The sequence below is a fragment of the Magallana gigas genome, chromosome 3 (assembly GCF_963853765.1).
Source record: "Magallana gigas chromosome 3, xbMagGiga1.1, whole genome shotgun sequence".
Taxonomy (NCBI): Eukaryota; Metazoa; Mollusca; class Bivalvia; order Ostreida; family Ostreidae; genus Magallana; species Magallana gigas.
In genome coordinates, this window is record NC_088855.1 from 49,848,130 (window position 1) to 49,920,218 (window position 72,089).

General features: G+C 34.9%; 2 protein-coding genes across 2 annotated transcripts; both read left to right on the forward strand.

Moving 5' to 3' along the window:
* The first annotated feature begins 14,439 nt into the window (after positions 1 to 14,439).
* On the forward strand, positions 14,440 to 17,279 carry LOC117692444 (uncharacterized). Its single transcript, XM_066077892.1, has 4 exons — positions 14,440 to 15,209; positions 15,306 to 16,108; positions 16,778 to 17,022; positions 17,112 to 17,279. Exons 1-4 carry the CDS (start codon positions 14,440 to 14,442, stop codon positions 17,277 to 17,279), a joined length of 1,986 nt encoding a protein of 661 aa, XP_065933964.1.
* Positions 17,280 to 33,827: 16,548 nt separating this feature from the next.
* Positions 33,828 to 35,319, forward strand: LOC105321874 (uncharacterized metal-dependent hydrolase YabD). Its single transcript, XM_011420356.3, has 3 exons — positions 33,828 to 33,906; positions 34,208 to 34,367; positions 34,539 to 35,319. Exons 1-3 carry the CDS (start codon positions 33,828 to 33,830, stop codon positions 35,317 to 35,319), a joined length of 1,020 nt encoding a protein of 339 aa, XP_011418658.3.
* The last annotated feature ends 36,770 nt before the right edge of the window (positions 35,320 to 72,089 follow it).

A 72,089-nucleotide genomic window follows, 5' to 3' on the forward strand; every position in this document is an offset into this window, starting at 1 on the left:
TTTTTTAAATGAAAAACCTTCTTTACTATATAATTTTACTTTCAGAACATGTGCCTGGATATTGAGTGTGAAGTGGAATACATTTATCACAACCAATCATGCAGTCTTGTCCACCAAATTGTTAACGAAAACAATTACGAAATAAATCTAATAGCTTTCGTCAATAACAATAAAATACATCCTACGAATTTATCTTCACAAAGCATCCTTGATGCATTTCAAGTTTTCTTAAGACGTAAAAACTTAAAAAAATATCTTTGTAGAATTTCAATCTTGGGTTCAGTTGATGTTCTTTACATCGCTATGGTTATTGAACTTTCTATAAGTAAGCTTCACAATATTGATCAAATGCTGAAATACTTGTTAAATATTTTTTCAAGTTTCAATCTGAATAATATTCCTCAGTATATCCCATTTAATACCTTTATCGATATTTCTTTTTCTCTCGTTGGTCAGAGCTTTCATGTCTACGGAAGCAATCTTTTTCACAAGGTAATTGAAAAACGTTGCTACGTACATCCGGGTAGTGGGAAAGAGATGGTACTATACAATAGTTTAAATGCGTTGAATCAGGAACATGATGTGCGTAAAAATTGTTTAAGGGGGCAAATGATGTCGATAGTAGCTGATTGGTATCGTTGTCCCAAGGTGAAGATAAGAACATCAGATGCAAGAATGGATATATCAAACTTCTCAGTATGTTTATTGGATTATGGTAAATGTTTCGCGTCAATCTATTTTAAACAGTCCTTAGATAAACGCAGTGTTTCGATATGCTTAGAACAGTACCTTCAATCAATTAAAGTTATTAAAAGTAGTTTCATCTCATCTAATGATAGCCTGATGTCATATTTCTCCCTAGTTTGTCTTTCCCTTTCATCATTAGGTTCATTGGCAACAATAACTGTTTTTCTTTTGAAAGGATCATGCAGTCGTATTGCCGATGTAAATATCATAATTCTTGCAACGTTCATAAGTTTTGCAAATATAACATACATCTTATCAAAGTTTTTTCTCTGGAGTCAGACATTGTGCATTGGGATTGGTATGTTGGTACATTTCAACTGGCTATCTGTCGTCTGCTGGATGAGTTTATGTTCTTTCCAAGTTTTTCAAGCATTTACGTCTTTCCCCGTTTCGGAATTTAAAGTTGTGCCAAAGGTTCTTTCGTGCTTGGTGGTGGACCTGATTATTTGTTTGTCACTAGTAGTTATCAACGTTGTCGTAAGCTTTGTCAAAAGTAATAGAGTAAATTTCGGTTATTCTGTACTTACCTGTTATATTGCTGACTCTGACATGATTCTCTTCACTTTTGCATTGCCTGTGGGTGTGCTGATCTGTATTAATATGTTTATGTTCGCTGTCACGGTGCTTAGAATTTCTAAAAGAATAGATGTTCAAAAGTCCCAAGAGGAACATAAAATGAGAGCATATTTCAGGCTGTCCACCATTACTGGCGTCACTTGGCTGTTTGGATTTTTAGCTCAATTTACTGGACATCAGCTGTTTGATATTCTTCATACTGTTTTCAGTGGTGGCCAGGGTCTGATTCTTTATCTAGCTTTTGGACTATCGTTAACTACAAAGCAAATTAATAGCAACCATTCGAAAAATTAAAAAAAACTCTCACTTAGCTTTAGCACCAAAATGAAACCTGCTAGAGAATTTAATACATACTTTATCGATGTAATGACTACGGAAAAAGACTTGTTGTATCTTTGTTGTCGTTTAACTTAAATTTGCTTAACTTACTTTTGAAATGTTTCTTCAACAAGAAGATTACCAATATCAATTTTTATGAAATAAACATTGACAAAAATATCTAATTCAAACAAATATTTATTGATATAGAGAATAAGTGCTAATTACAATGAATTTAAATAATGTTATCTATCATATTAACGAGAGAAGAAAAATACATTTGTCAAAAAAATAATTTTATTGTTGATGTCGTTATTTTCTTTTTGTGTTTTTTAAATCTATTTTATTACAGGAAAATGAATGATTTTAACTTTTGCGAAAATAAAATTTCTACAAGAAATAGATTCTTGTTTAAAAAAATTGCGAAAAAGTCATCATTGTTAGGTTCCTGACATTTTATAAAAATTAACCATGAAAGGTCTATTCATCCCTGTCTATTCAGACACTGTAATAATTATGAAAATGCACGTAGATACTTATATTCTATATATGTCTATACTAAAAGTAGTCAAATACTCAGTGAGTAGGTTTTTATATAATTTCACAGATTTTGAAATATGATTTAAAGCCATGAACTATTATACAGTAAAGATTTGAAAGGCAACCATATAACTGGACATTGAACATTTCCTTCTATTTTTATACAGAGTTCCTCTTCTCACCCAAAATACGTTTACCTTTATTTCTCCTCAAAAATCTTGGAATCAAAACTTAATGCTTGATTTTGATTTTAAGTATATAAACTATACATGTCCCACCCTCTTCTATTTTCCAATTATTGTTTTTGAAGATCGTTTATGTAAGGCCTAGACTGTTTATTTGACCCTCCCAGGGACTAAAAGAAAAGATAGCATAAGACAGGGAATAACTTAACTCATTCCAAGACTAATCTCACATTAATCTTAAATAGTACTTCGTTTCAAATAGTTAAAATATTAAATGAAATTATCTTTGATCTTAAAACAAGACTCTAATTTAAATTTAAAAATCTTAAGAAACATTTTTATCAATTTTTAAGAATTTCTCAAACGAATGAAGATGATATTGTTGATATTGCTTCCAAGAAATCAGCTAAGATTATATGTTTATCTCGTATAGGACAAAAATGATTCAAGGTCAAGAGATTAAGATTGCATTCACTTTATATAAGTATTTATTAAATCGATATATTTATAACAACGACTGTGTTATTCCATGCATTGTTTTTATACGACATATTTAGACTCCTGTGGTTTTTCTAACATCTGGATAGAACAATGCACTACAATATCTACTATTAAGTGTTAGGAACGCCTCAAGTGCTTTATGTAGATAGTCTTTAAAACATAATAATACTTAATTTTATGATGACACTTTAACATTTTTGGCATTACATGCTGATAGTTTTACATCACGTACTAAAAGTTTTATACTTCAACATAAATGTTGATACTTCAACATTACATGCTGATACTTCAACATTTTATGCTGATACTTTAATATACATTATATTAATATTGTTATATATAATATGTTTATATAATAGAATATTCTGGACTTTTCTAAAATGGTCAATTATTCTTTCTAGAATATTCTTGAGTGTCCAGGTAATTCATGTACCGTAACTTCTTGTGCATATAATTTCTCGAATTTGCTAGATTTATATTTTAATATAAATAACCTGTAAACAGTGCTCATAAGGGATACTCTCACTGGACTTTTGTTCGAAGACATTAAACTGAGAACATTTATCTTCTTACTGGGACATTGTCATTTGATCCCTTCCGCAGATTGTAACGGACACTCTTTAGTTAGGATTATTAGTGTAAGTTGTGTGTGTGTATATATATATATATATATATATATATATATATATATATATATATATATATATATATATATAACTGTAAATAAATTAAGTTTAAAATTTACTCTTTGTGATTGATTTTTGCTGGAATTAAGGGTTACTGAGTATTCTGACCCATAACAATATGCTGATACTTCTTCATGATATGATTGTATTTCACTATGCTTGATTCTAATAATAGCTACTCAAAAAATAGGGAAGCGTCTCCTTGGGATCGATATACGCTAAAACTTGGAAGATATGGATGACTGTCTCAACACTGGACAGTTTCTCTCGCGGGGGTGTTAAGGAAACATCTGAGTTACATGGAATTCCGTGAAATCACAAATCTTAGTTATTATATACATGAAGCAACGAAACGTAGTCCAGATACAAATTCAAAAAAAACCCTGAAGACATTCAATACGTAGGTTTACACATTGAAGACGTCATGACTGAAAGTTGAATGTCGTGTAAATTTGATCGGAGAGCATTGTAAACAGATTCAAAATATAAGTAATCTAAGGACTCTTATTAAGTATTTTGGCGTGGTTTATTGAGAATTGAACACAAGAATACTGGGAGATCTAGAGATGTAAGTTTTATCAATCATTCACTGAAAGTCATTAGAGAAAACCAAAGAACTATAATTTTCAATTTATTGGCGAATAATGGCCATGGCTACACTACAATTTTGGATTAAAGTATACATTTTAATTATTTACTGGTTACATTTGCAACCAAGGTTACCGACCCATGAAAATAGGGCGATTATGGCAACCCAAATGGCAAATACATGTAATAGAAAAGTCTCAGCAAATCACAATTATTTACTGGCTACATTTGTAACCAAGGTTACCGACCTATGTAAATAGGGCGATAATGGCAACCCAAATGGCAAATACATGTAAATGGAAATGCACATGAAAATGTCAAATATGCAAATGAATCAGAAATATGGGAATATGAATATGAAAATGTTAAAGAACGTACTGGCAAATCAAACATATCAAATTTGACACAAATAAACAAATTGAAAATTGAGTTGTAGCGAGCCCTGGGGACAGATGCTCACTAAATATAGCCCTATTTAAGTTCACATAAAGACTGTGTCATATGGACACGGAGTGTTAAGATGTTTAAGAATATATTATCTAAGAATTTAGAATGTTTAATTTATGACTAGTATTTAGCTAGATTTAAATGTACAGTACCGATCAGACCCAACCTAACAGACAGTAAACCCCAACTAAACCCTGGGCTTACTTTCTGGGTTTACTAGAGTGGACCCAGAGTAAACCCAAAGTAAACTCAGAGAGGACACAGAGAGTAAACCCAGTCAGAAGTACATGTATACCCCTGAAAGCAGACGCTAACTGTGTATTCGGAATATACAAAGGGTAGGAATTACAGGCAGTATGATGGTAAGATAAAATACTAATATGCTTCACACTCCACTGCATACAGTTGACCTCAAAAGCAATTTCAAAGTAAACCCAAAGTTAACCCCGAGTAAACCCAAAGTAAACCCCGAAGGGACCCAAATTTCAAAAAGTAAACCCAGAGTAAACTCCAAGTAAACCCAAAAAGTAAACCCGGGGTTTAGTTGGGGTTTACTCTGGTATTAGGTTGGGTCTGATCTGTACTGTATGTCATTGCCATTGCATAATTATGACAAAGGGTTCTAGTAAACTCCTACACCTGACGAAATAAACCTCTTCATAGCTTTCTTCAAGGTTTTAAGGAAAATGTCATTGCCTTTTTCAGTCAAATGCACCCTATCTCCCTTAAATAAGCTTTTGTCGGAGGGAGTAATCTTTTGATAGCGAATGTAGCCTCCTTGATGTGCCAAAAGTTTTGTAGCAACAAAGCTATTCACTCGCACCTGTGTCTTATTGAGAGCAGTGTTGTCTCTAGCATTACGCCATTTCAGTCTTTGAAGTATTTGCGACCAAATGATTTTTGTTCTTGGCAACAGTGGAGAAAGTGCATCTAAAGATTTCTCCATTTTTTCGCGCAATTCGCTAGATTAAATCTGACCATTATCATTAATACCACAATGAAGAACCAGAAAATGTGAAGGGTCTTCATACCGTAACAATTGCCTGATTTTGGAAGGAGATGTCGTCATCTCATGCCACCTTTTCCCTGCCACCATATATTATCTTCCATTGGAGAAAAATCAAGATTGGACCCCAAATCAACCTAGCACGACTATATGCTTGCCAAATAATTGAGGATCCAACAATCCACACTTTATAGGGGCATGGTCACGATTTTGGTCAAATATTATTTTTCTATTTTTATTATTTACAATGCTTTAAGAATGCATTTCAAATGACCAAATGGAATTTGGGTGCCCGTCGATGAGTTTTAAGCAAAGTACAGGGCTCACAATTCTTCGTCATGTAAACAAGGCTCGTGCCCTATTTTTGTTTACATAGGTTCAATATACCATTAAAACAATCATTTTCAAGATGATTTTTCTATATTCGTATTCTTTTTAACAATAAATAAACAGTTCCTAACGATAAACACATTCATTTTAGGTCTAAAACTGGAGTTTTCACTTCATCATTGAAAATGTAAACAAAAGCTTTGTTTACATAGCGAGGAATTGTAAGCTCTGTAAATCGCTTAAAAATCAACAAATGACACTCAAATTTTGGTTGCCTCTTAAAAATGTCTTACTGAAGCATTATAAACATTAAAATCGACCAAAATCGTGACCATGCCCCTTTAACAACTTCTGAAAGAATATATATCTGTCTGTCTGTCCGCCTGTCTGTATATCTATCTATCTATCTATCTATCTATCTATCGACTATCTACAAACATAAAAACACAATCAAAATACTCAGTTAACAACTAGACATTTCTGTGCACTACAATATGAACAGACAAGAAACAGTACCTGGAACAATATTTTTTACAAGATGAACGATAGGATAAGATTCACAAACGATAGGAAAAGATTAACGCACGATAGAACAGTATACGCGCACGATAGGATAGGATTAACGCACGATAAAACAGTATACACGCACGATAGGATAGGATTGATACACGATAGGAAAGGATAAACGATGTTCATGATAAACGTATAATCGCTTTAAACGATCATCAGGAATAAACTGATTATGGCAGAATTCGAGGAAGAATAAAGATTTACGAGGAATTTCTTTTTAGTAACTATTGCCGAGTTGTTTATCAGGGAAAAGCCTACCAATTATTTTCCCATAGAACTCCATACAAATGTTATGACCTCTCAGTACTTTACTATAACAGTTTCAGTCAAATCTTTGGTATCATTTGAAACTTCAATTCAAGACCTTTCAGGAAATGACAAAAAAACGATAGGGTCCCGTGTCATTTATAGGTCAAATTTGCAGTTGTTTACAACTTACAGCGATCGGCAGTAAATGTCACTCTACATAAAAAAATCAACCCCAACTCTACAATTTTTCCTAGTGTTGTTATATTCTTTAAAATATTCCCCCATTCCATCATTTATTTTAAAAACTAATATTTTTACTACAAAATGAGAACTGTCACATACCTGAATTCAGCCAATCGCGTAACGCCTACCCATTCATTCCTTATTACAACGTTCTATAACTTTTCTCTGATGTAAACATCCGGGGGTTTGTTACTCTCATTCCTATACTTAGAATCTTACCTACCTCAGAATTAGTCCATTTGCTTTTTTTTAAAGACTTAAGACCTACCCGAGTTTAGGTATGAAATTTGAGTCCCATGAGTTCAATGTCATGGATGTTGTCACCAGCTCAATTGATGACATCATGCTGCAGATGCTGGCGTTACAGGGAGTGAATGACATTCAGACCTCTGAATATATTTGTAGATAATTAGTGCCTGGAATCAATAAAATAGTTTGTTTACTACTTGTTTTTGAGTATTGGTATTACCGGTATCTATATGATAAAATGTCAAAATTTTATTAATTTCCTAATAAGGGTAGATTCTACCCAGGTTTTAAGAAAACCTCCTAAAATTGATGAAATCCTAGTTAATTAATCAAAATAAACATGCTTTATACTGACAAATTGGTAAAAAAAATGTTCATATCATGAACAATCATCCATTGTTGATTCCAATAAGCCAAATAATTCTAATCAGGCCTTTCCTGTTGATTAAGCATGTGCGAACAATATCACCACCCCCCAGTGTAATGCAGCTTACAGAACTAGCAGGTGCCCCCTTATCTTTCTTTATAACACTATTCTAGCAAAAGAAAAAGGACATAATTTCGACATTATATTAGAGCTAGGTACCTGGGGTAATAAACAGAACTGTTTAATTGTAAAATTATTGAAAATTTAATCTAGAAAAGGCCAAGTTCCTGCCAATGTCAAAATTCAAGAGGGGTAACTATTCTAGTGTCAAATCAAAAAATGCGCCTCTAAGTACAGAGACAGAAGATAGTACGCTGAATAGTTTCCTTCATTATATAGAAGAATGTCCATCGTGATGAATCAGATAGCTACCGACTGTCCAACAGCATCAATATGGGGCAAAATGACTCCGCCGCCCTGCCACCATCATCTGCCAAAGCTGAGGCGGCTGAACAATGGAGATCATCCTACATGTAGGTGCTCGAATGAGGAAAAAAAAACTTTTCTCTGATGTAAACATCCAGGGGTTTGTTACTCTCATTCCATCATCGCTGCATCATTTATAGAATGTATAAAAATGATCAGTAAATTCTTTAAACTAGATCAATAAATCTTACTGTATTGTTAACATTGTTTTCATTACCAAACACCCTAGCCGATCGCCGCGAATATTTCAAACCGAGATCAAATCACACGGAAAATAGGAAAATATCGGGTTTAGTTACAAAAATCCAACTCTTGTTTAAAGTAAAATTAAATCTTTCATAAATACATTTCTTTCTGTATAAGAAAATGATGCATTTAAAACAAATTATATTAGATACAAGTTAAATGGATATTTACGCAGATACACATTCCACGTACGATTTGTAAGCATTGTTTTCATTACCACACAGCCGGTTTCCGAGAACATTTCAGTCCGAAATCCAATATCACACGGAAAATAATGGGTCCAATTAAAATACAACTTTGGTTTTAATTAAATATAAATTATATCATAAATACTTTTGTTCTTTAAAATATGATGCATAAAAAACAAATTATATTGCGTAAAAGCTAATGTTTACGCAGGTACGCACGATTTAATATATTCGATATACAGGTAAATATGTTCTCTTGATCCTAAGAACGTCGATAGTTTACTTTAAGTTTTCATTTTCAATCCTTACAGATGTGATTTACATGTAATATTGGATAATTTTCATCTAAAAATTAAAAAAACAGTATCATGATAGAATGCTGGATAGGATTTAATTTACAATTCTTGTTCGATAAACTTTTGTATACGGCGAACTGAACGACTTGCAACTTTGAAATAAATTTGCTTGCTTATGAAAAGGCACGAAACGATTACTCCGATGGGATAAACGGAAAAACTGTTAAAATTGAACGATAAACCTGAGAGGATTAACGCACAATAGAACATTATACACGCACAAAAGGATATGATTAACGCACGATAGAACAGAATACACGCACGATACAACAGGATTGATACACGATACGATAGAATAGGATAGTAAACTAGAGCAGAGCTCGTGGCAAAGCCACGAGTAAGTCTTCCATTGTTGCTGCGGGTTGAAAATATATGTGATATGGTGTCAAACGATTATAATGACTAAACTTTCAGTTCTGCTTTTGTTTTAAAAACGTGTAGTGATTGAAAGCCTGTATATAAAACGTGTTTTGAAAAAGAAAGGAAGAAAATGTTTTAGGAAAACTGTTTGTCAAACACAGTTTGTGTAATCGTTTCAAAAATTCTTTAAAAAATGAGATATTTAATGGCGAGTAAAATCAAAGGGTAGCAAGCATTGTTATAAACAGTATGTACTCATGATTCATGTCAGGAATTGCATTTTTTTTCAAAAACCGAACCTGCCTACAAAACACGTAACCTTTTCTCTAAGATAACTTCTTTATTTAGATCTTTCTAAATTTTTGAAGACTATGTGCAAGTTTAGAATTGTTAAGTGCTGGCAAAATTTTGTAATTAGTCAAAATTGATGGTATCTCTGAACTTTTCTGTAGAGAAATGTGTGTCGTCTGATATTAATTAATGATACGAGCAGACTTGGACATTCAAAATAATATGTAATCAGCTTAAAAGAAAAAGATCAGCGAGAGAATTTATGCAAAAGCGAGCATCTAAATTTTACACCAGATGGTGCTGTTTCATAGAGACACCGCTATGTAACGTGAATTAAATATTTTATAGTTATTTACAGAAATGAATATTACTTCTCTCGACGATGCAATAATATGCAAAATCCTTTTTTTTATGTCAGTGGGTTGACTAATTAAATTGAAAAAACATTCAATTGCGCTTGTGTAAATTGGAATTCTGGAAAGTAATTAGAGAGAAGTAGACAGTCCGTTTAAGAGAAATTCAAAGAAGTTATGAAACTGGCCAGTTTCTAAATCAAACTGCGCATTGATGTACATGTATTATAAGACTATCATGGGTATCGTCTGTAGCCACGGTCCGGAATCCGTATGTGCAGTCATACATTGTATGTACATCGATACACCTTTTCCTCCTCACCTACAGCCATACAAATGAGGGTGCAACCTTCATATACACATGCATAGTATTATAGTTCTGGAAACTATCTTGTATTTTAATATATTGGATATACATTGTTCACTTAAAATTAGTATTCCACTGGCTGTAGCTAACCTTGTAAGTAAATTAAGTTGCATTACAACCTCCTAATACACAACTTTAATTAAAAGGGTTTTTTTATATCAATTTTCATACAATTAGCAATAAATAAAATCCCCAAATGACGCACATCTATCTCACTTAAGTGTAACTTTGAGAAGCGCATATATTTTTGGGAGGCAGATGTGTCGCTATATTATAGTCTGCAAGTCAAGTGAACTATCATGGTCTTTTGAAGAAATAAGAAATGTGTCGACACTTGCAGTACTTTGATGATTATTATGGCGATCGACTGCATTGCATAATGTAGTCGTATTTCCCCAAGAACAAACTTTCCTTTGACTTCAAACTTTTAATTATAATTATTATGAATTATCATGTTCATAACTATAGAAGATTAGCCACATTCTCAGGTTACAATTTCACATCTTTAATATGAAGATGATTGACTTCGAATAATAGTCTTATTGTTTATAAAAGCACCATTCCAACTGTTACTCAATTATATATGTTCTGAGTTGAAGCGACACAAGATTTTTGGTCGCACGTGGCGATTGAATTTACACAGACTGACCGAAAAAACAAACGGGTGGGAAAGTGAACACGTTTAGGAGAAAATGTTACACTTAAGAAGAAGTCACCAAAAATGATTTTCGACAGATCTTAATATCTTTTCGCCAATTTAAAAAAACTCCAGCGCGAGCACAGGGCGGGAGGAGGGTGGGGGACGCAGCAATGAGTTCGCTTCAACGCTGAAACAAACAACCATGTAGAAAAACTACAAAGTGATATGTGAGTTAATATGTGTCCATAGAATCTATGGTGTTCCGATGGGGCCACTTCGACCTTCGCACTTTCGCCTTTAGGTTGATGATGCGAGAGTGCGAAGGCGAGAGTGCGACGGCGAAGGAGCGAAAGTGCGAAGATGCTACGGCGAAGCGCGAAGATGTGATTGCGAAGGTGAAGGAGCGATACTACTATCGCTCCTTCGCCTTCGCAACTTCACACTCTCGCCTTTGCAACTTCGCACTTTCGCCTTCGCCTTTTTTGATAGCATTCAGAAAGTCTCGGTCGATTACATAGAATTTGATGCAGGCACCGTACTCGCCAAGGTTTTCCAATTAATCCATGATATTATTGGTACTCATGCGCTAAGTATGTAGTTCCGATGGGGCCACTTCGACCTTCGCACTTTCGTATCCCGACCGACCCTAATTTTACGCGCCGACCCTAGCACTTTTTATTGCAAATCCGGATTACGTACCATAATTTGTTCTAAAACTACAGTCTTCAAAACACGCACAGTTAAAAAGACGCTTGTAACAAATGACTAAAAAAACGTCTTTTCAAGCGTTTAAAAGATTTCACATGTGTAGATACTCGACAACATGGCGGGTATCGCAACCCCAAGTCCACCACATGTTGTCATGGGAATTAAGTTAAAAAATGTCTGCATTCAACCGAAATCAATTCAATAAATAGCTTTCCTCATGGACACTGGACTGTGGGGAATATATACGGAGAAATTCATGATTTTGAAGCAAGCAAAGCCAAAGGATCGACGTTTGAGGCATTAAATGAGTTCTATTGAGATGACGAGTCATTTCCCATTTATTATAAAATGGTTTGTTACACACAAAGCACACATGTTGGGGCTCACTATCATGCTTTTTCATATGTCTCTTGAGGGAGGAGAAGAGCTTATAAGAGTTTAAGACCTCTCGATTCTCTTTAATTTGGGCCGATATTCGGCCCAATTCCCAAAGTGAAAAAGACATCTTTTTCCCAAAATTGAGTGTGTTTTTCCCAATTTGAGAATGACCAAAATAAATAATGTAAATAAAAGAAAACCATATTTATTCTAAATTTATATCACGTATATTCAGCAGTCAAAAAAACACTGTGAAGATGTGCAACACTACCGCGTTGTTGTTTCTTGTGATCGGTAACTTATTAAATTAGGCAGAATTTCCTCAGACAGAGACAGTTTAATTGAAAAACGATGTTTATTAATTTTAATCCTGATATAACAGTTGGTTGATAAGCTGTTAATAGTTTATAATTCTGCAATAATTGTTAAAATTATTATAAAAATGTTTGTCTAAACAGATCCTCTACAAAACGGTAGTAAGTGGGTCAGAGGGTTGGACTAATACCCCAAATACACAGACTAGTACAGACTGATTTTATAAATATTGTCATTCAGCTTACACAATCAAAAAACATTTATTTGTAAAAGGTATAAATACAAAAATAAATTAAATTTAACATTAATACAAATAAAATAACTTTTTTTAAAAATCTGATAAACTGTTTAATTTTTTTCTATGCCATTTGACATACATGTATATAGTTATTACACAAAAACCTTTTGGGAAATTTTACACAGTTTACGCAGAATATAAGTAAATCTCTCATTTCACTCTAAAAAGTATGGAACGCGATAATTGTCATTGTCAATCTTAGTAAATAAACGTATGTTTGTTACATTTTTCTATGGAAACCCATTTGTGTTAAAATTCATTGTTTTTTGGACCTTATCTTCAATACTGTTATTCATATCTCAAGGTCTGCAAGAGAAGTGGGTATCTCAAGCGTCCCAGTACAAGAGATACTATTGTGTTCCATTTCCACCGTTCAGCTTCCTTGAAAAATTCATTCGAAAACTCAGCATTGTGAAAAATGATCCAGCTTTCCAAACTGATGAATCTCTGACATTAACAACAGAGAAAAGAACGACTGAACAAAAACGAACTTTTCCTGTTCACAGTAGAAAAACCGAACTAGCAACGGACGATGCAACTCAACAAGAACGGCAATCAATATGTCCAATTCATAAAGCAAACCATTCGTTGAACCACTGTAGATCCTTCAGAGCTAAAACCTTACAAGAGAGGAAAGATCTCCTACGAGAAATGGATTTCTGTTATAAATGCTGTGAATCCAAACATTTGTCGAGAAATTGTACTACAACCATCAAATGTGAACTTTGTGGAAACTCTCGTCACGCTACAGCGTTGCATATTGAACAAAGAAATTCTGAGCCTAAAGCAGCTGGCAAATGGGATAAAGAACACTTTCGGGCAAACAATAACCCCAGATTTGCTGACGGCGGGGAGAAAACTGAGAGGAAAACTGAAGTTTCCAACAAGTGCACTGAACTTTGTGGAACTACCTTTAGTGGTCGATCATGCGCAAAGGTTCTTCCTGTTCGTGTATATCCGTCGTTCAACAGCGAGCAAGCTATCAAGGTGTATGCAGTCATCGATGAACAGATCAATCGCACACTCGCAAGATCCCAATTTGACTTTTTTAATATTCAGAGTGAATCTGAATCCTACACACTGTTTTCGTGCAGCGGACAATCAACTTGTAGCGGAAGAAGAGTCAATGGACTAGTAGTAGAAGCTCTTGATGGAAGTTGTCACTTCAATCTACCAACGGTCATTGAATGTGATGAAATTCCTGATAACAGAGGTGAAATACCAACCGCAGAAGTAGCAGATAAATATTTCCATTTACAAGACATAGCCGATCACTTGATGCCACTAGATTCAGAAATCAACATTCTTCTCTTGATTGGACGTGATCTTGGTGATGCACATCACATAATTGAGCAACGCATTGGACCTCCTAATACTCCATACGCCCAGAAACTTCAACTTGGATGGGTAATTGTAGGCGAAGTTTGTCTTGGAAGGACTCACAGACCAGATGTTGTAGTGGCAAACAAAGTGGCAGTTATGTCTGATGGAAGAACTACCTTATCTTCCCCTTGTCAAAACAATATTACTGTCAAGGACACCCTACCTAAACAGATTCAGTGTGATGCAATCCTTAAACATCCACAAAGAAACACACCAATTGGACAGAACATTTTCCAGACATCTCCTGACGATGACAAGCCAGGACTGTTTGTAGAAGATAAAGAATTCCTAGCCACTATGGATAAGGAGTTTTGTCGTGACAATAGTGGACAGTGGGTTGCACCATTACCGTTCCGAGAGCCTAGATGCAAACTTCCGGATAATAGACAACAAGCACAGGAAAGAGCCATTATCTAAGACGCTAACCTTAGAAAGAGCCCAGTCAAGTGCGGACACGCAGTGACCTTTATGAAACGCATTCTGGATGCAGAACACGCAGAACTAGCACCACTATTAAAGAAAGATGAAGAGTTCTGGTTCTTACCAATCTTCAGCGTATACCATCCAAAGAAACCTGATCAAGTCAGAATGGTGTTTGATTCATCAGCTCAGTGTAATGGGGTGTCATTGAACAACGTGCCTCTATCTGGCCCTGACCTAACAAACAGTCTACTTGGTGTTCTTTTGCGATTCAGACTTGATAACATCGGAGTTATGGCTGACATTCAGCAAATGTTTTACTGCTTTAAAGTGCGAGAAGATCATAGGAACTACTTACGTTTCTTCTGGTACTTAGATAACGATCCTCAGAAAAAATTGGTGGAATACAGGATGTGCGTCCATGTCTTCGGCAATAGTCCATCACCTGCAGTCGCTACATATGGGCTAAGGAGGACTGCAGAGAATGCTGAATCAACCTATGGAAGTGATGTCCGAAGTTTTGTAGATCGCAACTTTTACGTTGATGATGGGTTGATTTCGTTGCCATCCACACAAGAGATCGTTAGCCTGATGAAGAGAACTCAACAAACCTTGTTGCAAGAAGGAGGACTTAGACTTCACAAATTTGTGTCCAACAGCAGTAATGTCATGAAATATTTTCCTACTGATGACCTAGCAAAGGACTTGATGTCTCTCGATCTATCGAAGGATATTCTTCCCATACAACGCAGCTTAGGAATAAGCTGGAATTTACGATCTGATGCATTTACCTTCAGACTCTCCTTAGACAAGAAACCGTATACACGCCGTGGAGTCCTTTCTTGTCTGAATAGCTTCTATGACCCCTTGAGATTTGTTGCACCAATTCTCATCTGAGGGAAGTTACTGCTTAGAAAATTTATTGAAGAGTCTACAGACTGGGATCAACATTTACCTGAACAATACCAAGGAGAAAGGGAGCAGTGGAAACAACAACTATGGTATCTAGAAAACCTGGAAATTCCTCGTACTTACCTTTCCGTTCCTACCGAAAAGCTCCTTCAGAAACACGTCCATGTGTTTACTGATGCGTCCGAGGAAGCCATTGCTGCAGTTGCCATTTTAAGAGCAGAGGATCAAGATGGTAACTTTCATCAAGGACTCATAGTAGGGAAAGGAAAAGTTGCACCTAAGAAGGCAGTCACCATCCCTCGTTTGGAGTTATGTGCTGTAGTGCTTGGTGTTGAGATCTCTCAGATCATTCACGATCAATTGGATATTGACCCTAAAGACATTCATTATCATACAGACAGTAAAGTTGTCCTTGGTTACATCTACAACAGAACCAAACGTTTCTATACTTACGTCAGCAACAGAGTACAGCAGATTCATAAAGTCTCCTCACCAGAGCAATGGAGTTTTGTTCCTTCAGAACACAATCCTGCAAATCAAACAACTAGACCAATCGCAGTTGAAAATATGAAAAACAGCCCATGGCTTTGTGGTCCGAAACGATGGTTCCATGAAAGTAAAGACCAAGGAAAAACAGATATATCTGATAATGACGAACAGATGCCACAAGAGTATGACCTCGTAGACTCAGAGAATGACAGAGAGATTCGACCTACGCTAATAGTTAAAACATTGCACATTAAAGAACCTTCCATTGGAACTGAAAGGTTTACCAAATACTCAACCTGGAGAAGTTTAGTTTCAGGCATTGCACGCTTGAAACATGTTGCAAGATGTTGGAGTGGAACAATACCATGTAGAGGATGGCAAATCTGCAACAAAGCGAAGATGTTGACCTATATCTTGAAACAGAAAATCACATCATTTGAGCGGTCCAGGGTGAAGCTTTTCGAGAAGAGATCAGAAGTATCAGAGAAAACCGAGCTCTCAATAAGAAGAGTTCACTTGTAAGGCTGAATCCAGTTTTAGACCTTGATGGTATTTTGCCTGTAAGAGGCCGATTGATGAAATCAGAGTTCTTGGGAAGTTCTTGCACGTCGAACTAGAGGAGGACTGGCTCATGTAAAACGCTGGGCTGTAATGTTTTCATGTCTCTCATCGCGAGCTGTTCACATTGAAGTCATCGAAGAGATGAGTTCCTCATCCTTCATTAATGCACTTAGGAGATTTGTTGCTATACGTGGAAGCGTTAAAGAGTTTAGATCAAATCGTGGCACAAATTTCGTTGGCTCAACAGAAAGTCTTGGAAATGACGTTATAAACGTAGAAGATGGATCTGTCAAGAAGTTTATTCTTGACAAAAGAACAGTATTGATATTCAACTCATCACACTCATCCCATATGGGTGGCGCATGGGAGAGAATGATAGGCCTTACAAGACGGATACTAGATTCATTGTTGATTACTGGTACAGCAAAGAAGTTGACACACGAGACCCTCGTTACGCTCCTAGCTGAGGCTAGTGCCATTATTAATTCAAGACCACTGGTGCCAGTTCCAACCGATCCAGAGTACCCATTTATTCTCACTCCATATACCCTTCTGACCCAGAAAACGGACAAAGGAGGAGAACCGCCTGGACAATTTGACGAGAAAGATGCCTTCAAAGCGCAATGGAAAGAGTTCAACTACTCGCAGACCTCTTCTGGAAACGATGGCGTAAGGAATATTTAGTCACCCTTCAAAGTCAACAAAAGTGGACACAGCACCAAAGAAACCTATCCTTCGGCGATGTCGTTTTATTGAAGGACAGTTCAGCCCATCGCTGTGACTGGAAGATGGCAGTAGTGGATCAAGTGTTTCCAAGTGTGTCAGACAAGAAAGTCCGTAAAGTACAACTTCGTGTGAAGAAGAATGGCGTTAACACATTCTACACGCGCCCGGTTACAGAGACTGTGCTCTTGATGGCAATTTGAATATTTGTAACAGTGCTTCATGTTATTCAGAACTGTTTGGTATTCTGTTTTGTTTGGAATTTTTGGTTATTTTGTAAATATGTTGGATAGTGATATCTAAAGATATCAGACGGGGAGTGTATTGTTTACAAGATTTTGTATGCTTGTGTATTTTGCTAAAGTTTTATTATTATCTAAAAACATTCATAGTTATCTTCCATTGTCATTTTGATATGTTGATTTTTTTTGGCCTAATAAATATCACTGGTTTGGTCCAGTTTCATATTTCAGGATATGTTGTGTTGCTTATTAATTGTCTTAATATTATATCATAAATGTTCAAATAAATATTTTCATCCTTAAATTACCAAATAAATGATCCAGGCCATCAATCGGGAAAGGCTTTATCAGGATGAACATAAGAGAAACATTAATCTGATTATCAGCTCTTCTCTTCATCACTCATGGTTTCAGTTCTTTACATTAGTCTTATATTTTTCCGCATTGTGTCTTGTATTAGGAATGACCTCGTTAACACATACCAGTGATATTCTCATCTCTTGGAGGTTTGAAAAGTCTGTATTAAAAAAACAAACTGATATTACTGGTACTATTACTTATAACATATAAGAAGGACTCATATGAAAGGATGATTTTAAGAAGCTACATGTAGACAAATAAAATTCATATAGGCATATTATGAAAGCGTATGCAACATAGACAGACAAAACCTTATATAAATGGATTATTCTATATAAAAAATTTATATCAGGTGAAACTTGTCAACATTTTATTCTAATCTTGAAAATTTAAATTAATGTTACTTAACTTGACAATTTCATATCTTATATAACTGTGTGTATTTAGAAATCTTACTTTTTCATGATTTGAAAAAAATGGGGAAAAATAAGAATTTGTAACAATAATGAACACATCACATGAAATCTAAATATGATGTGAGCAATTCTATCAACCGATATACGAGGGTGTCAATTTCAACTGTTATCCTCCCAAACAGGCACTATTTATTTTATTATACTGAATGTCTCAAAGCAGTATGAGCTGCAGTTTTCATGTTGAATTTTTTTTTTAACGAAAATGTTATTTTCTACCAAAATGACAAAAATATCATGGTTTTTAAATTTCTTTTCGCCAAATTTTTGTGAAAAGGGCCGTTAAGGAGCCTTAATTGGAGCTAAATTGAAGTATTGTCGTCCTGTACAAAAATTGATTTGCTATATGTTCCTTAGAAGAGATATCTTTCCTCTGAAAAATTAATGATTTTTTAAAATCTTATTTATCATAAAAGTTTAAGTTACATGCAGACTAACATATTAGCAGGTGTTTACAGAAAAATGAAATTCTAAAAAATACAGCTCATATTGGTTTAATTTTAGAGATTTTTTTACTGCTTTTTTATATAAATGATGTGAATTCCACGGCGAACCGTTCGCGCATAATTTACGCGCATGTAACATTTCGTTGTGTTACCCGTTGCTGAGTGTGTTGCTAACGCTGAGGGTAATAGAACGGATTTTCAACTGGGTATAATAAATAATGTATTATGTTAACGTTACAGATTATTATGCTCGTATATTATCCACGTGAAAACAATATCGCCTAGCCTATATGCGGAATAGCTTCACAATATTCCTAATTTGTTCAAACATAAAAATTATTCATTGTTAATTCAGTCAGTGTTTGTAATTAAAATAATCACAAGTTTAGTTCGAATTTTCTCAAATGAAATTAACCATGATTAATGGTAAGGTTAACCGCATAGAGGGCCCTGAGTAAACTCTAGCATATGAAAAGCTTATTTACCAACATTTACTCACAAAATGATTTTTAGTGTAACACTTTCATGCACATTAGCTTGAACAGTATATTTGTAAGGAAATAGGTTATATGTTTGTATTGATGATTTTTTAGCACATATAGTTCATAACATGAAGAATTAATCTTTTATTCACTATCAATAACTGATAATGTTGATTCTCTATACTGTGAAAACATTTGAACAGCTGACTGATAGGTAGCAAGACTTTTAGGCCCCAAGATGTTTAGGCCCTTCATTGATTAGACGCTTAGGCCCCAACATGTTTAGGCCCCAACATGTTTAGGCACCAGCCTACATTTTTTTAAGTTAATTATAATTTTCATTTTATCTTTTTAAATGAATAATGGTTTAGGCACCAGCATACATTCGTATAAGTTAATTATAATTTACATTTTATTATTTAAAACTTCATTTTCTTTAAAAATTATAAAGAAGTATAATCTGCATCTTATGCATAATTAATTATTTTTCAAATGTCATATTATTTTGTCACATCATATTATTTTCTATAATTAATTTTCTAGTTAGAGATCAAAGAAACGGTAAAGACTTTCATTTACTTTGTGTATGACATGAATTAATTTGTTAAAACAACACCCCCACCGTATCCTGCTCCCTCTCTAGATAGGTGCTAATTAGGAGAAGATAATGAAGAGATCCTCTAGTAATACAATGAGGGTTTCACACCTCACTTTGGAAGTAAACCATGAAGAGACGGGTCTCCAAAAGAAGACAGGCCAAATACAAGTTAAGCTTCATTGGCAGAAAAATTACATAATTTGGAGAGATATCCTTTAATTGTACAAATATGATCACAGAAATAATATTTCACTCATGAATACTTTTAATGTACATGTAGAAACACTTGTCAATATTTATTAAGAAAATTTTCAAAATCTGTTCTTCCAGAAACCAACTTTAACAACCTATTATATTGTGATTTGAACCTTTTTTTGTCATTATTACTCCTATTGTACATGTTATCCTTGACTGTGTGTCGTGTACATTTGTATATACTGATTTTGAACCTCAAATACCAGTGAACTGGCTTGAGCGAATAAAGAATTGAATTGAACTTGTATTTGGGTAATTAGTACACGTAGGTCAATTCTTTTGGGATATATAAGGGTTCTTAAAAATCTTACGTATAAATTAGTTGCCATAAATAAGCTTACTGAACAATTTTATGACATTCAAGTGTTGTATAATTCAAATATTAGAAAAAAATACAATAATTTGTTTTCTTTTCTTGAAATATCAATAATGAAATACTTCCCCTTATATAACATTTGTTCGTTTCTTTGTGATGATAGTATGATTTGATCACGGTATTAACTGATTTAAAGCACGGACACATAACCATGCTGGATGATACTATCATTGATAGCATGTGCATGCAAGTTTATAGCATAATGTTTTTCGTGATTAAAGTTTTTCAAAAACTTGTATATAAAGTAAACAACGCCATATGTTTGCGTAACGATTGTTAGTTTACTACAAATTAAAGTAAATTGCATTTATTGGCTCCAAAGTGCTTTAAAGACATGTTCTTTCAACTATCAGTTATTATTATAAACAACAGGTGCCTAAACATCTTAGGGCCTAAACATCTTACCTGGGGCCAAACCGTCTTGGTTTCCTCGAGGTGTCAATGTCAACTGTTACCCTCCCAGACAGGCACTATATATATAATAGCACATGTATGATAAGACACCTACCATGCTTACTCCTTGCAAATGGCAGGTTTAGATCACAGGGAATTGGTGTATGGTCTCTTCCTTTTTTTCCATTCCCTTTTTATGACACCCGACATCAGTTTGTGTTCGCAATATTCGTCATACACTAATAATATCCATCAGTTTTTGTCATTCCGACTTGTTTACATCGAGATTTGGGAAATTACCGGAAATCGGTGCAAGTATGTCGTAAACTTTAAGTTTGAAAATGATTAAAAAAGTAAAACCTTTTGATGTAAATGTTGATATAAATGATATTTTATGCAAATCCATAAACTTACACATTTTATATCACTGTTTTAAACCTTAAATTAAGCAAATAAACCGTCGATGTGGAAATACGACAGCTCATCGCCAGACAACAGTTCGCGTTGCGCAATGAACTTGTTTTTGTCAGGTTCACATATCCTTAATCGCAAATACGCCGTGGGAGCTCCGTAAGAACGCCTCGGTCGCCGTCAAGACGCCGTGACATCTCCACTTGTAAAATTTTCAAATAAAACTGTACATTTTTTTTCTGAATTTTCCTTGCGATCGTACGGCGATTCCATGAATTTTACAATTTACCGTGAACACGCCGTGGGGACGCAGCTTGATGTGACAGGGTCTTAACTTCACACATGCAGTAAAGGGGAAGAGAGGGTCCGGATCCCATCCCCCCCGAAAATTTAATTTTATGAATCATATATTATAAAATCTTCAAAATATGTCTCGGAACACCCATCCCCCCCCCCAACCACCGACAAATATAATTATCCATCGACCCCCCCCCCCCCCCACCCCTTAGAAAAAAGTTATGAATTTGCACAGGCTGTTGAAAATAAATTCTATTAAGTTCATCGTCTGCTGTTCTTAAACGATAAAGAGCTCCACAATTATGAAAAGGTGAAGGCAAAGGCGCGAAGATGCGAAGGCGAGAGTGCGAAGGAGCGATAGTAGTATCGCTTCTTCGCCTTCGCAACTTCTCACTTTCGCCTTCGTATCTTCGCGCTTCGCCGTCGCATCTTCGCACTTTCGCCGTCGCACTTTCGCCTTCGCAACTTCGCGCCTCGATCTAAAGGCGAAAGTGCGAAGGTCGAAGTGGCCCCATCGGAACACCATCAGAATCTAATCTTAAGTTGTTTAAAACTAATGTGAATACTCTTTAAAATAATCAAATGTCTCAATTCAGGACAATCTTTTATCGTGCTAGCACCTACCGCAAACCTGTAACATGGAACTTTGATTATAATTTCAAATTGATCTGAATTTTGACAAGACCATATATGGAAACAGTGACGTCACCGATAGAAAAAGGCTAGCTGCAGGTAAAGGCATGCCGGAATAGGGACAGAATAGATATAAAAAAAAAATATAAGGATGGACTATAATCATAATATCTCTGGATAACAACTTTTCTTAGAAAGTATTATATTTCGGAAAGTGATCGATAAGAAAAACAAAGAATATAAAGACATATATTGGTTTTGAGATTTTGATTAATATGAGACATAAGAAGCGCCCTATAAAAATAATAAAATAAAAATTCCAAAGATAAGGTTAACTGTCGTGAAATTAAAATGTGTATAAATTATTTTTAAAAATGGTTCATTTTTCATTGTCAGCAATATTGAGGGAAAAAAGCCTGTCATGCAGGTGAAAATTGGCATTTTTTAAAATTTCAAGCAATTATTACGGAATATGAGCATGACGTCCTGAATGTCGGTTCAATAAAGACTCACTTTGTGAAATTGGTTGATAAAAAAATCCCGGAGAGCTATTATAATACAGCTTTACAGCCACTTGTGAACATGTACTGTTTGCCATAAGCAACTATAAGTCCCAAGATATTAATGCAGCACATTTGGACAATTTTTTAATTAAAATACACATACCTGTGAAAGAAGTGCGATTGAAATAGTTGAATGGGATAATTTCAAACATAATTTCATTGACACATTATCATCTTTCACTCGGAAAAACTCACAGGAATAAAAACAGATTCCTTACGGAGATTTATTATAGGGAATGTTTACATCTTTTCTCCATTTGGAATACTCTCGGAATACATCGCACAATTTTTCAACGTTATTATCCGGGCTTGCTGCAATACAAAATCTCCGTAGACATCACATTTTTTAGCATTGTATTGAAACCTGATAAGCTAACAGGGGTGTTTCGACTGAGAAATCTTGGAAATTTTTCCAAAAAAGTATAAATACATGTATAGTTACATCCATTTTTCCGCAATAAATTAAAAATAACAAGAGAAAAGCTGCCAATGTAACAGCAAACCGGGTTTTCTTTTGTGTGAACAGTATCCATATTATAATCCATTTGTCAATCCTGAATTGATAAATACAACCTATCCAAAGAAATGGGGTACTCTATATGCAATGTATTTGCCAAAAAATGACTAAATTCAACAGCTGATATTTTTTGACAAATTATCAGAAATCAAAATCCTAGCAATTTGCATACCTCTGATTTATGTATAAGTGTTATGCAAAAGAACAATTTCCTATCTCAAAAGCTGTACGAGGAGATATCGGTAGAATAAGGGTACCTTTTTGGCAGCCACTCACCCGCCCGCCATTTGCACTTTTTCAATAATCGAAAAGCCCGGTTAAAATTCTCTCTAAAAATTCTTAGAAGTCAGAAGCAATGGAGTTACAACATGGGACCTCACGGCGTTCTCCGAACCTCATGCCGCTCAAAACATATTTACCCCCTTAAGAAATTTCTTGATCCGTCTCATTCTAGAAAAGAGTACGCATTTACTTATATTCCAGTTTAAATAACATGTCAAATTTCTTTAGAGAAAGAAGATATTAGGCATTTATTTTTAACCCTTATCATACAATACCATGAGAATTATATTACAGAAATTAGCGCATTCGTCATATCGGCGACGATTTTAATGTGCATAACCCTCTTCCTGTTTGGTCCAGTTTCAATCATACCCAAAAAAAAAATTCTAAAAATAATACCGGTATTTTCGATAGAAAATAGATACGTGTCCTTCATTAAGAGCTTATTGCAACATTTAAGCTGAATGTTATGTTTATGATTTATCCATTCCGGCGATTACGGCATGCCGTTTCCCCTTTGCAAAGCAGTTGCCATATAAGGTCATGTCAAAATTCGACAAACTTGTACCGTCTTCCTTGGAAGACGGTATAAAGAGTTGAAATAATTTACAGTCTCTGGGTTGTGCACTTCCTTTCCTTTGTGATTGGTTGAAAATACATGATGTGAAAATTTACATTTATTTCATTGGTTGAAATACTGTTCGGCGCAAGGGAGATAATTTCTTTTTCACGTACGACTTAACAAATTTTGTAGATTTCAAATCTTAAAAAGTGAGAAAACGAAAAAGCAATACAAATTGCTATGAATGAAATTCAGCCTTTGGTTTTCAGGTCCAACTAGTTGAAAGTAACATTCTACAATATGTATTGAAATTATTTGTTTTTCTTTTAGCATTGTTTATTCAAATATTTATATCAAAATGTAAACAAAACAAAAAACCGATGCGGTATGCCTAATATCGGTAAAGTTATTTGCACCTAAGATAGATAAATGCAGTGGTATAACTTTGATTTTATGAAAATAATACGAGTCTACGACCCTACCTACGATCTCTTTCACCCTATAGTCGTTCTCAACTTACAAGCTTGGGTACACAGTTCTCAATTTTAGACACGGAGGCTTAAACGACACATGACACAAAAATGTTCGGATAAAAATCCACTCGCCTTGCTATGTAGAGGAAGGTGACATTTATATATAAAAAAAGAATTAAACTGTCTTTGATAACTATTTGCTGTTTAGGGTTTGTTCTAAAGACGGTAAGCTTTTTAAAAAAAAGCTAAACTTGTAGACTTTACATTTGTCAATTTGTATTATGTCAGATGTGCTATTGCCGAGTCTGAAGATACAAATGCAGAAACTACGGATTGAAAATGTGCAAATTTGAAGGTTTAATTAACTGATGAAAGCAATAAAGCTGCGAATTGTGCATCATGCGAAGGAACTGAGTCAAATCTTACACGTGTTTATGCCCGAGTTTTATAGGTTACACGGTCAGAATTACACATATTCATACTCAGACTTACACACCAACACGATTACATATTCGGATTTACAAGTTCACATGTCTGGATTTTTGAACACGATTACCCTCCATAGATCACTTGTCCACTCGCGCCGGATCTCCTCGGCCATGTGCGAGGGATGATCATCATTAAATATTTGTGGGGGGGGGGGGGTAAAATTTTTTAAATATACAAACCAACCATTAATTTATGTCTGACGATGCTTCTTATTTGGAGTAATATCGTTCATTAATATTCATTTACACTCAAATGTTTAATTAAATGAATACAAGATGGACAAACTTTTATAACAAAAAATTAAAACAGTTCTTGTATTTACGGCTATATAAACTCAAACACGTTCATATTTATCAAAGAGTGCGTTGCGGTGTGCGAATCTTGTGTATTAGATAACCGCTTACCGCTAGGTAGTCCATCTGTGGCTGATCTCCTCGGCCGTGGACGAAGGATAGATTATGACAATGTCAATGACAATGAACTTTATTCTCATAATTATGTCTCCCCTTTCAAAGGGGAGACATATTGTTTTTGTCGACTTTCTTTTTCTTCTTCTTCTTATTCTTCTTATTCTTATTCTTCTTCATCCAAATTTGTCCAAGCCGTAACTTAAATACCCTTTGACATTAAGACTTCAAACTTGGAACATAGGTAGATAATATTGAGAAGAAGTGCACGCCGCCAAAAGTTTTGACCTTGACCTATTTCCTTTTTCAAGGTCAAGCGTTTTATAAAATATAGAGTTTGGACTATAACACAAGACTCCTTAAACATACAAACTTTTAACTTGTATCATAGATAGATGGTATATCATTTAGTTGAACCTTATCAAAATCTTTGACCTTGACCTTAAAATTTTATTTCAAGGTCAAATCAGAAAAAACTTCATTGTTCACCTCCTAAATATTCTTTGACAGAAGGACTTCAAACTTTACACAAAGAACAATTATAATACACTGAGGTGTACTATTGATAAATATTTGACCTTGACCTTGTTTTACTCAAGGTCAACTTGAGAAAATATAATTAAGTTTTGTCTGGGTGGTAACTTAGATACCTTTTGACATTAAGACTTCAAACTTGGAACATAGGTAGATGGTATTGAGAAGAAGTGCACGCCATCAAAATGTTTGACCTTGACCTATTATCTTCTTCAAGGTCAAGCGTTTTATAAAAAATATAGTCGGACCATAACACAAGACTCCTTAATCATACTATCTTTTAACTTGTATCATACATAGATGGTATATAGTCCAGTTGAACCTTACCAAAATTTTGACCTTGACCTAAAAATTTTATTTCAAGGTCAAATTAGAAAAAACTTCATTGTTCACCTCCTAAATATTCTTTGACAGAAGGACTTCAAACTTTACACAAAGAACAATTATAATACACTGAGGTGTACTATTGATAAATATTTGACCTTGTCCTTGTTTTACTCAACGTCAACTTTAGAAAAAATAATTAAATTTTGTCTGGGTGGTAACTTAGATACCTTTTGACATTAAGACTTCAAACTTGAAACACTGGTAGATGGTATTGAGAAGAAGTGCACGCCATCAAAATTTTTGACCTTGACCTATTATCTTCTTCAAGGTCAAGCGTTTTATAAAAAATATAGTCCAGACCATAACACAAGACTCCTTAATCATACAATCTTTTAACTTGTATCATACATAGATGGTATATAGTCCAGTTGAAACTTACCAAAATGTTTGACCTTAACCTAAAAATTTTATTTCAAGGTCAAATTAGAAAAAACTTCATTGTTCACCCCCTAAATATTCTTTGACAGAAGGACTTCAAACTTTACACAAAGAACAATTATAATACACTGAGGTGTACTATTGATTAATATTTGACTTTGACCTTGTTTTACTCAAGGTCAAATTAAGAAAAAATAATTAAATTTTGTCTGGGTGGTATCTTGGATACCTTTTGACATTAAGGCTTCAAACTTGGAACATAGGTAGATGGTATTGAGAAGGAGTGCACGCCTCCATAATATTTTGACCTTGACCAATCTTTTGTCTCAAGTTTTCTAAACTGTATCATATATGGATGATATCTAACATATAGCTGACTTTATTCTTTTTCACTTATTAAATTTGCCCCATATTACAATCCTTTGGGAGAAGGGGAGACATGTGTTTTTTTGTATAAAAAAACAATACCCACTAGTTGAATTTACAGTGTAGAGAAAATACATATGTACAGTATGTACACACTACTATATTATAATATATAATAGATGAAAATCAATGGTACAGGCATGATGAAGGGATAACAGATATAATTTAACCAAGAGAGCTAACTCTCTCAAATATAGTATCTAATAGTTTACAAATATTGGTAAGTTGGTTTATGTTTGTGACATTAAACAGTTTTTCAAATTTTACATGTAAACTCACCATTTTGGCCACCCATGGATCTACCATTAAGCATTATAATGTTACAATGTTTAAAAATATCAATAAGTTTTTTTCCATAGCAGTTAACAATGTTATCTTTAGATTTCCTTTCTATGGAAAAACCATATTTTTCAATTGCTTCTAAGTCTATTTGATCAACAGCCCAATCAAAATTACTGTTATTCTCAGCAATGTTACTATGCTGTTGGTTTGGTATGGGCGAAATATAACCAGCGAATTGACTTTGTGGTCCCTGGGGTCCATAGGGGGTGAACAGGTTTCCTTGGCAATTGTTTACGGGGGTCACCGGTATGGAATGCTGTGCATTTTGGGAACTAGAACTATTATGACAGATGTTATTGCTACTATTGCTGTTAATCGTTTTTATTTGCCTCACCTGTATGCTTACTTGAACTGTCTTTCCATCTTTGATTTAACACTGTGATGTACTAACACTTTTGTATTTGGTTTGAATTAAATTGAGAATGTCTGTACATATCCAAACAGCGTCTGAAAATGAGCTTCAAACTTTAGAAAACATTGGGGAAAAGAAGGCTCGAGCCATCATTCAGCTCAGAGATATGCTGGATTTCCCCATCTCCGTTAAACTTTTGACATATGCTTCAAGAATCAAGTAAGATGTATAGGAACAGTGGATAATTGATGGCTTGATTGTAATAGATGATAATACCAGACCCAGTAGTGATTCCATGGATAATAACGATCTTGCAAATGAACTGAAAAGCATGAACCAGAAACTAGAGGTATACTATGGGGAGCAGGAAGAGTTGCATCAAAGATTTACAATGCGGCAGGGCAGATTACAGAGGCAAGAGGCAGAACTCCATAGCAAAGATTTAGCCCAAAAGGATAAAGAGGGTCAAATTTCAGAACTTCAACGAGAATTAGAGAGAACACCAGTACAAATGCCAAGCATGCTGCAACAAAACCTTCATACACCCTCAAGTAGAACAGGAATAAAACAAGAACCCGGAGCACCTTTTGCTTCATGGTATTCAAAGTCGGGACACTGTTCTTTGGGAAGTGGGGGCATGCTGACTGGAAATGGGGCATACCTGCCTCTGGAGACGGGACCAATGCAGTCATTTACTGCATCTCCTTCTTCAGGGGTCCCTCCGTTTCACTTCTCAACCCCTAGTAGTTTAGGTGGAACAAGCATGCATTCTGAATTGGGCAATCAGAGTTCACCTTGAGGGGATAAGTACGCCAGAATTGACCATAAGCAGCCACGACAAAGACGCATTGTGGCCACCAGATACAGCTCAGACTCATCAACTTCAGAAGATTCCAGCGAGTCTGATGATTCCTACCTCTTATCAAGAAGAAGAGCTCATAGCTGCAAGTCACGAGGAAGCCCTACAAGACCGAAACTGCATTCCTTTCGTGGTGACAAAAACTGGGATGCTTTTATCTTTCAGTTTCAGAGGCAAGTAAATCACTATGGCAGGAGTGAGCGAAAAGGAAAAGAAAGGTTACTTGATTGTCTGCAAGACAAGGCGCTAGACTTTGTCCGTGAGCTGACAAGGTGCAACTACCAGGACCTTTTGAAGAAGATATCGAGGCGATTCAGTACTAAGGAGGCACCTATATCTGCCAGACGCCAATTACAATTTGTAAGACAGAAAGAGGAAGAAACTTTTGAGGAGTTTTCACAAAAGGTGCATTTCCTAGCAATGGAGGGGCTCCCAGAAGCTAATGACAGTACTGTTGACCAAATGGCCGTGGAAGCATTCCTGAGGGGATGTAAAGACAAGGAGGCTGCCCATCTAGCAATGGAAATGAACCCCAAAAGTATCTACAAGGCACTGAAGTATGTCAAGTCTGCTGTTAACAATCGTAAGGCACTGTTTGGCTCGAGAGCTAATTATCATACTCGCCGTGTCAGTTTCCAAGATGAGTATGTTGGGCCAACGACAGATGAGGCGTCTATCCGCACCCTTCAAGAATCAAAACGAGGCTCTTCTGAGAAGTTGAGGGCCTAATCACTAAACTCGTAGGGCTAATGGAACAAAGGGATCAACCCAGATCTAGATCTCCTACACCACCATCAAGTCCTCAAAGGCGTAGGTGTTATCTATGCAAGGGATATGGCCACTTACAAAAGGATTGCTCCAAAGGTAAAGGTCGAGGGAGAAGCCTAAGCCCCAGCAGGAAGGATTTAAACTTGAATGGACTGAGCGCGTCGGCCAACACTCAGTCCAATCAGTAGGTTGTGGCTATACATTACTGATGGACGAGAGATTAGATGAGAATTATGAAACTTGTCATGAAGACTTAGAGGACACTCTGGATGCATCTTTTGTGTCTGTTGATGAGCTCGGTAACACGCTGAACTCATCTAACGACATGGATGTAAAGGAAGTAGTAGTGAAGGAGATTACCGTTGCTAGCTTGGTGATTTCTCTCCATATAAAGTCTAAAAGAGTTTCTGCTGTTGTAGATACTGCTGCACAAGTGTCTGTAATAAACCTTTCACTTGCCAGAGAATTAGGACTTCGTGTTGATGACACCCAGTTCATATACCTTAGGGGGGGGGGGTTGTACCCAATGAAAGAATACCTGGTTACATGATGAGAAATTTTCCCATCTGCTTAGGCAAAACCTACTTTGCTGACTTGTATGCAGCAGATATAGCAGACAGTATCTTGCTTGGATAAGACTTCCTACTACAGCACAAGTGCATTATGGACCTCAAGGATAACACCTTACAGTTGGGCAGCTGCACCATTACAGGAATTGTAAAGAGGACTTAGGATGGCAACAACATTGACATTAGAAAAATGTTTGTGCAGAAAAGGACAGTTATCCCTCCAAATACAGCCATTTGTGCAAATGTTGCTCTAGATGGGCCCAGTATCAATAAGGACATGCATGTTGTCCTTGAACCTTTGAAGACAAATAAAAAATTTGTCATGGCAGCGACCGTTATTGATCCAGGCAATGGCAATGTGGCCGCAGTCAACATTATGAATCCTACAGACGGTACCATTGTTATAAAGCCTGGAAAGCACATTGGCAATGCAGTAGACCTGGGCGAAGAATTAGAAACAGTAGGACACTTTGACCTAAGGAGTACTGTACCTGTTTACAATGCGACCACGCCAGATCTAGAGAATCCGGATTTGCCAACTAACTTATGCGAATTGTATGTGAGGGCTTGTGAAAATTTGAACGCAGAGGAGTCGGCAAAGGTAAAGACACTTCTTATGAGATACAAAGATGTCTTTGCTTAACATGACTTGGATTTGGGGTGTTTTTCTGAGATAAAGCATCAGATTAACACAGGATCTGCTTCTCCAGTGCGACAAAACATGCGTCGAACTCCCTTTGAATTTGAGAAGGAAGAAGAGGCTCACTTAAAAAAAGATGTTAGATGCCAACGTTATACAGCCCTCAACTTCGGAGTGGTCATCTGCACCTGTGTTAGTACGGAAGAAGGACGGGTCAGTCAGATGGTGCATTGACTACCGCCAGCTAAACCAAAAGACAGTCAAGGACTCCTACCCCCTCCCAAACATAGAAGATTGCCTCTCTACACTGTCAGGCTCAATATATTTCAGTACGCTGGACATGGAGTCCAGATATTACCAAGTTGGAATTGACCCAGCTGATCGAAAAAAGACAGCATTCATTACCAGGTTTGGATGGGGTTTGGCCTTTGTAATGCACCTGCCACGTTCCAGAGTGTCATACAGTTAGTGTTGCGGGGGCTGACCTAGAAGGATGTTATTGCATATCTGGATGATGTTAATGTCTTGGGTTTGTCATTCGAGGAGCATTTAAGGAATCTTGACGAGGTGCTGGAACGCTCCCAACGATATAACCTGAAACTCAAGCCCAGAAAATGTTTCTTGTTTCAGACAGAATGCGAGTTCCTGGGCAGGAAAATCAGTCGAGATGGGGTGAGCATTTCACTAGCCAAGTTGGATGCTGTCAAGTCGTGACCAGTTCCTACAGATAAGAGGGAAGTTGAATCATTCCTTTGGTATGCTAATTACCATCGGGAGCATGTACAGGGCTATGCAGGGATTTCAAAGTGTTTGTATGAGCTAACAGGTTCTAAAGCTAAGCAATTTCAGTGAATCCCAGATCATCAGACAGCATTTGATTGCTTAAATAGAGACTTGTCATCAGCACAATGTCTTGCGTACCGAACTCGCACAGACGAGTTCATCTTAGACACTGATGCATCGGACTCAACAATAGGTGCTGAACTAATGCAGTTACAAGAAGGGAAGGAGCGTACTATTGCATATGCTAGCCATGTCCTATTACCAGCACAACGCAAATACTGCACCACACGCAAGGAACTCTTGGCCGTTGTGAAGTTTTGTCGCCATCTTTTGGGACGACGTTTCACTATCTGGACGGATCATAACAGCTTATTAGTGTGGTTGTTTAGATTCCGACATATCGAAGGACAACTATCTCGATGGTTAGAAGAACTTTCTCAATTCGACATGCAAATTGTCCATCGTAGCGGCAATAGGCATTCCTGTGCAGATGGCCTGTCACGTATACCGGATAAACTAGAGCCGTGTGATTGTTACCATGCAGGTGCTCATTTAAAATCCCTTCCTTGCGGAGGATGCACTTATTGCTCCAGAGCATGTCAACAGTGGGAGAGATTTTCAGAGGATGTTGACAATTTAGTAACACTAGCCATCAAAACTCCTGAGCCCCAAGGCGATGTTGCTGCAATACTGATTGCAGATAAAGCTATACCAACAGGTGATCTCAATTGTGAAATTAATTGGGCAGAAACAAGACCAAGGGAGGAATCGTCTAAATTGCAGCATGAGGATGTTGATCGCTCAGTGTTGGCTAGAGGAACCACCTACATCACATGATCTTTTATTGAGTAGCCCAGCCTCAAGGTCATACTGGATGTGCAAGAATCAATTGATAGTAAGGGATGGACTAATATTTTATGCCTGGCTGAATGATTCGCAACGAAGACTTTGCCTGTTGGTCCCAAAGGCCATGCAGCAAGAGGTCTTGCACTGTTGTCATGACATGAAGTCATCTGCACATCTTGTACAAGATAAAACACTACAGCAAGCCAAGCAGCATTACATGTGGTACCGAATGTCCCAAGACTGTCGGAAGTATGTTCAATCAGGTTCCGTGTGCAACAAGAATAAAAAGTCGTCTGTCAAGCCCAAGGCTCCGCTCCAGCGTCATCATGCAGGATCTCCAATGGAGCGTGTGCACCTAGATATTTTAGGCCCATTTACACCAAGTGAACATGAAATGTTATGTCCTTGTTATGATAGACCAATTCACGAAGTGGATAGAGTGTGCAGCATTGCCAAACCAGAATGCACTCTTAATTGCCAAGGAATTTCTTCTCCATTTCATCGTGACATTTGGATGTCCACTTTCTGTTCATACAGACCAAGGTCGCAACTTTGATGGGGATTTGTTTAAGGCCATGTGCAGTGCCCTTCAGATAACTAAGACGAGAACAACACCGTATCTCCCATCTTCGAACGGGCAAGTGGAGCGTTATAATAGCGTTATAATAGAGTCCTCCTACAGTTGATTCGTTGTTATATAGAGGGCAGGGTGAGGAACTGGGATGTTGACTTGCCACTTTTGGTAATGGCTCTTCACGCAACTGAAAATCGTTCAACAGGGTACACACCCAACAGGTTAATGCTTGGGCGTGAAGTTGTTTTACCAGTCGATATTGTCACTGGAATGGCAAGCCTTACTTTGGCTGACTATGAGCCAGATGAGTGGGTGAGACATGTAGACAAGGTTTTGGCGGAAGCCCATTCATTTGCTAGGAAACAACTTGACAGTGTTCAAAGGAGACAAAAACGGCTATATGATATGAAACTCAATGAGAAGGCATACTCAGAGGGACACCTTGTGTATAGGCTTAAAGAAGCAACAACGGTGGGCCAAAGTCGCAAGTTGTAGTCACCTTGGAAAGGCCCGTACCTAGTTATCTCCTGTGGTCCTCCTTTGTACACAATCATGGAGCAGAAGGAGAGACAGTTTACACCGCATCATGACAAATTAAAGATGTGCAATGACAGGGAATTACCATTGTGGATGAGACGTCTACGGAACACCTTCTTTTCAGGGGATGAGAGCCTCTCTTAAAGGACCTGCGATGACCACACAATTGATGTTGCTAAGGAGGACCCAGACGACTCAGGCAGCGGCGGAGATTTCGAGAAGTCGAACGACACAACCGTCATTCACGACACAGTGGCTAACAATGTTGGGGACACTTGTGATCAAGAATCGACAGTCACCACTAGGGCAGGCAGGAAGATTATAAAGCCTGCCCATCTGAAGGACTACTTCTAACCGTAACTTTTATTACTTTGTTTTATTTTCATTGTGCAGGCATGGTCTTCATACTTACTGAGGTTATTTACTAACACTGTTACGATTATTGTCAATGTTCTCTTATATACACATACATATTCTACTATTCACAGGAATTAAGTATGTCTGATTTCATGGAGAAGGCATCATTTGTGCCAGATTATGAAGAGGATATGGAAGAAGATACCAAGCCAACGCTATGTATGCCCAAGCTTTAGAAGCTATCTGGGAGGAAGTGTCCATTGTGCACCGCCCGAACAACAGCTGTTAAACCTCATGTTCTGCGAGCACACCTACCTTGGTACTTTGGAGCCTTGACGGCTTGCTCGAAATGTGGGGTTCAAGAGGGGAGGCATTGTTTTTTGCGAGCAAAACACAGCAACACTGTGAGCCATCCAGAGGGTGTCCTTTTTGGAGGGTCTGGTAGACGTCGTTGGGTTCACCTCATAAACGGTCTTCTGCATCGCATATGCTACCACTTAGGATTAGACACTTTTGATAGCATACTGGGAACAGAGTCTCTATGTCGAGGATACAACCCAGACTACATCCGACTTCACTGACGGTGAGAGGGAGTTGCTTGCCCTGTTTGAGGATTGTAATGGTATCACCAAATCTCCCACCTATGTCTGTGGCATTGCTTGTCCATTGGAGAATCATCAGTAACCTATTGCAGCTTTTCTTGCCTGCTGGACAAAGAGATGTCATACCCACCATGCAGGAGCTAACCTATTCTGGGGATAGTATAACTCCAGTGATTCCTTCGGATATTTTAGCCAGGTTGGGTTGCGCTTTGGGGATTCTCATTTTCACCTAGACATTCTCTTATCCAGAACTTCGATCAGCGATTTTGACGTCTTGGAGGCCACGTATGGGGAACGTGAATTTCAGTTGGATGTAGCAATTGCCAATTATGTCTTTCCTGATCATTGGGAGTGTTTCCGGGAGCAAGCAAACGACCCACGGATCTACCTCACCTTCGGCATTCATCCGCATGTCACAAGCATGGAATATTCAACAGTGCGATTGCATGAACTTCTGCGTGAGCCAGGTTGTGTAGGATTAGGAGAGGTTGGTTTGGATTTTACCTACTCTTGCCGGTGCAACCCTAGATGTCGCAGTTCAAAGGCCTGTAAGAGGGAGAAACTAGCTCACCAGCGGGCATTTCTAAGAAAGGTTCTACCTATAGCTAAGGAGATGGATCTTACATTAGTAGTTCATTGCCGGGACCCCAACACGGGATGTGCCGCAAAGGAATTTCTTTCCATTTTGGAAGACTTGCACTTTACTGACCTTAGGATCCATAGACACTGTTTCACTGGGAATGCAGTAGAGGCCATGACCTGGATGCACAGATTACCTAATGTCAAATTTGGGTTCACCTCTAACCTCTTAAGACTTTCTGGGGCAGCAGATGTCATTTGTGCTATTCCTATGTCTAATGTACTCTTGGAGTCGGATGCTCCATACTTGACACCAACCTCTCGTATGAACATTTACACACCATGGGCCCTCTTCCCAGTTGCAAGAAGAATTGCCGAGCTAAAGGGAGTCGCGTTGTCTGATGTTCTGGCGCAGACTCTTCATAATTTGAAATGCCTGTATCGCATTTAGGCAGTTATATGTTATCTTTTGTTAATTCTTTGTGATGCGGTAAATTGCCGCATTATTTGTCTTTATTTCAGTTCTGGGATAGGGCTTATTCTATGGAAAAGGGAGGAATGTAGTACGGACTGAATGTTATTATGTAACCTGTACTGATCCCCTGTATGTTTCCCGTGTTGTGCCCCTTATGCGTATGTGTGTGAGTGACGTCATCAGTTTCTGCATAGAAGACGAAGACTTCATTCCTGTGTGTAAGCACTAAAACTACTTTATTGTACTTTGACCTGCTGTGTGCGGTCTGGGGCTGCTGTGTGCGCCTAACCTTGTCGGGAACTCGCTGCTGTGTGCGCCTGTCGACGTATCATTGTTTTATGTACTTTGTTTATGTATTTCGGATAATAAATGTCATTACAACAATGTTTTAACATAAATCAAAGTAGGATATGATATGAAAACCGACCAGTACTTACGTATTTTGAGAATATTATCCGAACACTTATACTTCCGCTCGAAATTTCACAGGAACTGAACAAATCTTGGTGAAATCTCGTGAACTTTCATTCGAGCACCTCTGGATTTATTACATACTTAACAACGATAAAGAAAACATTCCGAACACATTCGCAGGGGTGGTAAAGGTACAACGCTCAGACACGCACAGCTCTGAACCCAGGAAGATTTGAAAAGTTTGCAGTATAATGTTTATATTCTATCAAATAGTAGTTCTTTATTTAAACTTTAAACCCACAATTGATCTATGTCTGATATTGCTTTAGATTGAGAATGGCATATCTTTTATTAATTAACTGAACGATTTCTTAATTGACACCCAATCGTTTAGTCCATAAACTTTTGTGTAATCAAATAAAACAATTCTTGAATTCGCGGCTAAATAAACTTATAGTTTTACATGTTTGATTAACGTATACTTCTAAAAAAAAATTCATCAAAATTTATGTTTCAAAAAATGTTAAATTTTGCTTATATCTTTGCTTAATAACTTTTGAGTTGTAAATTTTTTCTAGACACATATAGAACAAAAGTTGTGCAGAATATTAAGAGCTTTCATTTGATACCATAAAAAGGGGCTAACCCCTAAAATGAGGGGTCTAGATCCCTAAAAAGTCTTTGCTTCATAACTTTAAAACGGTTAATTTTTCGATATGGGCTTCGCTGCAAAAATGTTGTTTGTGACTTTACTGATTTCATAAAACTGTTTTTATACCCCCGCAAACAAAGTTTTGGGGGGGTATATAGGAATCACCTTGCCCGTCCGTCCGTCTGTCTGTCTGTCTGTCTGTCCGTCTGTCTGTGCAATCGTGTCCGGTCCATATCTTTCTTATTGAGAAAACTTGGAAGTTCTTACTTCACACAAAGATTGCATATGACCTAAGGGTGTGTCATGACCTTGACCCAAGGTCATTCGGGCAAGGTCAAGGTCACTGGCAGAAAAAATGCAAAATTCGTGTCTGGTCCATATCTTTCTTATGGGGAAACATTGGAAGTTCTTACTTCACATAAAGATTGCTTATGATTAAAGGGTGTGCCATGACCTTGACCTAAGGACAATTGAGAAAGTTCAAGGTCATTGTTTCAAAAAAGCTCAACTCTGTCTGTGTCATGTCTTGTATTAATGGAAATATTAGAAGCTAAAAATTATTAGTTTTCAAAAATAAAGCAGTTGTTATTTATAGAAAATGGACAGTGAAATAGATTCATCCAATATTTTCTATAATAGCAAAAATACACGCTTTATGATTTTTTTTCTTAGCGGGGGGTATAAATTGTGAGCTTGCTCACAGTACCTCTAGTTGTGTTCGTTTATTGCATAATATGAGGGTAAAAGTAATACGTGTTGACCAGTACTCGCGGCAATTTGGCCAAGTTAACGAAACTCTCCCTCGCCCGCGGCCGAGAAAATCGGTCCCCATGGTCGCGGCTGGACTACCTACGCGTAGCAGTCAGCAGTTATCTAATACACGAGAGTTGCGTCTCTCATATAGGAGGACAACGTTCAAGATGTCTACATTAAAGATTTGTAAAGTAAAACTACTTGCTACGGATCAACTCGGAGCATTTGCAGGTACACAAGACCCACTAAAAAAATATTCAAATGGGAATAACTCAAAACCAGATGTAGCGATTTCACAATATTTTGTGCTATTGTGAGCTATCGTCATTTTCAATAAACCCTAGAATTTTGAATAAAATCTAATGACAAACAAGCGAGATATTACAGTTTAAAGAAACGTCTAGAAGAAAGAGAAGAAGAAAAATAATAAAACTAGAGCAAAGCTCGTTGCAAAGCAACGAGTGGGTCTTCCGTTCATGTCGGAAGTAAAGCTGGAAGTTCCTGTAAGAAGCAGAGCTCTTAAACCAATAACAAGAGAAACTAAAATAAAAAGATGAAAAAATCGAATTATTCCTGGTACGACTTGACAAAATCCAAATTATTTTAAGCACGACTTAACAAAAACCTTTCCGATTTCAAGAACGACTTAACAAAAAAATCTGAATGTGTTAGAGTACGACTTAACACTTAATTTTAAGGTACAAGTTAATTTAACCAAGAACTTGATACTACTTTCTTAACCAAAAAAGCGGAATCAAAATTTCCCGGAAAAATCAATTTTTAAAGCCAAATTTCTCTGTAATGCATCGTCCGATTTTTAAACGGTTTTCAGTGTTAGGTTCAGCTTAAAAAGCTCTACAAAACACATATTCGTTTTTGATTCGATCAAAAAATTCAATTTTTCGAAAAATTAAAATCACTTCCGGTTTCTACCGGTAGTGACAAAATAATTTTTTTTGTAAAAATACCATAAGTAAATCCGCAGATTTACAATCACAGAAAATTTCAAGTCTTTATAAACAACCGTTTACGAGAAAAGTCCTGGACAAAATCACTTTTTGAAAATTTTTAAAATGACGTAACTAGAAAACGGAAGTGACATTATGACTGAAAGTTAAAAAGCTTCAAGGGACAAGTATTTAACATAATCCCTGAAAATTTCTTGCAAATCGGTTGAATAGTTTTTGAGATATAAAGCAAAAAAGAAGTCAGAAGGAAAAACAAGAATAATAATAATAAACTAGAGCAAAGCTCGTTGCAAAGCAACGAGTGGGTCTTCCGTTAATGTCGAAAGTAAAGCTGGAAGTTCCTGTTAGAAGCAGAGCTCTTAAACCAACAACAAGAGTAACTAAAATAAAAAGATAAAAAAATCGAATTATTCCTGGTACGACTTAACAAAATCCGAATGATTTTTAGTACGACTTAGCAAAAACCATTCCGATTTCAAGAACGACTGAACAAAAAAAATCCGAATGTGTTCAAGTACGACTTAACAATTATTTTTGGTACGAGTTAATTTTCATTTGAACATTACGCTATTTTTCAAACCAAGGAAGTGGAATCAAAATTTCCGGAAAAATCAATTTTTAAACCCCGATATCTCTGTTATGCATCGTCCGATTTTAAAACGGGTGTCAGTGTTAGATTCAGCTTAATAAGCTCTACAAAACATATATTCGTTTTTGATTTGATCAGAAAATTCATTTTTTCGAAAAATTTGTTTCATTTCCGGTTTCGACCGGATGTGACAGATTTTCATTTCGAGCCTTATTACAGAGGTAAATCGACCAAATCATAACCATTGAAAATTTCAAGCCTCTATCTTAAAGCGTTTTTGAGAAACGCCGCGGACAAAATGACTTTTTGAAAATTTTAAAAATGACGTTACGTAAAAACGGAGGTGACGTTGTTGAGAAATTATTAACATCTTTGAGGGATAATAGTTTCACATTATCTCTGAAAATTTCATCAAAATCGGTTGGAAACTTTTTGAGTTATAAAGCCGAGAAGGAGTCAGAAAAAAAAAAAGAAAAAGTATAATAACTAGAGCAAAGCTCGTTGCAAAGCAACGAGTGGGTCTTCCGTTAATGTCGAAAGTAAAGCTGGAAGTTCCTGTAAGAAGCAGAGCTCTTAAACCAATAACAAGAGTACCTTAAATAATAAGATAAAAAAATCGAATTATTCCTGGTACGACTTAACAAAATCCGAATGATTTTAAGTACGACTTAACAAAAACCTTTCCGATTTCAAGAACGACTTAACAAAAAAAATCCGAATGTGTTTCAGTATGACTTAACAATTATTTTTTAGGTACAAGTTGATTTAACCAAGAACTTGATACTACTTTCTTAACCAAAAACGCGGAATCAAAATTTCCGGAAAAATCATTTTTTGAACTCGTTTATCTCTGTAATGCGCTGTCCGATTTTAAAACGGCTTTCAGAGTGTGATTCAGCTAAATAAGCTCTATAAAACACATATTCGTTTTCGATTGGATCAGAAAATTCATTTTTTCGAAAAATTTGATTCCCTTCCGGTTTCGACCGGAATTGACAGATTTTCATTTCGAGCCTTATTACAGAGGAAAATCGATTAAATCATAACCATTGAAAATTTCAAGCCTGTATCTTAAAGCGTTTTTGAAAAACGCTGCGGACAAAATGACTTTTTGAAAATTTTAAAAATGACGTCACGTACAAACGGAAGTGACGTTTTCAAAGAAACTTCACAAACTTTGAGGTATTATAGTTGCACACAATCTCTGAAAATTTAATAAAAATCGGTTGTAAACTTTTTGAGTTATAAAGCCAAAAAGGAGTCAGAAAAAAAAATAAAAAGAACTAGAGCAAAGCTCGTTGCAAAGCAACGAGTGGGTCTTCCGTTAATATCGGAAGTAAAGCTGGAAGTTCCTGTATGAAGCAGAGCCCTTAAACCTATAACAAGAGTAACTAAAATAAAAAGATGAAAAAAATCGAATTATTCCTGGTACGACTTAACAAAATACGAATGATTTTAAGTACGACTTAACAAAAACCTTTCTGATTTCAAGAACGACTTAACAAAAAATCCGAATGTGTTCAAGTACGACTTAACGATTATTTTTGGTACGAGTTAATTTTACTTTGAACTTTACGCTATTTTTTAAACCAAGGACGCGGAAACAAAATTTCCGAAAAAATCAATTTTTAACCCCCGATATCTCTTTAATGCATCGTCCGATTTTCAAACGGATTTCAGTTTCGTAATCAGCATGACCAACTCTACAAACCTCGTAAACATTTTAAATTAAAACGAAAAATTCGAAAAATCGAAAATTTTAAAACACTTCCAGTTTGGACCGGAAGTGACGGAAACTAAATTCCAGCCTTATGTCCAAACAAAAACGATCAATGCTTCAACACAGAAAATTCCAAGTCTCTATCTTGAAGCGTTTTTGAAAAACGCCCTGGACAAAATCACTTTTTTAAAAGTTAAAAATTTACGTTACGTAAAAACGGAAGTGATGATGTAGTTAAAAATTTAACATCTTTGAGGCACAATAATCTTACATAATCCCTGAAAGTTTCATGTAAATCTGTTGAACACTTTTTGAGATATTAAGCTTTAAAAAAGTCAGAAAAATAAAGAAAAAGAAAAATAATAATAACTAGAGCAAAGCTCGTTGCAAAGCAACGAGTGGGTCTTCCGTTAATGTCGGAAGTAAAGCTGGAAGTTCCTGTTAGAAGCAGAGCTCTTAAACCAATAACAAGAGTAACTAAAATAAAAAGATAAAAAAAATCGAATATTCTAGGTACGACTTAACAAAATACGAATGATTTTGAGTACGACTTAACAAAATCCTTTCCGATTTTAAGAACGACTTAATAAAAAAAAAACCGAATGTGTTCAAGTACGACTTAGCAATTATTTTTGGTACGAGTTAATTTTACTTTTAACATTACGCTATTTTTTAAACCAAGGACGCGGAATCAAAATTTCCGGAAAAATCAATTTTTAAACCCCGATATCTCTGTAATGCATCGTCTGATTTTAAAACGGTTTTCAGGGTTAGATTCAGCTTAATAAGCTCTATAAAACACATATACATTTTTGATTAAATCAGAAAATTCATTTTTTCGAAAAATTTGTTTTACTTCCGGTTTCGACCGGAAGTGACAGATTTTAATTTCCAGCCTTATTACAGATGTCAATCGACCTAATCATAACCATTGAAAATTTCAAGCCTCTATCTTAAAGCGTTTTTGAGAAAAGTCCGGGACAAAATGACTTTTTGAAATTTTTAAAAATGACGTCACGTCAAAACGGAGGTGACGTTCTCTTTAAAACTTTTACATTTTTGAGGGACGCCAGCTTGCAAAAATCTCTGAAAATTTTATTAAAATCGGTTAAAAACCTTTTGAGTTATGAGGCAAAAAAGGAGTCAGAAGAAAAGAAAAAGAATAATAATAATAATAATAAAAAGAAACCGAAGAATAACAAGAGGGTCTTCCGTTGGAAACGGAAGACCCTAATAATAATAACTAGAGCAAAGCTCGTTGCAAAGCAACGAGTGGGTCTTCCGTTAATGTCGGAAGTAAAGCTGGAAGTTCCTGTAAGAAGCAGAGCTCTTAAACTAATAACAAGAGTAACTAAAATAAAAAGATTTTAAAAAATCGAATTATTCCTGATACGACTTAACAAAATCCGAATGATTTTAAGTACGACTTAACAAAAACCTTTCTGATTTCAAGAACGACTTATAAAAAAAAAATCCGAATGTGATACAGTACGACTTAACAATTATCTTATGTACGAGTTAATTTTACTTTGAACATTACACTTTTTTTTAAACCAAGGACGCGGAATCAAAATTTCCGGAAAAATCAATTTTTAAACCCCGATATCTCTGTAATGCATCGTCCGATTTTAAAACGGTTTTCAGTGTTAGATTCAGCTTAATAAGCTCTACAAAACACATATTCATTTTTGATTTGATCAGAAAATTCATTTTTTCGAAAAATTTGTTTCACTTCCGGTTTCGACCGGAAGTGACAGATTTTCATTTCCAGCCTTATTACAGAGGTAAATAGATTAAATTATAAGCATTGAAAATTTAAAGCCTCTATCTTACAGCGTTTTTGAGAAAGGCTGCGGACAAAATGACTTTTTGAAAATTTTAAAAATGACGTAACGTAAAAACGGAAGTGACGTTTTCAAAGCAACTGTAAATTTTTTGAGTTATAAAGCCGAGAAGGAGTCAGAAAAAAAAATAAAAAGTATAATAATAACTAGAGCAAAGCTCGTTGCAAAGCAACGAGTGGGTCTTCCGTTAATACCGGAAGTAAAGCTGGAAGTTCCTGTAAGAAGCAGAGCTCATAAACCAATAACAAGAGTAACTAAAATAAAAAAGATGAAAAAAATCGAATTATTCCTGGTACGACTTAACAAAATCCGAATAATTTTAAGTACGAATTAACAAAATCCTTTTTTTATTTTAAGAACGACTTAACAAAAAAATCCGAATGTGTTTAAGTACGACTTAACAATTATTTTTGGTACGAGTTAACTTTACTATGAACATTATGCTATTTTTTAAACCAAGGACGCGGAATCAAAATTTCCGGAAAAATCAATTTTTAAACCCCGAAATCTCTGTAATGCATCGTCCGATTTTAAAACGGTTTTCAGTGTTAGATTCAGCTTAATAATCTCTACAAAACACATACTCGTTTTTGATTTGATCAGAAAATTCATTTTATCGAAAAATTTGTTTCACTTCCTGTTTAGACCGGAAGTGACAGATTTTCATTTCGAGCCTTATTACAGAGGTAAATCGACCAAATCATAACCATTGAAAATGTCAAGTCTCTATCTTAAAGCGTTTTTGAGAAACGCCGCGGACAAAATGACTTTTTGAAAATTTTAAAAATGACGTAACGTAAAAACGGAAGTGACGTTGTCAAGAAAACTTTGATATCTTTGAGGGATAATAGTGTCACATTATCTCTGAAAGTTTCATCAAAATCGGTTGGAAACTTTTTGAGTTATAAAGCCGAGAAGGAGTCAGAAAAAAAAAGAAAAAGTATAATAATAACTAGAGCAAAGCTCGTTGCAAAGCAACGAGTGGGTCTTCCGTTAATGTGGGAGGTAAAGCCGGAAGTTCCTGTAAGAAGCAGAGCTCTTAAAGCAACAACAAGAGTAACTAAAATAAAAAGATGAAAAAATCGAATTATTCCTGGTACGACTTAACAAAATCCGAATGATTTTAAGTACGAATAAACAAAAACCTTTCTGATTTCAAGAACGACTTGACCAAAAAAAAATCCGAATGTGTTCAAGCACGACTTAACAATTATTTTTTGTACAAATTAATTTTACTTTGAACATTTCGCTATTTTTTAAACCAAGGACGCAGAATCAAAATTTCCGGAAAAATCAATTTTTAAACCCCCCAGTACATTATAGAATTGATAGATCTATCATCTGTAAAAATTTCAAAGTGATATCTTTTAAGTTAATGGAGATTTCCTCCGGACAAAATCAGTTTTTTTAATTTAAAAATGGCCGCCAAATTTGAAAAGAAGTGACGTAAATGCTGAAACTTTAACATCTTTGAGGCACGGTAACTTTACAAAAGCTCTGAAAATGTCATTGAAATCGGATGAAAACTTTTTGAGATATAAAGCCGAGAAGGAGTCAGAAAAAAAATAAAAAATAAAATAAATAATAAAAAGAAACCGAAGAAAAACAAGAGGGTCTTCCGTTGGAAACGGAAGACCCTAAAAAGAAACCGAAGAATAACAAGAGGGTCTTCCGTTGCAAAGCAACGAGTGGGTCTTCCTTAAATGTCCGAAGTAAAGCTGGAAGTTCCTGTAAGAGGCAGAGCTCTTAAACCAATAACAAGAGTAGCTAAAATAAAAAGATGAAAAAAATCGAATTATTCCTGGTACGACTTAACAAAATCCGAATGATTTTAAGTACGACTTAACGAAAACCTTTCCGATTTCAAGAACGACTTAACAAAAAAATTAGAATGTTTTCAAGTACGACTTAACAATTATTTTTGGTACGAGTTACCTTTACTTTGAACATTATCCTATTTTTTAAACCAAGGACGCGGAATCAAAATTTCCGGAAAAATCAATTTTTAAACCCCGATATCTCTGTAATGCATCGTCCGATTTTAAAATGGCTTTCAGTGTTAGATTCAGCTTAAGGGTGACGTTTACTCAGAATGAAAAAAAATTCCACTGATGATAATGAAAAACCATCTAATGTGTGTTATAAACCTTTTATTGTAGTGTTATTTTTCATTTTCAAAAAAGTAGGTCAATGACCTACTTTTTGAGTTAATGGCCATTATATATTTTTGGAAAATTAAAGGAAAATCTCTTAAAATTTTACACTATGCTTGAGATTTTCTTAATTGTGAAAATAATACAAATTGCTCAATATTTTTAAAAAATGAAATACAGTTTATGAATGGCAGTGACACTAAATACATACAAAGCATTACGTTTTCGTTCACAATTTTTATAAATATTCCAGTCCGAATTTCCTCTATCATTTTTCAAATTCCAACCCATTTTTGATCAAATTTTACAAAAAATTGAATGATGATAATACAAAAAGATTTATAGTATTAAACTACTTATATTGATCTTATTCTGTTGGCATATAATTTATATGAGGTCAATGATCAAAATTTTGAGATATGGTGTCTTTTCTCGATTTTAAGCATTTTTCAATATTTGTTAAATTCGTGCCTTACGATTATTATAATGAATGAGTGAGGTAAAACTAACAGAAAATATGCTAAATTATAAAGACTAAAATATAAAATCTTAACTTTTAATATTAGAGTACTGCCAAAAGTGTTTTGGCGGAAAACAAAATCTGCAAAATTTAGTCCGAATTTCCTCTGTTTGGTTAAAAGTCCATTTTTGTTTGGGCATAATTCCATAATATAGTAGAAATATCAAATGTTATGTCAATAATATTTCACTTCACAAGTACTTTTTGTATTTAGAACAAATTTTACTCATGACATTGAACTTTATAACAATTCGAATTTGAGAACTCAAACCCTGAGTAAACAACACCCTTAATAAGCTCTACAAAACACATATTCATTTTTGATTTGAACAAAAAATTCATTTTTTCGAAAAATGTGTTTCACTTCCGGTTTCGACCGGAAGTGACAGATTTTAATTTCGAGCCTTATTACAGAGATAAATCGAACAAATCATGAGCATTGAAAATTTCAAGCTTCTATCTTAAAGCGTTTTTGAGAAACGCCGCGGACAAAATGACTTTTTGAAAATTTTAAAAATAACGTAACGTAAAAACGGAAGTGACGTTTTTTAAGAAACTTCACAAACTTCGAGGTATTATAGTTTCACATAATCTCTTAAAGTTTCATAAAAATCGGTTAAAAACTTTTTGAGTTATAAAGCCGAGAAGGAGTCAGAAAAAAAAAGAAAGAACTAGAGCAAAGCTCGTTGCAAAGCAACGAGTGGGTCTTCCGTTAATGTCGGAAGTAAAGCTGGAAGTTCCTGTAAGAAGCAGAGCTCTTAAACTAATAACAAGATAACTAAAATAAAAATATTTTAAAAAATCGAATTACTCCTGGTACGACTTAACAAAATCCGAATGATTTTAAGTACGACTTAACAAAAACCTTTCTGATTTCAAGAACGACTTATCAATAAAAAAAATCCGAATGTGATACAGTACGACTTAACAATTATTTTATGTACGAGTTAATTTTACTTTGAACATTACGCTATTTTTTAAACCAAGGACGCGGAATCAAAATTTCCGGAAAAATCAATTTTTAAACCCCGATATCTCTGTAATGTATCGTCCGATTTTAAAACGGTTTTCAGTGTTAGATTCAGCTTAATAAGCTCTACAAAACACATATTCATTTTTGATTTGATCAGAAAATTCATTTTTTCGAAAAATTTGTTTCACTTCCGGTTTCGACCGGAAGTGACAGATTTTCATTTCCAGCCTTATTACAGAGGTAAATAGATTAAATTATAAGCATTGAAAATTTCAAGCCTCTATCTTAAAGCGTTTTTGAGAAACGCTGCGGACAAAATGACTTTTTGAAAATTTTAAAAATGACGTAACGTAAAAACGGAAGTGACGTTGTCAAAGAAACTTCACAAACTTTGAGGTATAATAAATGCACATAATCTCTGAAAGTTTCGTCAAAATCGGTTGTAAACTTTTTGAGTTATAAAGCCGAGAAGGAGTCAGAAAAAAAATAAAAAGTATAATAATAAAAAGAAACCGAAGAATAACAAGAGGGTCTTCCGTTGAAAACGGAAGACCCTAATAATAGAAAGAAACCGAAGAATAACAAGAGGGTCTTCCGTTGGAAACGGAAGACCCTAATAAAAAGAAACCGAAGAATAACAAGAGGGTCTTCCGTTGAAAACGGAAGACCCTAATAAAAAGAAACCGAAGAATAACAAGAGGGTCTTCAGTAAAAACAATAGAATAACAAGAGGGTCTTCCGTTGAAAACGGAAGACCCTAAAAATTTCAGCAGGATCAGTACAATGTCTTCCGTTGGAAACGGAAGACCTTAAAAATAACGTTGCGGGTACTGTACAATCAAAGTACTGAAGTACTGACGGGAGTTGATTTTATCGATTATCATTTATTCAAAATCAAGGATATGTGATTTTCCATGGCAAGTAGTATCAGTAATCGAAATATTTTTGAGAAATTGTATCGATCCAGGCAAGATTGAACGCTTGTCCTGTTCAATCAAACGCTCGTCGGTCTCTGTTTATCTCGGATATGTCGGATATTAATGAAGACAGCCAAGCGTCTGGTTGAACGAGACTACATTGAACTCTAGCGTAGGAATGCATACGACTTTAAAATATATCTAAACTGTATGTACAATTTAAAATCTTATTATTAAATAAGTTTTCTTGAAAAACAATGCTTCAGAATACATAGCATCGAATTTATCGATTATTTTCAAGAACTAAGTGTTGTCAGCGGTATTGATTTGTGCTTAGGTCCAAGTAAGTGCATAGGAGAGTTGATTAAAATCAACTCCCAAAAACGGTTAGTAAGCTGCTAGAAAAAAAGGCAACAGTTCAACTCCTCAATCATGGAGTAACTTTGAGGTTGGTATTCTTATATAGCGCTTATAAACTCTCGATCCCAACGCCCAAGTTTTTTAATTTGACCATCGGAAATGCCATTGATAAAGCACTACTGAATTCAAAATCCACTGATATTCCCAAAAATTGACTGACATTGTCTGAAATCCACTGTATATTCACTGTACCCTACTGTATATCCACTGTACACCCACTGTACAGAGCTACTGTACCACACTGTATCCCACTGTACCCCACTGTACAGAGCCACTGTACTCCACTGTACTCCACTGGACAGCACTGTACCTACCCACTGACCAGCACTGTACCTCACTGTACACCACTGTACGGGGCAATGACCAGCACTGTACCCCACTGTACACCACTGTACAGGGTACTGACAAACACTGTACACCACTGTAACCCACTGTACCTATGTTTTTATAAGTTATTAATATGTTTGAACAATGAATTGAATATTAACTTTATTTGAGACCAAAATCTGGATTTGTTTCGATTCTTTCCTATTGCTTACAAGAGAGAAAATGGGCTTCTATTTTTTTAAGTTCATATATAATTAGATGCACGGTCAGGGAAAAGGCAGGGATATCATCGATTTCTCGGGGAGCTTAGACATATTTTGGATAGTTGTACAATGTAAGTTTTAAAAAATTGAATTATCTTCTGACCCCCCCCCCCCCCCCCGATCCTCCGATCCGTGCATGTATTAAAAACTCAGAATCCAATTATCATACGAAATATAGCAACTCATCCAATTAAAAGGGGGAATTATTTATATATATTTCAATATCAATGTTTTAGTAACTAAATATTTAATTAGGTTTTTTTTTTTACAATGAATTTAATTTTATCAATATTATCTAATAAATATTAGTTAACATGTTACATTAAAGTTTTAAAATTCAGAGAATTTAAAACAATGTATAATTACAATTTATAGATATAAAAAAATCCACTATATTGCTCAGCATACTGAATTTAGATAAGATAACCAACTGGTCTGGACTTTAAAATGTCTTTGAAGTTTTACTTCACAGGAAGATCAGTGAGTCGGTGTCTGTGTATAGTATGTGGTGTGAGTGTCGCAATATTCAACCTTGTAAATTGTCAGTCTGACACCTTGTTCAAGATATTATGCAATTCCCTTATAGGGGTATATGTGGTCTTGAGAGTATTAAATCCAGTTGAAATATGTATTTCTAAAAATATGACATTAATGAATAAACAAAATAATCTTTATATTCATCATTTTAGACGCGTTTTTTATCATTTAAATCAAGTCGGATATTATACATGTTAAATATTTATAAATCCTCCCCCCTCCCCCAGCAGTCGCTGATATCAAAATAAGTACATTGTATAGTGTTAAATTAAAAATGGAATGTGGTGATAACGAACACTGTTCAAATAATATTTCACTCTGTTACGGTACTTTAAATTATATACTTTTGAATTTTAACACTGTTCGTTATCACCAGTGTCATACATCTACATGTACCTTCTCTTGCACGGCTTAGAATGTTGTCATGATATAGTTGCATAGTTTTAATAAGAAAAAAATATATCACCCCCTCTCTCTCTCTCTCTCTCTCTCTCTCTCTCTCTCTCTCTCTCTCTCTCTCTCTCTCTTATCAGTATGTTGTAACTATCTTCCCAAATGTTTATGGAACAAGGTCAGGAAGGCATAAACACCCCCTGCATCACAATTTAATTTTAGCATCTCTTCAATTATAAGCGACATTTCAATTAATAGGCAAACATATTTATTTTCTCTTTCCGTAATAGGTAAATTGTGTACAGGTCGGATAAATAAGAAAAATATTTCTATTATTCAGTAATTGAAAATACGCAATTTATATTTGAATCATGTTAAATGTTTGTGACCTAATAAATTCCACGAAGATGAATGAGCATGCAACCCAAATGAAATCATGCGTATAAAATTTTCTTTTTAAAACAAACTTATGAGCTATGAAAACTGTATTTACTGGTTATACAAACAATTGGAACTTGTTGCACGAAAACGTCACTCCATTGAGAACGAACTCCATTAGTTGTCATCGTATAATGGCTGCCTTAACATTCAACATTTTAACTGATCGTATGATTTTTTTTACACAATTATATTTGTTAAAATTAACGTCTTAAACAATGTCGAGTGCTAAACACAATGTACCGAGTTAAATTTGGGGGTGGGGGGCAGAATTACATGTAGTTTACCAACTTTTGCTTTACACACTTAGAAAAAATCCGGACGACACGTAATCGCTTCGTGTTGTCTTTAGAACAATAAGATATTCAAACAAAGACCAATTCTGACTAATCATTTATATCTTGTGTAATATTTGCTTCCTGTGTATAGTGATTAGCAGCGTTCACGACCGCTTGCGGGTAGACTTTCCAGCCCCGGAGGCTTTCACACTTCTAGAAATTAAGCCCCCCCCCCCCCTCCTCACCTGAGATTTACCACCCGGTAAAAATGTTCGGCCTTTAAATTAATTTTTCGTTTTTCTTCTTCTTTATTTACTGAAACCAGTATATTGGTATATCGTATCATAGCAAACAAGATAATCTCTCTCTCTCTCTCTCTCTCTCTCTCTCTCTCTCTCTCTCTCTCTCTCTCTCTCTCTCTCCATGCTTACGTACAAATATTTTAGTATTTGAATAAAGTACTACCGGTAACATGTATAGTAATGTTGACAGCGGCTAAATGTAAACGTTGGCATAAAAAATTATTTCTTGTTACCGGATAATGTCCATGGATTCAAATGATTTGAATTGAAGTTCGTTATTGAATGATTGTCATTTAAATTCTTAATGAATGAAAGTCAACGCTAAAAATTAATTTTTAATATCGACGATGTATTGTCTCCTTCTTTGTGTATGTCTACAGATAAAAATCTTTTGTCTGTCTTGGAACAATGAAAAACTCGGAACAAACAGAAAAAGGCGCAGACTATACACACGACCGGCTGACTGCGTCGAGGTGTGAAAATGACCACCTGTGTATATATGTTGTAGCCTAGGTATAAATAGATGTAAACGTCAGGGAAATACACTGTTGAAACAAAAATCTGAATTTTCACTTTTGATTAAAAAACCCATTACGGTTGCCGTGTGCTTTAGGATCATAATCATTTAGAATCTGTCTTAAAAGATTTTTTTTATTTACTTACAACTAGGTCTACTTGCATGTAATGCTTACAAAAGTGGGATTAATGATATCTATTTAATAGTTATTCCACACCGAGGTCAAAAATAAACAAAAATGCATTAATTTTATTAACATAATATTCATGCTTAACATGAATCGTTTCGACATAGCACAGTACTGCAAGGGGTATCAATTTGCAAGTGGATGAGGAAAAAAAGGGGGGGATGTATTATCCGTACTACATTCTATTTTTCGATTTAAAGTTTGCAGATTTTTTTTAACCCAGGAGTTAGTTGGCAGAGATAAACTTGAGACTTAAGAAAAAGAATCGGTATGTAAAAGAAGCACATTAATAGACAATCAATTTCTTACCCCAATCGATTTTTGATTTCTCTCTCTCTCTCTCTCTCTCTCTCTCTCTCTCTCTCTCTCTCTCATGAATTTACAAGTGCTAAAAATTTAGGCCAGGAGTCAGAAAGGAATAAGCATGTTAAAATTCCCCTACGGCATCACAACCACCAGTTCCAGCATAGATTTTATAATGAACTTTTCTACGACTACATATTATACCAATACAATACAGCCAGAAAGTGATATACATGCAAGGGGTATCAATTTGCAAGTGGATGAGGAAAAATAGGGTGGGGGATGTATTATCCGTACTACATTATATTTTTCGTCTTAAAGTTTGCAGATTTTTTTTTTAACCCGGGAGTTAGTTGGCAGAGATAAACTTGAGACTTAAGAAAAAGAATCGGTATGTAAAAGAAGCAGATTAATAGACAATCAGTTTCTTACCCCAATCGATTTTTGATTAATCTCTCTCTCTCTCTCTCTCTCTCTCTCTCTCTCTCTCTCTCTGTGATTAAAATTAAAAATGCATTCTGCATTATATGTTATTTTGCAAAATTAAAACCCAACATTTGCAATGAATTTTTAAATATAATTTTTAAAAAAAATCAACATATGAGCTAGAAACTCGCACGCTTTCTTCAAAATGTACCTGTGTAGTGAAGCGCGCAGTCATGATACACGGACATGTGTACACGAACAAGCATGAATATATTTTGTGGATTCAGTGTTTAATTGACTGTTTTTCAGTTGGTTAAAGCGACTCATGAGACACAGAGAATTAAGAACCCGATCATTTAAACAAGGGCTTGTCGTATATCATCAATAAGGAATGATAATGCACCTTGCTGGTTGGGGGGGGGGGGGGGGTGTTATTTTCCAATGACTGGCAGAATAAACATATTGACATGCACTTTTTTGATAATCAGATTCAACATGTAAAATTCAGAACTTTCACCTGATAGCTATGGACATTATCATAATTTTGTGATCGTAACATTCAATAACAATAGACGTTAATAAATAAAACATACTAAATAAATTTAACGACCTGTTGCATTCTTCTGTCAGGTTGTATCTATGCATAATGTGAATGCTATATACAGCATAATAAAAATAAGTATTGAAGAAAAAAAAATATCCTGAAGATTTAAAAATCCGATATTTTCTCAAATTAATAGTACAGTGGCGTACAGTGGGGTACAGTGATGGTCAGTGCCCGGTACAGTGGCGTACAGTGGGGTACAGTGCTGGTCAGTGCCCTGTACAGTGGCGTACAGTGGGGTACAGTGGAAGTCAGTAGGACTGTACAGTGGTGTACAGTGGGATACAGTGTTGTTCAGTAGAAATGTACAGTGGGGTACAAAGGGGTACAGTGGAAGTCAGTGAAATGTACAGTGAGGTACAGTCAATGTACAGTGGATGTCAGACAATGTCAGTCAATTTTTGGGAATATCAGTGGATTTTGAATTCAGTAGTGAAGGCTGTTGTGGCGCCACCTATCCTAAAGGAATGTGATTTGAATTTTTTATATCTACACCAATGACAGAGATTTCTTTTAATTGGCATTAAATTGGTAACGCGTTAGTGGCGATCTATCAAAATGACAGAAGAAAGGGCCTTCCATTTTATGACGCTGCATTGAGTACTGCTTCAACAACTTTACTGGACAGACCTTACCCTCTACTGCAGGCAAAATCAATACAACTCCCCTACCAAGTGGATCTGTTTTTGAAGGCCACATAAATTTTTTAAATTTTTGTCCTGAAAAAATTGGATGCTGGAGTTATCCAATTCATGGGAACTACTGCCTTTTGCGCTATCCAACACCAACTTACTCACCCTGAATAGACCAAAATATGAACACAAAAAATGGCCGAAAATAATTTAATTTCAAACAAGGAGCTGCAAACAACTGTACATACATTAATTAACCTTTCCAATAAAGCAGGTGTAATAGGAAGTCGAGCATCAGTGGTACTTATTAATCTTGACATGCCTGCAGTTTTTTGACAACAATCTTTTGGGTGGGGTCTCGGGTGCATTGAAGTTCACATTTAAAACTAATGCCAGACAAATTGTTTCTTACACATGCAGATGACAAACCTCTTACAGAACATCTAACAATGAATTGTATGATATGTTGATCAGAAGGAGGCCATACAAAAGGTTACCCACTGGAAACACTACAACGGTCAAATTCAACTTAACGTGTCTCATAAGTTAGCCTAGTATTTGGTGCAATAGAACCTTGAATTAATCTGTTTAACTCAGCCTGGAAATGATGGTTAGAAAAGAATCTGGTATTGGTGTTGGTTCAAAGTCTGCTTGGGGTACAAGGGTCCGAAAACGCTGAAACTGACAACGAGACAATGCATCAGCAACTTCATTATGAACACCTAAAATATGACAAGCCTTAAATTGAATAGCAATTAAAATGGATTGCAGTACTAAAGGGCGAATACTTCTATTTGATTACAAGTTGTGTTTAAATTGTTCAACTAAAAAATTAAAGAAGGGCTGCTTAGTGACACCATTGGCACTCGGCGCATAAAAATCAGAGGGTACAAAAAGTCCCCCAGAAGATTGTCCATCTGGTTCCAATTTTTTTGCGCTGGGTCAGAGCGGACTCCTAAAAATATTAAATGCACCTAAACAAAGACATCTGTCATTCAGGTTAGACTGGATTTATAGGGAATGATGGACTCTCACAGGAGAGTAAGAGAGGGCAATGAAAGCACTGATTTGTTCTGAGTTGTCATGATTTCATATGTTCAACAGTACAGTTACTGCTAAAATCAGATTCAGGAGCGATGCAATGCTATATCCTTTGCATGAAAGGGAAGTTATTTTAATAGCTGCATGATTGTGTAGTTGTTATATGTCTTAATACATTACATTCAAACAAATCGTTTGTTCCAACATCATTTTTTATTCTGTCTTTTCTTATGAGCTGTACTGTTTACTTTTTTGGTGCCAGAAGTCTTTTTACACTGCGCTAAGTTACTGAAATTAGCCAATTGAAGCACTCTAAATGCTTTGTACATGTTTACTTCAGCGTACATGTATATAAAAAAAAGTTTTAACGTTTCACTCTTTAAACAGGGTGAAAACACATATGGAAATTTGATCATATGTAGATTAATAGATCAAAAAATTTAAAATATGCTACATGCGTGCGCTGGAATGTTCTTGCTAATTACTCGTACTCTGATGCCCTTAAAGTAACTTGAACTGTAAAGTCACTGTTTAATGGAGTAGAAGCGCCAAACCAATAGGCCTGGTTAACGGTAGTAAAACAAGTGAAATAGGTTGAAAGCGCTTGCATGCAGGATAAAACAATCGACCTACGACATAAAACGTACTTATTAAAATGACATAATGAAATAATCAGGGGAATCGGGAGTCGTTTGACACAGGGATATTTCGGCGGAGGTTCCAACAAATATGATAAAGGTGACCGTGGCCCCATGTCTTTCTGAATCCAGCGCAGTTTCACCTGAGTGGCACAAGCCATAATTTTTGGAAAATGTAGATTTTAATAACAACCAATAGGGTTCAAATAGTGTCAATTTTTATAAAAGGAAATAAACGTAAATGAAGCTTGTTTGCATTGTCGAGTAGCTTGAATTTAGTCCTGTACTCTTTAAGTAATATCCCCGAGTTTTACAGAATCATATATAAGCAAGTAATGCTGAGGTATCATCATGTAATGTTGAAGTATCAGCATATATTGTTGAAGTATCAGCATGTTATGTTAAAGTACCAGCATATATTGTTGAAGTATCAGCATGTTATGAAGATTATCTACTTTATGCAGTTGAGGCGTTCCATATAAGTGGATTTCTGCCGCCATCAAACAAAGGTGACAAGACCAGTTTATTCAGAAATGGGCAAATAATATAAATAATTTATCTAAGGATCAAATATATATAATATACAAACAAAACTGGATTTGAAAAATACTTATTCATTCGAGAAAATTCTGAAACCACTTATTAAATTCATAACATCAAACCACCGTTTGCCAATTGAAACTGATTGATAGTATGGAGTTCCTGACAGGAATTATTCACTTTGCAATGCTGGTAAACAAGTGGACAAATTTTAAGGAGTGCTAATCCCTTTAAATAAGCAATTTCTACCTACCAGGTATTGTCACAAACCAAATGCAGTAAAATTTAGTGACTTATTGACGACATTAACCTTAAAATTATCAACAAAATTTGCACTTTAATTTTAGACATCCAGGAATGAGTGTGGTGTCCAGCTTAACCTATTTTAATATTTATGATAATTCTTTAGACATTAGATACCTAACTCTGTATTTATTATGCAACCTGATCATTCTCTTTTTCTATCACCTTTATTCATTATTTGTTTACTAATGGTTATTGATAGTTGTGTTATTATGTTGTATTATAATAATAATATGTATAATTAGACTATCGACATTACGATTTAAAGCATATGACACAATTTCGTACCTCATGTACCGTTCTATTTAAATGTTTTGAGTGAATAAACAAATGGTCAATTGAAATGAATAGACTTTGTATTTGTGGCTGGTATTTATTTTCATCTTGAAATCTACAAGGTCAATTTTTACCATTTTTAATGTAAAGCATCTCAAGGATAAAATAAATCTAAACTGTGTGAAATTTATAATCCACCCCCTCGGGACCTCCTAGGAGGGACGTGCAAAAAGGCTAACTTTTCAACGATCTTCTCCTCTAGTCCCGCACGTATCTCGTGTTACATTCTGTACCCAAATAAATATGTGCCCTGTGATATAGAACAGTGATTTTGTCAATTCATGCGCCCTTCTTCTTAAGATACTACATACCATGTTAGGTCGAACAACCTAAATTTCGTCGAAGAAACCAAGAATATTTGAATGTTAAAGCACTATTCACTACAAAAACAGATGACTGATGAAAATTGACTCTAGTAATCTACAACAGCTGTCAGGCATATATTCCTTGACATGAAAAGAGTATGTGTTCATGGCAATAAGTGAGAAATAGGAGATGATTTCCATTACATACTTAGCTTTAAATTGTTGCAGCAATAACGCAATCAATGTTTATCAAATACAAATATCGAAATAAAAAATGCTGTTTGTTTTAAATATATAATGTCTAGAACAAAACACTGTTCTTTAAGGAAATCAGTGCTTTTATTTGAAAAATAATTTTAAAAAATGCTCCCCAGGTTAGAACCCCCATACTTCAAATTTGTATAAACGAGTCAGAGTTGATCTTGCACATGTTTAATCTCCCCCTCTCTCTCTCTCTCTCTCTCAGAAATACCACAAATTGTATCATTATAATCTCTGTGTACCATTGTATTAGGGTGTTGAGATTGAAATAAAATGAATGAATGAATAAATTAACACACCCTTTCCTATGGCACAGCCAGACCAGGATTATTGTTCCAGTAAAATCAACACTGTTAGGTTGGGTAAGAGAATGATGCAGAAAATCTTGCAAAAATAAAATATCTCGGGTACATAGAATCTGACTATTATAGGGGAAATTTGCTTCTACATTAGACGTCCTATTGAACTATTAAAAATCTGAAGAAAAAGTTGTCTTGAATTATGACTGAATTGCAGAGACGAGTTAGATTGTGTACATTGAATGATGAAAATGATTTGCTTCTCCTGATAACTTAAGGTTAAAAATTCATTGGCTCATCTATAGTAAGTTTTAGAGAAAGTGTAAAACTATGAGTGAGAAAAAATGGGGTCCTTTCAACAAAATTTATTTTGATAATGCAAATCGACACAAAAGTTATCAAGCGGTAAAAGCTTATCAACTAACCAGGAGCAGCATTTTTATTTTTATAAAAGAAAATTCAATGGCTGATTGGTAGCTCGAATGGGTATTAATTCGATGATGTTGTTGTTTTTTATCTATCCGAGAAAAACTTCCAAATTAAGTCCCATAGCAGCTGGTAAATATTGAAATTTTATAGTCTTATATATTAAAAGTTCAAAATAATAATACGTTAAAAAATATTTCTGAATTTAACTGTAACAATAACTTTCTCAGCCTTTTTTAATTGTCAGAATTCCGCTTTAAAACAATAATAAAGCTTTCAAAACAACGAAAACTGTGTGTAATCTCACCCTCTTTGTTTAAACCCGGAGTGTTTTAGATTCGTCCCTAATGTGTAAAATCGGTTCGAAAAGAAAGGTAACTCTTCAAAAACCTGTTTTTAAATCGAATTTCAAGGATAGAATAAACTTATTAATTGAAGATTGCGATAAGGCGAGCAAAATTCATTAAATACCTGTAAGCTCACTAATCTAAATACATATTCCGTAAATTCGACATAAAAATGATCATTTAGCTAGGGATATAAAATAATTTATTTTGCAAGTAAGAGCATGTAAGGATGAGCTTAATTTAGATCAGACCCATAATTTGATTGTTGAATGCAGAAATTGAATCTTGAATTTCGAGACTCATATTTTGATACTAAATCTCGAATGATCCATCTGGGTTTTTAACCGGGTTTTCCGAAGGAAAAATCCGGTTATTGAAATGGTGAAAATGGCTGGCGGGCGGGCGGGTGGGTGGGCTGGCGGCTGCCAAAAGGGTACACTCATTGTACGGATAACTCCTCCTACAGTTTTCTAGAAAGTTGTTCTTTTGCAGATCAATTGTACATATATCAGACGTGTGCACATTGCTAGGATTTTGATTTCCGATAATTCATGAAAAAAATCCAGCTTTTGAACTTATTCATTTTTTGGAAAAATATTGCATTTAGGGTACCCTTATTGTACGGATAACTCCTCCTACAGTTTTCAGGATAGGAAGTTGTTCTTTTGCATATCAATTGTACATATATCAAAGGTGTGCATATTGCTAGGATTTTGATTTCCGATAATTCATGAAAAAAATACCTGCTTTTGAACTTATTCATTTTTTGGAAAAATATTGCATATAGGGTACCCTCATTGTACGGATTACTCCTCCTACAGTTTTCAAGATGGGAAGTTGTTCTTTTGCAGATCAATTGTACATATATCAGAGGTATGCATATTGCTAGGATTTTGATTTCCGATAATGCATGAAAAAAATGCCAGCTTTTGAACTTAGTCATTTTTTGGCAAAATATTGCATATAGGGTACACCATTTCACTGGATACAGGTTGACATGGATTATGGATACAGTTCACATAAAAGAAAACCCGGTTTGCTGTCACATTGACAGCTTTTCACTTGTTGTAAAAATCATATGTATCGAAATACATTTTTTTTCTGCTTCCTTAATTGATTGCACCTCTGTTGACTTATTCACAAAACATGATTGTCGAGTATAAACCAATATTATTGTCATATCATTACTAGTCTTGTCAACTATTATCAACGGACTTAAGTTGACATATAATTATTATATTTTTCACGTTGCCCTTGTCTCAATAATTTGAATTTGATTAAAAGTGTACAGTTCTGGTTTACCGGTGTTATATATTCCCTTTTCCCTAGCAATTTTTCCCCCAGATTAATGGCTATAAAACAGCAGTTTTTCACCAACAGAAAGCTGAATATATAATGGAATTTCTCCATTTTTATAGCAAGTTAACCCAATAGAAAACCATCTGTATAGTAGATTTTCCCCCTGTTTTAAATTACGGTCATGGTTTTGACGGACCATTCGTGGCAATGATTTGCAATATCTGAGATGATAATGATTACTCATAACAAAGGGTAATAAATGCATTTATTAAAACATAGTATAAAAACCATGTTTTTTTTTAACCACTGATATGAGTAAAGGGGCGCGCATTCATGACATCTTTGTATCATCATCCTCTTTTTCACCCTTTGTTGCACCTCATGGAAGACCTTGTACCTTTTTATTCGGATTTTGGAATACTGTGGATATTTTTCTTTTCTGTTTTCTTTTTTCTTGTAATCGATGCATATCTGCAGTTTGGACTATGACGTTATGACATGGACATTTTTTAAGAAGACGTCACAGTACTAGAATAAAGCTGGATAAAGTTTTTCACATAAAAAATATATACGAGTTATCTATCAAAAATATGATATGTTATGATATGATACAATGCCTAATATTGTTAACAAGTTTTAATCATTTAAAACTAAAGCTTACTTCGGAAGTGACAGGGGACAAAACATCTACTACAAAAAGTGAAAATTTAAGTTTTAAAACCGTGGAAAACACAGAAGGTCGGTCTCACGGCAAGGAAAATTTTTAAAAAATTGGTTTAAATCACTTCTCTTTTTTTAAAGATACAGTTTACATAATGTTTTAAAGGGGCATGGTCACGATTTTGGTCAAATTTTATTTTTCTGTTTTTATTATTTACAATGCTTTAGGAATGCATTTCTAATGATCAAATGAAATTTGGGTGCCAGTCGATGAGTTTTAAGCACGATACAGGGCTCACAATTCTTCGTCATGTAAACAAGGCTCGTGCCCTGTTTTTATTTACATAGGTTCAATATACCAGTAAAAAATCTGTTTCAAGCTGATTTGTCTATCTTTTTATTCATTTTAGGCATAAATAAAAAGTTACTAACGATTAACACATTCATTTGAGGTCTAAAACTGGAATTTTCACTTCAACATCCAAAATGTAAACAAAAGCTTTGTTTACATAGCAAAGAATTGTAAGCTCTGTAACTCGCTTATAACTCAACAAATGTCAATCAAATTTTGGTTGCCTATTAAAAATGCCTCACTGAAGCATTGTAAACATTAAAATCGGAAAAATAATTTCTGACCAAAATCGTGACCATGCCCCTTTAAAGAAAATTTCTTTGAATTCTATTCAACCACTTTAACATATAGAAATGCAATACATCAATTTTAAGATGAATTAAAAGAAGAAACTTCTTTATTTATTACCAGGATTGGACGCGGGTCACCTAATGAGAAACCATTAATCAAGTCACTGGAACCATCGCGTGGAAATTTACGGGCAAAAATCTAATTGTAAATAATTATGTAGCTGTGATACATTAATGGGAGTAGATGCTATTTTATAGACGTCTAAATGACTGGATTGGTTTTGGGGTGTTGGTGGCTGGTGGTGAGAAGACTCTGCTCGATGACTCTTGTATGTTTGACCTGGAAGCAAAATAGTTAGTGGGAGGCTTTACAAGCTGGCATTTGGTGGAGGGGTGGTTGAGTGGGCAGCGGAGACAGTGGTGTTTATAGGGGCAGGGCCTTCTTTGACAGACCCCCCCCCCCGGTAATTAAAATCATAACACTTGCCCATTTGCTCGGGGTTGTTTTTTAGGGGCAAGAATAGGGGCTTGCATGTACAACAACATTAACTCTTGGTCAACCATTGCGAAAGACATATTGGGGTTTTGCTCCTTTTTTAAGCGAAACTGAACATCATCGTCGCGCCACCCAAGGCCTGGTGACCTGCTAGCACCTAAGCGGACAGTATGAATGTATTTAAATAACGCAGTGGTGCATTCAGGGTGTGCTGCAGCATAAATTGATGAAAATATGAGAAATCTGTCCAGGTTTGGATATCATTAACAAGTTTGGCATTTGGTTTACTGGCCATAGCGAGGCTATCATCTCTTACTGACAGAAATTGGGTTTCATCGTCGGGATCTGAAGCATTTGGTCGTAACTTAGCTAAGTTGACATACTGCCCATTTGATATCTGAAGTTTAATTTTGTTGGGCACATTATACCCTAACTCACAACTGTAGCTGTCCACTTGGCCTGCATGATAGCCAATTTCTGCTGAACCTGACAAAGGGAAATTTAAAATTCCATTACCTGCATTTTCATCGAAGGTAAGATCAGGCTCCGTAGAACTTGATGGTGTGGCGCCTCTGTCTATGCCCGCCGATATGGCCTCAGCTAACTGTCTTAGTTGGTAGTCGCTTATGTGCACCGGAATTTCCCGCCATCGCTAGGCGCGGATTGTGTCCCCGCAGTCTCGCCGCCTGTCGATGGACATGGGCGTCGGGGGTTTGTCTCATCTCCTCGGGGACATCTGGGGTTTGTCTCCTCGACCGCCGTCTTGCCATGGGCTGGTGTTGTGCCTTCCGTTTAGGCATCGCTCAGAGGTAGGAAAGGGGGTATAAGTATACACTATGAAATTCGCAGTAAAAGAAAATGATTAGCTTAATGACATCTAAAAAAAAATATGCACACATCGAGCTCCGAATAATACCGGAAAAAAGCATATAAAATGTTTAGAAATATTAATTGCGCATTAGTCTGATAAAAAGAAAGCACGTCTTACCCTTTCGAATTCAAAGCAGCGACTGATGGGATGTTCTGCCGGGATTCTGTGACGTCAAAAGTTCGAGCTAATATCCCAAAGTGCACGCGATGACCAGCTAATATGCGTAAAGGTCCCCAAGGGTTGGAGGGTTATTATTATGGTGAAAATATTTAGCTTTGATAAACTGATTTAACTTCGACGAGTTAAATCCAATAAATCAATTTTAATACAAAATATACATTCTGTATTCAATATAAAAACCACAGAAACCTTACAAATATTACAGCTTAAACAAAAAATTAGTTACTTCTAGATCTGGTGACGATAGGATGTAACGACGAAGTCTCTAATAATAAATCTGTCCGTAAAGATAACAATAATATTACATAACTCTAAAACAAAATCTGACGCACCGAATCAAAACTTACATATAAAAAATTGAATTGAAAATATGGAAATGAACAGTGAACAGGTATACTAGCCCTCCTCTTCCACGAAAAAAGATTTTCACGATTTTGGAATGTTTTTTTTTTCATTTTGCTTGCCAAGATTTTTTATTAACCCCTCTCCCGTCGCTTTCAAAAACTATGCTTTGTGCTTGTTCGTTCAAATGAACGTGAATTCATACGACACTAGATTTCAAATAAAGTGACAATTCATTGAATTTCGCAAGTATGCGCATCATAACATTTTTAAGTCAAAAATATTAGTTATTGACAAAAACATTTTTCTTGTCCATTTACTCTGATTAAAACCATTACATAAATGTCAATTTTGTTTATGCTTGTAGATGATACATACTTTAGATGCGATTTAGAACGATCTCTTAGTTCTTCAAAAACTTTTCTTAAACAGCGGTTTAGCCTGAACAAAACTGCAGAAACAGATAGCCGTTCTGTAAGATCTTTGTAGAAAAATTCTCAAACAAGATGGATTTGATGTATGATTACAAATTTTACTTGCACTATCATGTATTTTTTTCAATTATGAATTATTTAAAGAGGCATTTTTTTTTTTATATGGTCTGTGTATTCTTGAGACTTATTTTAACCAAACAATGATTACTGCATATTGCTTTGGCTGAATTATAATATTGGAAGATTTAGTTTTGTATTTTAGGCGCAAGGAGCTGAAACCTTTTCCTTAAGAGGATTATGTTAAACAGACTTTTGAAATGCAATGCAATATTTTTTTTTTTTTTTTTATTTGCAATTTTTTGTAATTACATTTTTCACATTCATACATACACACATACCATAGATTATAAGTAATTATACTATAAAGTTGATACAATCAGGAAAAAAAACTATATGACTTCTGCTCTAGATCTTGTATATATTTAACATCACAGAAAAGATTTTTCCATTCAGACCATATTGTATTATGTTTGTAAAAAGAAGAATTTCTAATTGCTAGACAACTTTCAATTTCATATCTATAAAGTAAATGACACATTAGTCCAGCAATGTTTGGGGTTTTTTATTACAAAGACATTGAAAAATATACTGTTTGGTAAATAAAATTAGAAAATTAATGACTAAATTTGACTTTGAGAGAGGAGCCCTTTCCGAATAATACATTGATTACATTTAAACCAACTCTCTTTGAGACAGTATTGTAAATATGCATACTCAAACTATTCCAGATAGCAAGTACAGTAGGACAAGATGTGAAAATATGTTCAATGGTTTCAACTTCACTCTTGCAGAAAGTACAAGTGTCATTATCAACTAATTTTAACTTTTTCAAGTAAGCTTTAACTGGGAGAAGTATATGTAATGTTCTATATTGTAACCATTGTATAGAAGAATCTTTAGTGACCTTGAAACATATTTTAAACACATCCTGTAAAATTAATTCAGGATATCCTCTTTGTACAATAGTGGAATTCCATCTTCTAATTGATGTTGGTAAAATACCTACTGTATTAGTATTAATTAATTTGTAAATATGCTTGGTACATTTCTTGTATAAAAGAATTTCAACACAATGATAAGGAAAAAAAGGACCAATGCTATGGCTGTAGGTTTCCTTACAGAACTTTGAACCTTTTACAAACTTTGCTACAGCACTAATCATACTGTTGTATTGCATAAAACATATTTCAAAATTGAATTTCTTTTCAAAATCAGATTTTGATAGAAATGATCCATTTTCATATAAAAAGTCTTTCACAATTTTAACACCTCTTCTGTACCATTCTTTATAAAACACAGGCTTTTTATCCACCTTAATTTTAGAATTAAACCAAACTGGAGCATATGTTATGTTATCATTTGAAATTCGACTTTGGTTAAAATGTGTATTCAATACAATAAGCCATGACTTCAGAACATCTCTCCAAAAAGTGTTGGTACAGTTGTTCAAAAGATTTTCAATAAAAGCATCACCAAAATCCAAAAATCCAGACACAATATCTCCAAACACTGCTTTAAAAATACTCAACCAAGATTGTCCCCCCTGCACTAGTCTTTGTATCCAGGAACACTTTAAAGAAATTATAAAATTATTCAAGTTCACCATATTCAAGCCTCCTGCAAAGAGGTTTTGTGTCACGACTGAGCGTTTAATTTTATCACACTTGGATTTCCAAATAAATCTAAAAAAATCATTGTTCAAAAAATTAATTGTTTCTATTCTTGGATTTGGTAATGAAATAAGTAAATGGTTTATTTTCGGAATAATAAGACTCTTAAGTACAGTAAGTCTTCCTATGGGAGTAAGAATTCGCCTTTCCCATTGTTGGATGAGTGCAGAGATTTTTGGAATTAGAATATTATAATTTAATTCTGGGATTTGTTCCAAGTCAACAGAAAAATGAATACCTAATAATACAAATTCAGTGGCTCCCCAATCTAATTTCCATCTAGAGTGATGAAAGACTTCAGATGAAAATTTTTTTGAGCCAAACCATACAATTTTTGTTTTTGAGCTATTAACTTTCAACCCCGATATTTTTGAAAATAATTCTAAAGTTTCGAGAGCATTAAATAAAGATGAAGCAGAACCGTCAAGAATAAGGGATGTATCATCTGCATACTGGGATATTTTATGTTCTCTATCATACACAAAAATGCCTCTAATATCTTTATTTTGTTTAATTAGTATAGCCAATATTTCAGCACAAAGAATGAAAAGATATGGGGCTACAGGGTCACCCTGACGACATCCTCGCTGTATTTCAAACTGTTGCGACAGAAAGCCGCTTTGGAGAATAGCCGCTTTAAAATTTGTATTGAGAATTTTTACCCATTTGATGATATGATTTCCGAATCCAAAAAAAAGTAACACCTTATAAATAAATGACCATGAAATTGAATCGAAAGCTTTTTCAAAGTCAATAAGCATGAGTAATCCAGGGATATTCTTGACTTCTGTATAAGACATAAGATCATAAATAAATCGTGTATTTTCACCAATGTTTCTATCCTGTATGAAACCAGTCTGAGTATTAGAAATAAGTATATCCAGAGTAGATTTTATCCTAAGACTGACACATCCAGATATTAACTTGTAAAAAACATTCAATAGTGTAATTGGTCGCCAATTTTTTAGGAATTGTCTAGGTTTGTCACCTTTAGGTAGGCATGATATAACTCCTAACCTCTGAGACACTGGCAATTCTCCACGTGAAAATATTCGGTTAATTGCTTTTGTTATATAGTTTTTAAGATCAGCCCAAAATAACTTATAAAATTCAGCTGTGAAACCATCACTTCCAGGTGACTTGTTATTTTTCATGCTTTTTAAAACACTTAATATTTCACCTTCACTGAAGTTTTTATCTAAAATTTTAGATGTTGATTTATCTAATTTTGAAATATTATGAGGTTGGATAGTTGATTCTAAATCTTTATCAGAAAGCTCATAATCTGCATTTTTAAAAAGATTCTCATAATAAGCTTTCACCTCATCCATGATTTCTAACTGATTATATACAGTCTTCTCTTCTGATACTACAACTTTTTAAATAATTTTATTAAGAAAATTTCTTGACTCTAAATGACAGAAATATTTAGTAGGTTTTTCTCCTTCATCTACCCATTTTGCACGAGAGCGTATAAAGTGTCCTCGTAATTTTTCTTTTCTGAAATTTTCAAGAGCTGCTTGTTTTTCCTCTAACAATGAAAGATCAACAACATTACTATTTTCTAGCTCATTAATATCTGATATCAGTTGCTTTTCTATCTTGTCATTGTTCTTCTTCCTATAAGATGAATAAGAAATTGTCAAGCCCCTTATTTCCATGAGAAGAATTTCCAAAAATGCAGACTCATCTATGGAGTTTTTATATTGATCTTTAACTGACTGAATGACTTCTTTAACTTTTTCAACATAAGTTCTATCCCGAAGTAAATTATTATTAAATTTCCATAGCCCTCTACCTCTTAAAAAAGTATTAAATTTAAATTCAAATACAACAGCAGAGTGGTCTGACCTATACCCAGATTTGATCGAGACATTCTCAACAATATTTGAAAGATTTTCTGAAATCAATATATAGTCAAGTCTCCCTTGTTTTAATGGATTTCTCTTTCTCCATGTGTAAGCTTTTTTATCAGGGTTAAGAATTCGATAGTAGTCAATCAGACATAAGTCGCTCATAATTTCTAGCAATTTTTCTTTAGCTTTTGGATTATTAACATGTGAATAATTCTGAGTGTCAAGAGTTTGATTGAGGGCTATATTAAAATCACCACAAAGAATATAATAGTCATTGTCAAACTCTAAAAAACATTCACGTACTTCTTCAAAAAAATCTGGACAGTCAGTGTTGGGACCATAAATATTAATCATTGTAACTCTATTGTCATCAATACTTAAATCCAAAGCCAATAAATTGCCATTACTGTCTTTCTTTTATTTATGTTACTTTAATTCAAAATTATTGTTAAAAAAAACAGCAACCCCTCGTGAATTTGAACAGAGAGAATTAAAAATGCACCTATAACCCCATTGAGTTTCAACAATAGTCTCAAGATCGGACGTAAAATGGGTGTCCTGAAAGCATTTAATTGAATACTCTTTAGATTTGTAAAAATTCAACACATCTTGTCTTTTGGATGGAGTACCGAGTCCTTGACAGTTTACTGTTGCAATTTTGATTGTATCAACGGAGACTAAACAGACATTCATTCTACACATTCATACAAAAAGGCCTAAAGAAAAAAATACAACGGTATAAAATACAAGAATGGTTTAAACAGCACTAGTTTTAATAACACAAAAACGTTCCTGGTAGGTACATGTACTCACGTCCCGTTGAAAAAGAGTTGACTGAAAAACAGCACAGGGTTGCACGACACCGGAAGTCAATATAGAGGAACATAAAATACAATTGTGATCGGACAACAAGAAAAGTTCCGGAAAAAAGTTTTTACGCATCGTATTCATCAGCGTCCCTTCAGGTTGCTCTGCACTTTCGCATCAATGTCATCGAATATGTCAAATTTTACGCGTCTTTCGTTACTCAGCTTCCCATAAACAGATCCATTGAAATACCAAGCGGATGTAATTTTTGGATGCTTTAATAAAGCCGTGATGAGTTCTGTGTTTGGTCTGGTCACGTCATCAACTAACTTCATTCCATGTCCAAGCTTTTTTTACATCTGACCTCTTTTTCATAACCCTTGCCTTGATGTTTGTGTTCAGGACTTTAACAATAATGGGTCTGGGTTGATTTTTTCTACCTGGTATTCTGTGTGCGGCAATTATTTCTTGATCGTCTAATTCAACATTTGCCTTTTCTTTGAGGAATTTTTTTACCAATTTCCAAGTATTTTCTTCACAATTTTGAAATTATATTTTCTTGAGTATTGCTCGTTTTGATTGCTGAGTTTCATAGCTTCTCTTGATACAATTTCTGTTTTATGTAATACTTGCTTTGATTCGCGCAGTTCTTTGTTAGTACTGGCTAGCTTTTCTCTGAGAGTTTCGACATCTTTTTCAAGGTTTTCAATGTTGTTTTCCATTTTTACAATTTTTGTGTTGTAACATTTTTCTAGTTATTCACACCTTTTGTTTATTTCGTCTTTAATTTTAGTTTCTATTTTTTTTTTTTTTGTTCGACGATCCGTTTAACAATCGAAGAGACCAAAGATTCCAGCTTATCGTCTTTAATTGTTTTTTGAAGTTCCATTTTGACCTCTTTGATGTCCTGTTGTATGAGAATTAGAGTTTTGTTTACCTCGGACATAGTACCGTTATCACAGGTCTGCTCCGGGGTATTTTCAGGACCGATTTCGTCTGTTTTTTTAGTAGATTTTTTTGGTGGCATTTTTTTAACAAAACTATCCAGTGTATTCATATACAAAAACACTGCTTAGGATAAGTTCAAGATAAATGTAAACACAGTAAGCCACGTATATATGTTATGAATCGATTGTCCAGAGCACTACTCACCGGTAGTCAGAGAATAAACAGTTTTTGTTCATGAAACACAAAATGTAAGGAAATATAAGATGAAACTCCCAAAATATACCTTGAAAGTCACAGATGTGAGAATTGTAAGTCCGAAAAGGAACACTAATACGCCGGTATCGAGATATCCTGACTATTTTTCCTGAGCTCTTCACGCACCTGTTACCAGCACTAGCGCCATCTTAGAAACCCCGCAATGCAATATTTTGCTCGGTTTGACCATAACAGTTAGAAATTAATCGCGAGTATAACTAATTATGATGAAAAGTGGAACATTTTATGTAAAATTACTTGATAACTTGATACCTATTGTTGTATGCAAAATAGAATTGATTTAGATCTTTCATCCAATATTTTATTTTTACCGATATGGGATTCAAGCTATGCATTATGCTTTATTTTTACGAATATTTAATGATGATCAGAAAGGACTATGTGCAGTATTATGCATTTTTTGCCCCCAAAATTAAAGTTTTATATAGAGCTTTAAAAATAAGGTGGGAGATAGATGAAATCAAATTGAAAAGAAGTATGCAAAAGGTTTTCACTACAGCGACGTCATAATGTAGAGATGACGTAATGAAGATAGTCTTACTTTGTAAAATTGATGGTTTGTAAAATCTGGTGTTTTCCGACGGTTTTTCGACTGAAAAACATCAAAAGCAGGCTCGCTCAAGTACCATTTTTAGTATGATAAGTATAATTATTTGAATAAAAACATATGTTAAATTCGTATTTGAGCAGACCTGCGCTCTATTATTCCGAATGCAAAATATAAAGGAAAAATGACAATATTTTCATTGGTTTGCAAATTTGTGGGAATTTGGTCATTTATGTGACGTCATAGATAAACAGCAAATGAGCAATGAACTAAAATCAAGATTAAAATGATAGGCATCCTCTGTACTATATTTTACTACATTACATATTATTTATAAAAATTGATTTTTATACAATAGTATTTAAAAATTGGTTAAAATTAGGGGCAGATATTTGACCATACCGAATATAGTCCCTTCTTTATGAATGAATAATAACATATTATCATAATATACATTTGTTTGTCGCAATTAAGATACATAAAATTTGTTATTTATAAAGATTTGATTTTTATACGATAGTATTTAAATTTGGTTAGAATTAGGGGCAGATATACTACCATACCGAATATAGACCTTTCTTTTTAAATGAATAGTAACATACATGTATTGTCATAATATGCATTTTGTTCGTCGCAATTAAGATACATAAAACTTGTTATCTTATGTCTTGGTATGTAAATTTCAAAACGAGAACTCTGACATGCATGAAAGAAATAATTTTTGATTAAATTGAGCTTAAGAGATGATCCGCATTTTATATTACTTAGTATATCTTTTTATCTGAGAAAGAAAAAAAAAACATATATAGAGGTTATATTGAAGGAATTATCGAATCAATGAATGTGGCAAAAGGTAGATATTTCAGTAATTGAAATTTGAAACATCTTCTCTTTTTCTAAAGAAAACCTGCAAATCTTACACTTAGGGATGGAAAACATCTGTCTAGAGTAGCAGTAACAATAGACATGAACTTTCAATAATGTTGTTGGGGGATAATTTGGCGGATTTTCTGTTATATATTTATTAAATTAAAAAAAAACGTGAGTTAAAAGTTAAAAAAGTGTTATCATTTAGACACGCAATTCAATTTCTTTTTAATGTAATTTGAATATTTGTGTAAGTTTCAGGTTACACTACCAATATAAAGAAATTATTTCACGACGAAAGTGTCCAAAATTCTGAGAATCCAGCAAGATGGTAAGTAAGATGGTATAGTCCACTAATGCATTTTCCATAGGCGGTAATGTTAACGTTAGGGTTCATAGCTCCGGCTCTAATTTTCGTTCAGCAACGAGGGACCTCTAGAATGAAAGCTCATCAAATTGTCTTTTTATTGTTAAAATATCGTGGTTGGAAGTCAGATTCGTTTTCCGGCAAAATGTGTCTGTATTGAAAAACTCTGAAAATGAAAGTAGGGAATTTCACAGTTTTGGAAAGGGTGTACATCAAACAATTTCAATTCTTTTTTTTAAATGATAATTCAATTTTGACACTTGCTTTTAAAATTGCAAATCCTCTTTTCTGACATGTGTCAAGCATTTTATGTCCCAATAAATGTATATACACTCTGCAAGTATAGGAACTATTTTGCTTAAAGGCACTACTTTGTTGTCCTACCGATTCTAAAAATAGGTAGAGGGATATACTCAGATAAGTTATATCCTAAATCGAGTTATTTCGTTTTGTTTAAGTGGTAAAGCATTTAACTGTGTTTGTCATCCTTATATCATAATGCATAGTCGAAGTGTAAATGTGAATGGAAGTTTCTCAATTTAGCACAATTAAAATCCTTTTTTTAATCTGATTGATGTTGAAACAAATGTATATTGTTTGGGTCTAATTTATGTTTTTATAATGGGAAAAATATTCTTTGATGCAAGCTTTGTTCAAAACATCAACCGGAATAATTATGCACAACTCCGTCAAGTTGTGGCTTTGTGTGTATGTCTCATACCATTTTTTTTTCTACGGTATTGGACTTTAAACTGTCCCGATAAACATTTTTCAAATTGTACACGCTTTCCCAATGTCCCTGTGGTTGCATTTGATTTAAATGATTTACTGCTTTTTTAACAAATAATTTCCATGTTCCTTGCTGTTTCTGGTATACACCTTAAAAATGAATCCTTTAAACTCTGCGGTATCGCCCCTTTTAAACACCGATATTGACTCTTTTAAACAAATATATTGTAACAGTTTAACTTAAAGATTCCAAACATGGTCTGTATGAACACATTTAAAACATTTTTGTCAGGAAGATTTTCATAAAAACGTAATGTCAATGATATTAAAACTAAGTACTTCAGACCGAAATCCCAGCTTTGTTACGTATAGGTATTTGTATTACCATTTAAGGGGGATGTGCTGTCATCTTGTACATTTGAGGATAAACAATAAGAATTTCTTGAACTGGCTTGTTTCTGCCCGAAACTGGCCAAAAATCTTGCCAAAAGATATAAAAGCAATAAATATGAAGTCCTACATGTCATTTTGATTGAAAAAGTATGCAATCAAGAACAGGACAATGCCTTTTCAATCACTCAGAACAGCTGTCGAACTGCACAGCTTCAGACGTATTTTGTATCTGTATCTGAAAAATATACATGTAAAGGGGGTTCATTGGTGCTCTATATTTTTTCACATTTTTAAATGCGCAGCTACAGACTTATTTTAAAGATTTAAAAATTTGAAAAAATATGAACGAGGTTCACTGGTTGATTAGAGCCCCCTTAAATAACAAGACGGAGAGTCAACCTAGCGTATGAAAAGGCTGGGCGAATATATTAAAGAGTGATTTGATTCTTGATTACTCATGATATATATATATATATATATATATATATATATATATATATATATATATATATATATATATATATATATATATATATATATATATATATATTCCAAATATTTTTGCAAATAAAATGTGTGAAAAAATACTGCAGTTATAAGACTGTAACACAAAGGGTACTCAAAGGTTAGAATGACTAGTTTTATTATGACGTCACAAACGTTGAACGCTATAAAATGCAACGTCACAACGAGAATCAAAGATCACGCTTGTGGCTGTTACAGTGGCTCTTCCATTAATTTGAACTTACCCTTAGGATAAAACAGAAATTTGGACGTAAAAATCACATTTGCAGACAAGGAAAGAAGTTTAAAAAAATGTAAATATAAGCATTAAATCATTATTTTTTGAAAGATATTGTCACATAACTGCAGCGGTGTGTGCATACAAATTTTCATAACGCGCTAGCGTGCTTTATTCAATTTGTATGCACAAACCGCTGCAGTTATGAGACTATATCTTTCAAAAAATAATGATTCAATGCTTATATATATATATATATATATATATATATATATATATATATATATATATATATATATATATATATATATATATATATATATATATATGTATGTATGTATGTATGTGTGTGTGTGTGTGTGTGTGTGTGTGTGTGTGTGTGTGTGTGTTTACGAAACTGCATCTTAGCGGGTGCAAAAATGTCACCTTGGCACTGGCAAAATTATACGGCTAAGTGTTCTTGTCTCAATTAAATTAGCAGGGGTATGTTGTTTACAACAACTTCTCAAACGCTGTAAGGAAGGAGTCTTTTCAGGGTTTTTTCTTGTCAAACGTAAATTTGATTAATTGTTCATTTAATCAGGATGAAGGAAATTTAAATAATATATTTTTCTTTTTTTACTATCATACAACTTTGCATAGAAAAAGTAATCAATGTTTAGAATCTAACAAGGAGTATATTTTTGGCCGAATGTTGGCGTATGAAAATATCACATGTTTCGCAATTCAGAATTGCTGCAGATTAATGAGTCTGTTTTAGCATTTGAAAAACAATAACATTAATGTTGGACTTTTTTACTCATGTGAACTGATATGATACTTAGGTTTCAGGATATATTTTTAAAATATGATTTGCCTATCAAATTACATTTTATAAGCTTTTTAAAGCGCCCATTCTATACATTGATTTGTGTGAAAAAATCACTAAAATCAG

Coding starts and splice junctions, on each gene's coding strand:
- LOC117692444 (XM_066077892.1), top strand. CDS start 14,440: ATGAAACGCATTCTGGATGCAGAACACGCAGAACTAGCACCACTATTA. Junction 15,210..15,305: donor CTCTCCTTAGACAAGAAACC/GTATACACGCCG, acceptor GTTACTGCTTAG/AAAATTTATTGAAGAGTCTA. Junction 17,023..17,111: donor CCTCTTCTGGAAACGATGGC/GTAAGGAATATT, acceptor GTTTTATTGAAG/GACAGTTCAGCCCATCGCTG.
- LOC105321874 (XM_011420356.3), top strand. CDS start 33,828: ATGTCTGATTTCATGGAGAAGGCATCATTTGTGCCAGATTATGAAGAG. Junction 33,907..34,207: donor AGATACCAAGCCAACGCTAT/GTATGCCCAAGC, acceptor CACTTTTGATAG/CATACTGGGAACAGAGTCTC. Junction 34,368..34,538: donor TGTCCATTGGAGAATCATCA/GTAACCTATTGC, acceptor TCTCTTATCCAG/AACTTCGATCAGCGATTTTG.